A 52,068-nucleotide genomic window follows, 5' to 3' on the forward strand; every position below is an offset into this window, starting at 1 on the left:
ACCCACCTGGATGACATCCTGCACAATGTGCTCTAGGTGATCCTGCTCAGCAGGGGGGTTGGACTAGATGATCTTCAGAGGTCCCTTCCAACCTCAGATATTCTGTGACACAAGGCTGGCCAATACAGTCATGGACCTCTGTGAAACCTGTCCTCTTTTGCAGCACCACATACCCTAGGAGCACATAAAATGGTACTAAACCCCTGTATTTAGGCACCATAACCTCTCCCATATTGTTCTGACTTGCATTGTCAGCAATTCAGCTCAGCTTCCTGTCTTAATAACAAACCGTTAACTTGCATAACCAGCAAATTACAGATAAATCTAAACGTATGCCTGAAGTTAGGTCTGTGATAAAGGTATCTCATATTCTGGACAGAACTTCCTAATCATATGCATACAATTGATGTAAACATGATAAGAGTATGCAGCAAAGGAAAGACTTACATAAGGAGCAAGGTTTATGACTCATGTAGAAACAAGACTTTTCATCTCTTTTTAATGATAATCTTCCACTGTAGAATGAGCGATTTATTTCCTCTTGGTCAGCTATTCCATTCTGCAAATTTAAATTTTAAAATGTAGGAAGCTTCAAAAATTGAGATTTCTTGATACCTTCTACGTGTCTTTGGATTTTAGGATATCAACTTGAAATAGGATTGATGTAGAATGTATTTGAAAGTATTTAAGCTAGGCTAAGCCTCTAAAAGCTGTCAGGCTTTAAACTGTCCTGCAATAAATTAATCACTGGCTTCAGAATAAATATTAATATACATGTCTTTGCAAAATGATTTAAGAAAATATATGTATTAAAGAAGAAGACCATTGCTAATGCTGGTACGTTAAGGCAACATTAAGTGGGAAAGTACATGCTGTGTAGGACAAAAATCCCCCGCTGCCAATCAGGTACCTATGAAAAATGATGCACTCTACCCTGTTAGGAAGTTTACACTTGCCAAGTATTATTAGGGTAGCATTTCTTAAAATGCGAATGGTAAACACCAGAAAGTAGTCCAATGAACAACTGGAAACATCTTCCAGTACTATGAACATATATGCACAATTGCACATTTTCATAAATCCAAATGAGAAAATGGTACAAAACGGGAATACAAATTAACACTTACAGAATTAAGCCTGATTTTTATTTGGTTGTGAGAACCTCTGAGGTAACACTATACTACAGATGACACTTCTTGGATTTCTCCCCCACCCTCAAAAGATTTGATAGCTGTTTCATTCAAAAAAGGCTGAGAAAGACCACGCTGAATAAAAAAAAATAAACTCTTGAGAAGATTTATAAAATAATCTATCAGAAGAAATTTAATTTGTAGCCTTTTGGGCTAGAAAACTCTTTGGCTTACAGCCTTAAGAGAAAAAAATAAAGAAAATGGAAGTTTTGTCTTTATAAGCACACAATGTAATATTTAAAAGTCAAAACTATCGCTTTACTTTTTAAAGTGTTGGTTTTCCACTCTTCTTAGCTTTGACAGAGCCAGGAGTTACCTAGTTAAAACAGCCCGTTAAAACGGGCAGGAAAAACAGCAACAAACTGAAATTCACTCTTCACCACACAGCACAAAAATCATGGTCACAGCTTCATGTTTAATGTGGAATCACTTTAAGTATACAATATTTCAAAAGATCCAGAAACTAGTTAAGAGATAAAAGCCAGCAGAACAAAAATACAGGAAATCCAAACTACATCTTTGACCTTTTTAATCCTAAATTTGAGGGTCACATGCCTGAATAGATGAGTTTTAGCTTTATGAGGAAAGAAACTTTGGTATGGAGTTAAACTAGCCACATGAATAGCACCTGTAGCATTCAAAATAAATAGTAATGGCTAACTAGACACCATGGCAGCAAGACACTCCTCTTTAAAAAAAACAAAAACAAAACTAAGAACAAGCACGTGCTTGGAAGTTATGCCTCAAGGCTGGACAACAAACTACTGTAAATTTTTTTTTAGTCACTTTAAAGCACACTAATTATTGTATTTCTGACACTGAAATTATTTAAAAAGTTTTTCTTAATGAGATTGCTTTCTCTTTATTTGCTAACCATTAATATTCACTCCTTTTAAAATTGCACTCTGATGCTTGAAGAACACTGTATTAAAATTTTTCTTTAAGACTCCCTCTATTTTCTAAAATATTTTATTTGCACTGTATAGACCCATGCTGTTAGCAGTAGGTGTTGCAAGACAAAAGTATCCCCCCTACTCCAAAACTTATTTTATTAAAAAGGTCAAAGATAAATTATACCACAAACGGGAACAGAAGTTTTTAATAAATGGTATCAGAAATGGTTTGGCAGGGGGGTTGGACCCGATGATCTCTTTAGGTCAATTACAATCCCTACAATTCTGTGAAATGACAAATGATCTTTGTGATGTCTGATGCTCTCATACAGCCAGTGATTAAGTAGATACCAGAACGTTAGTCTATGTTATCTATGGGTTTGCAACAAAGCGTAATACACATCGAACAGAATAAGTGAAACTTCAGTTTCTAGTGCATAATGAATTTAAGTCATTTAATAAATTTTAGCTTTTGAGTGTTCCACTTTAGTGCTGTTACAATAAATCACATCTGCGTACCAGAGCATACATCAACAGTATGATGTAACTTTACTTACACCACTGCTATATTTAGCTTTTTGAAAGAGACATAAGCATACACTATGGCCACATCAAATATTTTTTTTTTTTTTCTTTGATAACCTTCTCTTAGTAATACTTCACTTTTAAATTTTGATTTATTGAAAAAAAGTCACAGAAATTTTATACAGGAATAGCTATAAGGAATAACCTTACAGGCACTGATATGACAAACATCTATTTTTAAGGTCTAAGAAGCATTAATATTATATTGACAAAGCTGTTTGAAAAGAATGACTTTGTCCAAATAGGAAATGCCCGTTTCTGCTTATATGTTAAGAAATTCAGAAAGTTATTTTTTGGCCTTGCTATGTCACAAAGTCTATCATACAAAGAACTACGCATTTAACCTAAAATGATAGTTTTAAAAGCCCTTCTATTAAAAACAAAATCATGCTAAACTTTGATCAATTATGTAGCTGCTTTAAAACTGTTGCAAGACCATACTGTATATATTAGCTTTTATATTGCTAATGCACAACTAACAGCAAACTTGATTAGATTAACACAAATTTGTTTTAATTAAACTGTTATATCTCACTAAGATGACAAATGCCACAAGATTGGCAAAAACATTTAATTCTGAGCACTCAAATGGCAGGCTAATTCTGTTGTAACCCCTTCACATTTAGGGAAAAAAAGCATAATCCTGCAGTCTCACTTTACAAAAAAAAAGTTCTGTAAAATATTAATTGGGAGGGGAACAGTTTATACTATCTAACACAAAGTAACTTATACAACTAGTGTCAAGGGCAAACAAAAAAACCTTCTAAATAAAATGTCAAAATACACATAGCAACAGAAGCACAAATGCTGCATTAAATACAGTCAAGATAAGACAAAACACTTGTTAATAAAAAAGGTCAAAAAAGAAGAAAAGTTACTGAAGTTAGCAATACATTTAAAGGAAACGCAATGAGGGGGAAAAAAATCAAACTATTTTCCCCCCAATGACAGTTTCCATTTGTAGTCTTTCCATCCATAATTTGTCTGATACAGCACATCCATTACAATGTTCAGAATCTCACAGAAAAGCTAGGTTGTTCTAATTCCCAAGTTGGTTTTGGATGTTTTAAACAGATATTATTATGAAGTAAAAGCAAGGCAACAAATGGACTTTTTATCACCTTCAATCTTAGCATAAATGAAAAACTTTTTTTTTTTAAAAGTTATCATAATCTTTTTTGTCTTTTTTCCCCTCTGCTTCAAATCCATCAACCCCATCACTGTCCCTTCTCCTTTTACGATTGTTATGGATGTTGAAGCGTTGATTCATCTGTGGTAATGGATCCATTCCTAAAACTTTGTGTATTTGACGGAATGCAAGGAGTCTCAATGCAAACTACAAAAAGGGTAGAAAGAAGATATTTCAGTTAGAAACAAATGTCAATTTTGAGTATTTTGTCAAACAACAGAGAAGTGGTGTAAGATATCATCCTTAGCTCTTACTATCCATCCTCTTCCTTCCCACAACATCAACACAGTAATATATGCAGGTTACATTTGCTATCTCTGTACAAAGTCCAGCATCTCAGCTTCAAAATAATATGTTTTAACTGCTGGACTTGCAACTGAAGCAGCCAAGGCTTTTCACACATCCCATTACATGCTAGTAATCTTTGGCAAAAGAATCAAATGAACATGTAGAGACAGTGAGCTATTCAGCTGCAAGCATGAGTGATCAATACTATGAACAGAAACAATAAATATTTAAATTTAAACAAATTTATTTGTATGATCTTAAGTTCCAACAACATTTTAAATCTAATAGAATACTACTGTAGACAGAGCATCCTTATGGATATATATAGAAAGGAATGTTCCAAACTTGTCACATTTATTTCAGTGCAAAACATAACACTGCTCCGCATCCTCTCCTGTGACATTTTCATTGCCTAGCTTAAGGCTTATCATCTAAAAAAATAGACTTTGTTCTTATAAGAAAGGAAAATTCATATCCATATAGCCTCATTCAAAAAAAAACCCACAAATGTCTTCAACTTTAGTTATGTTACACATACTTTCCCTTACCTGTGCACTTGAAGTAATATCTTCTCGTTGCTGATCTGTCATTACAGCAAGTGTATCAAAAGGATCTTTCTCACAAGGGTCCAGAAGGCCAGGACCACCTAGAATGGTTAGGCTAATTAGTAGAACATCTCTACCTTATTTTGACCAAGACTATATATTTTATATTACTTCAGCATAAGTACATTGATCAAATTCAACTTGCCTTTAAGGATGATTCCTGAAGATATACACTCAAAAACTCTTCTAAGTGCATCCCCAGGACTCTGTGGTCCAGTAGCACTGCTGATTGCTTTTTCCACAAGCAACTCCATAGCCTGTAACAACAATAACAAAATCCAGTTAATTCAGAAGACTGATTGAAACAGAAAAAAAACACTACTGTTGTTCAATACAGAACTTTTCATAGAATGGTTTGGGTTGGAAAGGACCTTAAAGACCATCTAGTTCCAACCCCCCTGCCATAGGCACGGATGCCACCCACTAAGACCAGGTTGCCCAGGGCCTCATCCAACCTGGTCTTGAACACCTCCAGGGATGGGGCATCCACAACCTCTGGGTAGCCTGTTCCAGTGCCTCACCACTCTCTGAGTGAAGAATTTCCTCCTAACCTCTAATGTAAATCTCCCCTCTTTTTGTTTAAAACCATTCCCCCTCGTCCTGTCATTATCTGACTGAGCAAAGAGTCACTCTCCATCTTTTTTATAAGCCCCCTTCAAGTACTGAAAGGTTTCAATGAGGTCACCCTGGAGCCTTCTCTTCTGTAGGCTGAACAGCCCCAGCCCTCTCAGCCTTTCTTCATAGGAGAGGTGATACAGCCCTCTGATCATCTTTGTGGCCCTCCTCTGGACCTGTTCTAACAGATCAACATCCTTCTTGTGATGGGGGCTCCAGACCTGGATGCAGTACTCCAAGTGGGGCCTCACAAGGGTAGAGAAGAGAGGGACAATCACCTCCCTCGACCTGCTGTCCACTCCTCTGTTGATGCAGCCCAGGATACAGTTGGCCTTCTGGGCTGCAAGCATGCACTGCTGGCTCATGTCAAGCCTTTCATCCACCAGAATTCCCAAGTCCTCCTCTGCAGGGCTGCTCTCAATGAGTTCTTCTCCCAGTCTGTACTCATGTCTGGGATTGCCCTGACCCAGGTGCAGCACCTTGCACTTGGCCTTGTTGAACCTCATTAGGTTCACTCAACAACTTTTGACATAGAAATTTTGAAGAAAATCACAGAACAATTTCAGTTAAAATGGAAAAAAAAAAAAAAGGCGTATTTTGTAAAAGTGAATAAAAAAAGGCTGGTGCAAGATTAACACTGGGTACCAATACAGACATGCCGCTTCTCATCCCAGATTGCCCCAAAGTTTTTTTTTTTTTTTTAAATTATTATTTTTATTTTATTTATTTATTAGAAATTTATACATTAGTAACTGTACATATGCAGGTAGCCAATTTGTCCAACAATTTTTTGGGAACGCATGAAAAATGATGGGTTATCTAAACCTGGCAGTCAGATGAATAAACAGCACACAGTGTATCTAATAAGAGTAAAAGTATATGACAAAAAATATATTGTTTTTTCTATAAGAACACAAACTCAAATCATCAAAAATATAATGGTCTTTTGTTTGAAGTTTAGTCTAAATGATTACTAGTTCCTCAGATTAACAAAACTGAAGCTCACTTCTTTTTTTTCCTGGATGTAGCCTAACACTAACTCAGATGATAAACAAGTGTAAAAAATCTTATCAATCAACAGATTTTCAAAAATGTATACACCAAAAAATTTTAAACGACGGTTTAAAAAGATATATTTTAAATACTGTTTTTTCCTCTGTGACTATTTCCATTGTTTCCTTTTATTAGACATTTTTTCAATAGACTGTAAAAAAGATTTGCAACAGTAAGGAATAGCTTTCCTTAGCTGTTTCAGCATTAAGATGTTTCACTACCACTTCATTTGCAAGTTTCATTTTCAAACAATGTCTTTTTTCCCCCTTCACCCCCCACTTTTTCAAACGTTGCCTTTTATTTTCACTAAGAGTAAATGCCTATTCTGATGCATGCAGTAACTATAGGCAGTGTTGATTACAATTCTTCATTAAGGGTGCTCATTCCTAGCCCAGGACAATGACCTGGTGTTTGTGTGCATGAAAGGCTGGATTTCATGTCAGAAAAATCAACCTTGAATAATCATTACTTCCAACTTGTAGGAAATTGACAAAATTCTTCCAATTTAGTTTTTATTTTTAGGTATATAGGGAGGGCACTACTAATTGTGTTTAAACTTCCTACTATTTTCTACTATTAAAAACACTTAGGCTCTTTTTGAAAAGCTCCTTGGCTTGTGACAGGCTTCTAGCATACAGGTCAAGAGAAGTTCTATATTCAGAAAAGTCTGTTTCTTCTATCTGAAATTCCACCTGTGACTAGCAGAAATTACAGATATTTCAAATCACAAATTTTCATTCTGTCACTGCTTTTGTCAAGTAAGACTTTGCCAATAGACCAGAAGAACAACTGACTACACAGACTTCAGTGCTGATCCATGTCACTGACAATGCATTCCAGCATTGGCAAAAATCAATTCAGCAAACCAGAGAGCACTCTTGTAGAGAGCCAAGATGCAGCTAGACTTGACACACACCTCTATTCCCTTTCAGATGTGCCTTAGAACAGACAATGTGACAAAGAAGAAACAACGTTCTTTGTTCTTCATCTTCATGTGTGTTGCAAGAGTTATAAGGGTGCTTTCCTGCAAGCACTCCAGTTTTTATTCTTTGGCAACTCAGCATCACAGTGATAATTAAGAGGACAGTTACACACTTTTCTAGCTTCTTTTAAGCTTTATTTATACAGTGCATCTTTCAGAAATGTAGCACAGAAACTGGCAGGATATATATTACTATTAATACTTTAAAAACGTATATAACTTTCTACATTTTTCCAGAAATAATCAATATTATCAGAACTAATTTAATAAAATCATCTGCAAGCCTAACACATTTCTCATTCAAAGAATGCCAACTTAGTGCTCTTCTTGTCAAAACCAAAAAGTTTACACTGGGAAGCAGCATAGTGCAACAGGATTTGGTTTGTGAAACAAAACGGTCAGTTTATCTACACACATTTCTGAAATTTTCTTTCAGACTAATTTTGGCTGGTCCACAGATTGGAAAACAAATTACATTCCTGAAGAGCATCTTTTAAAACAGTCAATGCAAAAGGAATGTTTGAAGAATGCTCAGCTGCAGGAATTATCAGAAGTAAACGGGTTGAACCTAGAGATCTTTTTCTAAGTGACACTGATTAAAGATACTAATTTTGACACATCCACTGACTAGTACTGTGGTATTTCATCTCACAGAAGGGTCACATTAACAATCACAGGAATTACTGTGATTTGTTCTTTTACTTTAAGTAACCTTTTTGTTATCACGGAGGTATCTGGGCACAGCTGACATCACTTTAAATCAATTTCAGTAAAACCCAAGGAATTTCTAACCACCAGTAGGTGGTAAAAAAAAATATTTCTTTATGTACAGTTAAAAAAGCAACACCTAAAATCTAGAATAAGGATGCTAAGCACAAAGAACTCAAAAGAACAAGAAAATTCTTTTGGAAAAAAAAATCCAGCTCCAAATGACTAAATTTCAGAAAATTAAGTTTTTAGAGAGACTCTCTACTTTACCTGTAAATACAAGCACAGAAAGCATATTACTTCTTGAAAAAGTCTACATTTAACTGCAGTAACACTTTCCAGTGCCCTACTTGTAGTACCACATGTATTGAAAAGACTTATTCAAAAAGAGCATTACTCACCCAGCTTGGAAAATCAGACCAAGTTGGAACACGCTGACAGAGGTCACGAAGAATACGTATGATAATCACACAGGACTGCAGACCATTAGCTCTAGCCTTGAGAGCAATACAAAATCAAATTAATCAATCCCAGCACCTACAGCAAATAGGCCTTGTTGAAAGACTAAAACACCACTGTTCAATGGAAGCTCAGATACAAGATTGATACAAATCATTCTACAAGTTTATTCCGTGAGCTGCCATTTACAGCAGTATTTTATACAGGGTTAGTAATTTAAGGTTGTAAAAGTCAAAGTGCACAGGTTATACAAGAATAACATTTCTTGATCCCCTGTACACTTTGACCTATGTTCACTTATAACAATAAATACAGTATCTTTCTATATTAGAAATAAAAAGGATGAACTAAAGGTCTAAGAAATAGGTATAGAGACTGAAAGGTCAAGGAAATCTGTTTGGTTTCTTTATCGTGCCTTTGCCAGAATGCAAAGTCACTAAGCCAAACAGTTGCTTCTCACCTTTCATTCCCTACACTTAATGCACTTAAAGAAATAGGAAAAAAAGTCTTAAATCTAAACACAAAGCTTTAAACACATATTCCATCATTTAAAGCAAAGTTACTCTGCAGCCTTATGGAATATATAACAAATATACAACATATGATCACCCCAAGCGAGTCAAACTTTCAACATCGCCTTCTCAATGACCAGAAAAAAAAAATCATGTCAAATGAGCAATTAACTGCATAAAGCAGTTCCTCCATACTCAACTTTCTACATTTAAATTTAGGGACCAGAAAAATAATAAGTATTAGTAGCATGAACAACGCTGAGTGTTTTCACACAATTAAACATTTATGTTGCAACTGAACTAATCTCTCATAAGGCTACAAGAAGAAAGTAAAATGACGTTCCAAACCTGGAACCACTTAGCGTGGCGTAGAGCAGCCAGAGCGTCAAGGCATTTTTGCCTGTCCAAGACGTCCGGTGGGTCTTTCACCATACCCGAGGTTACATCTAAAATGGATTGAATTGGCAAAATGCAGTGAGGAATGGGTGTTTGACCAGGTGAGCAAGACAGTTCCTGAAAGTAGCTTCAATGTCACACATGCCATTTGAAGTTTAAACCTTTGAACAACAGGTGAAAATGTTCCATACAAGGTATTCAATTAGGATTAGGGTACCAACCCAGCATGAAGATCAAGAGCATAATAAACTTTATTTAGCTCTCAGGTTATTTTCAAATGCGTTGCAGATAATGCAATGCTTAGTGCTTCTTTATTTAAGCTACCACTGGAAAAATACATATCCCCTAAAATTAAATAGGGAAGGAAGGATGGTTGGACACAGTGCACCAGCACAGAGAACACAAGACAGAAGGAACACAAAAATCCACTTTAACCAAGTAGTAATATTAAATCTTAGTTTCTTGCATATTTTAACTGCTACCTGTTATTTGGGACCTAGTCCTCAAAAGAAGTATAACAAATCTCAAAAGCACTAGATGCTTAGTAATTATGTTATTTTTATTATACCTTAACCTTAGAATGCAATGATTTTGCTTTAAAAGCTAATTAAAGGAATCTGAAATGCTCTTCAATATTACTGAGTTCCACTACCTTCTAGTATCCCCTCTTAGCCAAATTCCTCAACCCATAATATATGTGCTCCAATATAACTTTGGATGTAAAGAAAGATCTGAAAGGGGACTGCTTTACTTAAGATTCAGCAGGAAAAAGAAAAGCAAGGAATAGTATAAAAAACAAAAGCAGAATGTCTGAAAGAAAATATAGAAGATCTCATATATTAAATATTCAGAAAATGATTTAATTAAGTTACCAAGCTGACTGCTTTGTTAGCTAAATAGAATAGACCACAAGATCATTTTAGAATTGGTTTAATCAACAACAAAACAGGAACCACTGAACAATCTGAAATGGTATTTTCAGGTTACTTAAAATTATAAGGATATGATGCAGTAATCAGCTTTAACATATCTTTATTTTATTATTTATGAAAATGGTTATTGTGACTAGTAACACAAAAAAACGGTAGCATGACTGGTAATATACCAGATAAGAAAAAATGGAAAGCCACCTCTCAATGGTACTTATTTCACAGCAATTGACTGTGTGAAACTATATGGTTTATTGCAGCAAGATACAAATTTAGGTTAAGTCAGAGAACCAAATTAAAAAAAACAGAGAGACTTATGAAACAGGCCAACATGGAGAAAATTTTAGGGATGCTGCAGAGACAGCTCTGAAGCTGCCATATACTTATATACAAATATATAATGAACAGTAGGATACTTTACTATACTGAGAGCAAAAAAGCTGTAAATGAGCACGGTGCTACAATTTTCCAGTATTATAACTGAATTTAATCTAAGGTACTAGATTTAGGCATTTTTATATGATATTCTTATTGCTCTGCACAGGGTTAAAAAGAGAAGGATTTCAAAATAAGAACCAAGTTGCAAAGAACATGGTTATCTTCTCTCAAAGATACTCAGACTTATGGACCATATGTTAAAGTGGAAAGAAGAAACTAACAAAGCATTTACAGAGCAAATGAAGACATTTAAAGTGGTTCATTTAAAACAAAATCAAAAAACTCCAAACAAAAAAAAAGGAACAACAAAAAGAAGTCAACACAAACCAATACAAGATAGGTGCACTGCAAATTTTTATCACAATAATTCACTATATAATTTAAATCTTTGATTACTTGACTTCTGGGTCTCAAAAACTTCAATTTGGAAAATAATTTTACTAAAAACTACTACATTGCAAGCACACAGAAGTGCACTTAGTGCTGGAAACGTCAATCTAAAGTGTACTACTACTAATAGAAATCATATGAATACCCTTGAAACTAAAAAAGACTGAAAAGTCACAAGTTGCCAAGGCACCTACTGAACAGAGAATATATTGACTGAAAAAAAAAATAAGGGAACTCTTGTAATATTTATTCTGTGGATTTTTGCATCTGTTTTACATTTTAGGATTAACCCCTTAAAGACTATTTAACTAAGTTCAGACTCCTAACCTACCACCCTGTTAAAGCTAAAAAACAAAACTGAATTAATCTACAAAACACAATCATGAATTCTCACCCTACATATTTATTACTAGCCTAAATATAAGGGGTTAATCTTCAGTTATACATGCTGTGTCCACACTACTTCTTCATTAAAAGTTAACAGGTATATTAATTTTGGTAAGTTTTATTATGCAAAATACATATTACCCAGTCAACTATTTCAAAACTAGTGTGAACACTGCTTAATTCTAAGAGAAAGGCAAAGATTAAAAGGAAAAAAAAAAGCCAAACACAAAGAAACAGGAGATGCTAGGACTATGCATCCAAACCCCCCTCCTTTATAAAGTATGGCAGGTGTGACACTGAGCTTTAGAAAACCTTGGTCAAAAATCCTTCCGATGTCTTGGCAGCAACCCCTGACAGGAATCAAGTCCCTCTGCTAGAAGGCTTTGGACCAGGGCTGTTAGCTAAGGATAGAAAAAACACATGCGCACACATATGCGTTTATAAATATGTACACTTTGTTTGCTGAAGGAAAGATTCCACAGCAGGGGTTAGATCACTTTGAACATATCAGATTTGGGAAACTGTCAAATGCACAACACTGTAAGGAACAGTAGCTATGCGGTTAACAATTTTATTTCACACTATTCGTGTTTTTTTTTTTATCCTTTTATCATATAATTGGATTATTACACATCAAACACAATTCTACTCCACGTGCAAGTCTCAGTCTCATCTTTATTCAAACTGGTTCTTCTGGTAAAGCCTTCCTTATCACCTGAACTAGTTCCCCAAGCGAGCTAAAAAAAAAATGAAAACTTTAAACCATTGTAAGACACAGAGCATGAGAAGCTGCAGCAAGAAAAAACACACACACATATACTTGTTAACTCTACAGCAAATAAGAAGCAGTCTTCATAATAAGGCCATCTTTGCTGCAATAATTTGCAATTGAGTCTTGTATTTTCTCGTTTCAAGAGCAAACTTTACTGCAGATCCATTTTACACTGCTCAGTGTCTTGAAGAGAAATCTAATGATTTGGCTTGCCTAGAGGCAGTACTGTATTCAGCAGTGAATAAACTCATAACGATCATTTTAACTCAAGTGTGGGTCAGACAAAAAAACCATATTTGTTTCCTTTAGGAGGCATAAATTAAGGGATTAACTGTAGGCATTTGAAATTTATTTTTAGTCCACATCATAAAATTTTAGATAAAACAATTCAATTGAAATTGTGGCAGGAATCAATACTGCACTTTTGCACAGTACACTAAGAAATTAACATTTTCAGGTTAACTTCTTTTAATGATTAATCTAATTTAATAATCTAATAAAAAAAATCTAATTTAATAATCAAAGGTTTTAAGTGAAAGTATTCTTTATGGACTTAAGCAATATACGAAGTCTGATTCAGCACAAACAAACCAAGAGTCGTGTAACACTTAAGATTGCCAAAAACCAAGTAGTATTGGTTGGGTGTGACAGTAAATGTACAAAGCATTTATAGCTAGGTATGATGCGCGCAGCTTAAAAATCATGTACAAAGTACTCAAATACTCTTCAGAAGTCATCCAAACTACAGAATGCATCTTGAATTTATTCTGATTACATAGGATGACTCTGTTAACACAGTTTGCTTTTGATGCACTAGTCACAGCTACAGAACATTTAGTAATGCAGTATAAAACCTCAAGTATTTTAGAGGACATGTAATGATGAGATGAAATAAAAAGCTGTGGCTTATATAAATATGTATATACACAAGCACATGCATACATAAACACATTTTTTTTAAACCTGCATGAAAAACGTTAAGATAACCTGATTTCCTATTTGTAGGTTCATTGTCATACACCAGAACTCTGTTTGCCATGATGTCTTTCAACCATGAAAATACAGGATTAAAAGGAAACAAAAGTTAATTTTATCTGACCCGTAAACAAAAAGAACCAATGTACTTCAGACATTAATCATGCTTGTTGGCTTAAAAGCTTCTGAAGCTTTGAAAGTGTTACAGAACAGCCCCTAAAGCAACACTGCTGGCACCAGAGAAACTGTGGACTTCAGAAATGTAAATTGATTTATAAGCTCCACCTTCTGCTTCAGCTCAATGACAAAGCCATTTCTTACTGTACTAGTCTGGGTTCGCCAGTTGGATAGAAGACTGATTGTAATGCCAGGAGCTTAAATATACTCAAAAAGCACTCCAGACCAAAAAGCAACCTCAGAGAGCTGGAAAAAAATCACACTGTCTTTTAAGGTTAGAAGCACCATTACCATCAAAATTATTACACGAGTGTATTTTAAGTGGTACTGATAAATGGAACGTGTAAGTGATGGTAATACTGATCCAGTTTAAATCCAAGACCATATGATTTGATTTTCTAAAAGGATACAATCTTTATCTTAGGGCAAGACTGCTCTACAAAGCCAGTTTATAGCCATTTGCTGTAAAATACCTAGTTTTTAAGTAATTTTATAAGAGGGGAAAAAATAGTCAAGTTTGTACCTTTTCCAGAAAGCTGAGGTTGGACATAAAGTTACAATTTCAAAAAAGTTAAATAAATGCAACATATAAGCACTTATTTTTAACCAACTGTTGACTACTGAGACTGGTTGTTGAAAAACAAGGTTTCAATCGGTATTAGTTGTGCCAGCATGTTACCTTCCAGGACCTTAATGCCATCTTAAGTAGAATAGATAAGCATATAAAATACATAAGAAAGAAGTAACATCATCAACAACTTCCCAACCTCCATCCCTCATGTTCTCCTCCCGAATGACTGGAGATGTCAGCATGATAGTAACTTGCATTTTGGGTTCCACACATGAATTTAAAACTATTGCTGCTTCTGGGACTGCACACTTGATATCGTATTTCTCAGGACTTATTACCTAAATATTGGGAAACAGATTTCTATTAGCACCAAGAAAAGTATGGAGAAGAAAATGGACTTCAACATAGTCTTTTTAAACAGAAAGACACAAATGCAGTATTAATCATAAGCAGCAGATACCTCTGTATTCATAAAAGCCACAGTATATGCAATTAAAAAATATATATAAACATACAGACGTACAAAGATCTGTGGACTTACTGTTACCAAATCATTAATGAAAATACAAAGCAGTCACCAAGCATGCAAAAGAAAAGGGAAAACTACCCATAAAGGAAATTCATACGCCAAGTAAATTACTTAACATGAATCACAGAATCGTCTAGGTTGGAAGAGACCTCCAGGATCACCTAGTCCAACCTCTGCCCTAACACTAACAAGTCCTTCACTAAACCATATCACTAAGGGCTACATCTAAATGTCTTTTAAAGACCTCCAGGGATGGTGACTCAACCACTTCCCTGGGCAGCCCATTCCAATGCCTAACAACCCTTTCAGTAAAGAAGTTCTTCCTAATATCCAACCTAAACCTCCCCTAGGGCAACTTTAGCCCATTCCTCCTCGTCCTATCACCGGGCACATGGGAGAATAGACCAACCCCCACCTCGCTACAGCCTCCTTTAAGGTACCTATAGAGAGCGATAAGGTCGCCCCTGAGCCTCCTCTTCTCCAGGCTGAACAACCCCAGCTCCCTCAGCCGCTCCTCATAAGACTTGTTCTCCAGACCCCTCACCAGCTTCGTCGCCCTTCTCTGGACTCGCTCGAGCACCTCCATGTCCTTCCTGTAGTGAGGGGCCCAAAACTGAACACAGTACTCGAGGTAAGGCCTCACCAGAGCCAAGTAAAAGGGGGACAATCACTTCCCTCGACCTGCTGGCCACACTGCTTCTTATACAAGCCAGGATGCTGTTGGCCTTCTTGGCCACCTGAGCACACTGCTGGCTCATATTCAGCCGACTATCAACCAGTACTCCCAGGTCCTTCTCTGCCAGGCAGCTTTCCAACCACTCATCTCCCAGCCTGTAGCTCTGCTTGGGGTTGTTGTGCACCATGTGCAGGACCCGGCACTTGGCCTTGTTGAACTTCATACGGTTGGCCTCAGCCCATCGGTCCAGCCTATCCAGATCCTCCTGCAGAGCCTTCCTACCCTCGAGCAGATCGACACACGCACCTAACTTGGTGTCATCTGCAAACTTACTGAGGGTGCACTCGATCCCCTCATCCAGGTCATTGATAAAGATGTTAAAGAGGACTGGCCCTAGTGCTGAGCCCTGGGGGACTCCACTAGTGACCGGCCTCCAACTGGATTTGACTCCATTCACCACGACTCTTTGGGCCCGGCCATCCAGCCAGTTTTTAACCCAACAAAGCGTACGCCAGTCCAAGCCATGAGCAGCCAGTTTCTTGAGGAGAATGCTGTGGGAAACGGTGTCAAAAGCCTTACTGAAGTCAAGGTAGACCACATCCACAGCCTTTCCCTCATCCACTAAGCGTGTCACTTGGTCATAGAAGGAGATCAGGTTCATCAAGCAGGACCTGCCTTTCATAAACCCATGCTGACTGGGCCTGATTGCCTGCTTGCCCTGCAAGTGCCACGTGATGACACTCAAGATAATCTGCTCCATGAGCTTCCCTGGCACTGATGTCAAACTAACAGGCCTATAGTTCCTCGGGTATACCTTTCGGCCCTTCTTGTAGATGGGCATCACGTTTGCTAGCCGCCAGTCGACTGGGACCTCCCCTGATAGCCAGGACTGCCGATAAATGATGGAAAGCAGCTTGGTCAGCTCTTCCGCCAGTTCTCTCAGTACCCTCGGGTGGATCCCATCCGGCCCCATCGACTTGCGTACATCCAAGTGCTGTAGCAGGTCGCCAACCATTTCCTTGTGGATTATGAGGGCCACATCCTGCTCCCCCTCCCCTTCCACCAGCTCAGGGTACTGGGTATCCAGAGAACAACCGGTCTTGCCGCTAAAGACTGGGGCAAAGAAGGCATTAAGCACCTCAGCCTTTTCCTCATCTCTTGTCACTAAGTTTACCCCCGCATCCAGTAAAGGATGGAGATTCTCCTTAGTCCTCCTTTTCGTGTTTATGGATTCATAAAAACATTTTCTTTTATCTTTAACAGCAGTAGCCAGATTGAGCTCCAGATGAGCTTTGGCCTTTCTAATTTTGTCCCTGCACAGCCTCGCAACATCCTTATAGTCCTCCTGAGTGGCCCGCCCTCTTTTCCAACGGTCATAAACCCTCTTTTTTCTCCTAAGCTCAAGCCACAACTCTCTGTTGAGCCAGGCCAGTCTTCTTCCATGCCAGCTTGTCTTTGGGCACGTGGGGACAGACCACTCCTGAGCCATTAAGATTTCCTTCTTGAAGAGTGCCCAGCCTTCCTGGACTCATCTGCCCTTCAGAACCTCCTCCCAAGGGACTCTGCCAACCAGTGTCCTGAACAGCTCAAAGTCAGCCCTCCAGAAGTCCAAGACAGCGGTTTTACTGGTCCCCCTCCTGACTTCGCCAAGAACAGAGAACTCTACCATTTCGTGGTCACTCTGCCCAAGACAGCTCCTGACCACCACATCTCCCACCAGTCCGTCACTGTTTGTGAACAGAAGGTCTAGCGGGGCACCTCCCCTGGTAGGCTCTCTAACCAGCTGCGTCAGGAAGCTATCTTCCATGCTCTCCAGAAACCTCCTAGACTGCTTTCTCTGGGCTGTGTTGTGCTTCCAGGATATGTCTGGGAAGTTGAAGTCCCCCACGAGAACAAGCGCTGACGATTTCGCGGCTTCTGCCAGCTGCCTGTAGAACTCCTCATCCGTCTCCTCATCCTGGTTCGGCGGTATATAACAGACCCCCACCAGGATGCTTGCCTTGTTGGCCTTCCCTCTGATCCTAACCCATAGGGACTCAACCTTATCATTCCCAGCCTCAAATTCCTCAACATCAAAACACTCTCTAATATAGAGAGCCACACCACCACCCCTTCTGTGCTGCCTGTCCCTTCTGAAGAGCCTATAGCCAGACATTGCAGCACTCCAGTCATGAAAGTGGTCCCACCACGTTTCCGTGATGGCAACCAAGTCATAGCCTGCCTGCTGCACGATGGCTTCCAGCTCCTCTTGTTTGTTACCCATGCTGCGTGCATTAGTGTAGATAATGAACAGCATTTAAAATAAAGAAAAGCTTCAGTGCCACTTGAAACGGCTACTGGGTATGTTTCCTATTCAAACATACGAGTCTTTAAAAAGCACAAAGCTGCAGCAGTTCCCCTCCTTCCAGCTCTCACTTATAGGTTGCGTACTGCTAGGCACATTCTCTACTTGGCTGTCGCAACATCCTGAGGTGAGAACAAAGAGCAAGATAAACAGCAGGGGAAAACATAAGAATAACAAGGTGGTTATTCTGAATTGGTTCTTGCTAGTGATTTAATACTTCTAATTATCTCAAGAGGATGCTGTAGGCACCTCTGTCATCTCCTTTCACAAACTAGAAGTCAGTTCTCCACAAAGACAGACCAAGATGTGCAATTTTTAGCTTTTCTTGCTTTGTTACTTTGAGCAGGACCCAAGATTATTTCCTAATTAATCTGATCCTGCTAATGCTTCTACCATGCCACTGATTTTGCCAAGCAATTTACCAGACTGTACTGAAACACTGATGCTACAAGCAACCTTTCTATAATGAAGGTGGGTAGGCTTTATTTCAGTAGGGAGCAATGGAGTTAAAGACTTTTACACATGTCTTATGGAAATATAGCAAATAGTTTATATGAGTTCCACTGAATGGTTTAAGACTTTTTTGGTAACTTTTAAGAACGGTACCACATTAAAAAGCAACAAGACTTAATTTGTTAACTGTGGAACTATGAAGCATACATACTGGAAACACACTGGCATTAATGGAGAACTTTGACCTTCAGGCAGTAAGCTTTCTATAACACTGCACAAATTACCTCTGTCACTGGTGGTAACTGGACAATAGAAAGTCATCTTCTACTCATTTATTCTATTCATTTAATTTGCATTTCTTCTATTCATTTATTCTATTATTTATATATTTTCCAATTAAATGAACTCTATTAAACAATGATTGATACTACACCACTAGCATAAACACCTAGACACTAGTAAACACAATGTACAGAAAGCAAAACATGCAGTGTGGTCACTGAATTCAGATGGAAACACCCAGAAAAACAAAAGAAACTCAACTTGAGCTATGGAATGCAGCTGTCAGCCCTGCAGACATATGACTTGAGGACAGATTATTTTTTTTTTTTTTAAGTATCTTTACAAAAAAAATCAGATGAAAGAATCTAAACTCTACTTACTGCAAGTTGTTTGGGAAGACTTTCAGCAATACAACTGAGTAAAGTCTTTGAAGGCTTCTCAGCACACAACAAAACAAGACTGACATTTCTGTCTCCACGGAGCAGCAAACCTTTAGCCAAAACGCCTACCCGTAAAACTCCTTTCAAAGCTCTGTGAAGTAAATTACAGTTAGAAGTTGCTTTAAGGTTTTAATATTATTTTAAATGCCAGTCCTGAAGATAGAAAAATGAAATGAAATAGGAATACTCCACATACTCTTGAGGACACAGTCCTAATCCAAATTTGCTGTATAAAAACTTAAAGAGAATAGGATCCTTGGAAGCACTGAGAACAGTACAAGGAAAAACATAAGATGATTTTAGAAACAAAAGACACATTTCTTTAAAAAAATAAAAATACCTGTCTTTACTGCCATCTTTTTTATCATCTCCCTCTTTGCTCTTGTTTTTTTCATGGTCAGTCATATTGTCAGAAACAAGTTTCAAAGCACGCTCAGTAATAGAAACGATTTTTTGGACTGCCTGAAGTTCCTCCTCTGTTGGATATATTGCCGCATGTTTGGTCATCACGTAGCGGTCGTCAGAGGAGTCAGGGCGGCGTAGAGGCTAAACAGAGATAAAGTGTATTTCTGAAATGTGGGAACACTTCAAAATTCATAGAATATTCAAGCCTCAAATGACTGAAATGTAACAAAACATGAACTGAGATGTCCTTAACAACTTACACTGCTCACAAACAATCATGTCTGAAGAAACTGTGGAAATAAAACAAATTATGAAATCCACAGATCCAAAGTACTCCTCTCTCCCAAATAAGTATCTATTGTCTTTTCATTAACCGCTAAATACTTGCATACTTATTCACTGCTGCAAAATAAAGTATCTATAGTTGCTTTCAGAGAAAGAAGAATTCAAATAGCAAGTGGCCTCAGGAGGTCTCTATTCCAGCTTCCTGTGCAAACCACGGTTAGCTATAAGATCAGATCACATTGTTTAGGGATTTATCCAGTCACGTCTTGAAAAAACACCAAAGATGGAGGCTGCACAACGTCTCTGTGAAAAAGTTACTTCCTGTATTCAGTCTGAACTTCTCATCTCAGCTTAAGCTGGCTCTATCTTGCTCTCACCACTACAGAGAACCCGGCTCCATTGTCTTTCTAAGGCACAGACATTAGAAGGCTCTTAGGACCTACTGAAGCTCTCTCTTCTCCAGGCTGAAAGTGGCAAGATCCCTGTCTCTCCATGCAGCACACATGCTGCAGTCCCCAGTCATTCTGGTGACCCCACACTGAACCTGCTATGATTTATCAATATCTTTCTTGTACTAGAAAGCCCTAAACTGAATGCAGTATTGCAGTTTGGGTCTAATGAAAGCTGACTGCTTCCCATCATCTATTGATTATGCTCCTGTTAATACAAATCAGGATACTGTTGGTGTTCCTTGCTGTCAGAGCACATTGCTGGCTCATATTCAGCTTGTTCTCTGCAAAGATCCCCAGGTTCCCTTCTGTAGGGCTACTACCCAGCCTGTCACTTCCCAGCCTTCACCAGTGCAATGGGTTACTCCTGCCCAAGTGCAGCACTAGCTATTTGTCCTTGCAGAATTGTGTAAAGCTCCTGTCAACCCATTCCTCCAGCTTGCCTAGGTCTATCTGGACAGAAGCCCTGTCCTTAAAGGTACAGATTCTTCTCCCCACCCTGAGCCGATTAAGTTTCATGTCAGCAGCAAACCTGATGAGCACGCACTAAACTCCATCACCTTTCAGATGACTGATAAGGTACTAACAAGACAAATCCTAGGATAAACCCATGTGGTACTCTACTTGTTACCAACCTCAAAGGAGAGTAGTACCCACCACTAACCATTATCCTCTGGGACTCATGATCCAACCACTTTTAACCCAATATATTTGTCCACAATTATAGAATGGTTTGAGTTAGAAGGGACCTTTAAAGATCAAGAAAATAACGTTGTATAATGCAATTAAATAAAAGTAATACACAAATCCAGAAAGACTTGTATTTCAGAAGCGTCAGTATTTGTCTTCGAGGCATCTTATTGTCATATTAAGTGGACTTATTTTGGAAGAAAGGTTCATCTACATAATTTCATTAGCATATAATTTTTTCTTAACCTTTACGAATCCTTTATTAAGAAAGGATGGAGACAACTCAGCACTGAATAATTTACAGTCCTTAACTGTGCCTCCTGGTAAGTAAGATTTCATTGTTTTCCCCTCAAGTTAAGAAACTCACAGCTGGTCCTTGGGGCTGAGGAGGTATTCCTGGTCTAACTCCCAGCAGGCCTAGAGGTCCTGGAGGACCATGAGGATATCCTCCATCTGCTATTCTGCGACGGTCATCCCAGTGATGCTGCTCTTCCTCCATTCTCCTCCAGTACATGTCTTCTTCATATCGCCTGAAGTGCATGAAACAAAGCATTCTCTTTACATAGCTGTTAGTACTTCGAAACATTCTAAATGAATTCTTGGATGTCCTCACTAACTCGTTTCTAGTAATTGTGCAAATACCAGGGAATTCCAGAGGGTAAGTAAAAATGAATGGCTTTTTGAAAGGGAGTCTGTTTATAGCAAAATAATTCTAGTAAGTCCACATTCCTCAGAGGGCTCGAAGACCAGCAAACGCAAATCCCAGTGAGTTAATGACAATTTAATTTAAAACAAGACAGTACAGAGTTCCCACATCATTCAAAAGAACTAACTACAGAAGCAGAGTTAGTTTTAATCCGACTTCAGCTTTGTCTCATTTACTGATAAAACAATGCATTACCTCATTTCCATCCTCCAGCGTTCTTCCTCTTCTCGCCTTCTCCAGTATTCTTCTTTCTGCATCTGTTTCCTCATCTTTTCTTCTTGAATTTTTCTTGCTCGAATACTGGGCTTTATTTCTACTTGTAAATCTGGGTTTACTTTTTTCTAGTTCAGAAAAAAATGAATGAAATGCTGGTTTTCCTCGTCATCTCAAATTTACAGAGTTTTTCCTGGAATGTTTAACACACACTACTTGTCTACAATAAAATCAAGGGAAGTAAAATGCAGTTTTAGAACTACACTGAATGAGTAGTTGAAGAAAATCGTGTCCAGTATTTTAAAGAAATAACATATTACAAATAGCATGAATCCCCTCTTTACCTACATCAGGAACAAAGTAATTTAAGATGAAAATGTTACATGAAAGACCAAGTAATTTGCTGTTCATTCTGTAGCCAGGTGACTAATCTGTAGCCTGAAAAAACATTTCCTCTCAACTACCGTGTGCTTCCTGACACCCTGATTCCTGAAAGGTACCTCATACAGCTGTATAACCATGAGTTACTGAACACATTTTTCTAGCAATTCTCTTTTTTCATCCCTTTCATGATTACACAGGCCCATTACATCTCCTGAGACCACAGTAGATTCTTCTTACATTGTTTCATAATAATCAAAATGCACAGCATATATCAATACAGGTGGCTCTCCACTCATGACTGGAAAAAAAGCTCCAATGCTCATTTCTCAAATGTCTCCACAGAAGGTTTGTGTGGTCTATCCTGCCAAAAACATTAAGCACTATTCTATTACACTGCTTGAAATTAATGGTAAACAACATAAAAGAACCTATTGTTGCTTGCATATGTTGTATCATATTTTAATGTTGCAAAGGTTCCCAAAAGCAACATTCAAAATGTTTAAAAACAAACAAAATCAAAATGCAGTTTCATAGTCTGCATTACTGCTTTGAAGACTATACTCCAAAGAAAATCAATATATTTCTCTACCTTCTTTAATGTGCTGTTTACTCAGAGTACTTAGTTTGGCTATTCTTTAAATGTAAGACTGTTCAATTAACTGACAATCTGATGGATTTTCAGATAGAAGCATAAACATTTCTACTAACCTTATACTGAAGTCTGTGCCGCCTCCCTTTTAAGTGCATCTCCTTGGCATTTGGATCATTAAAACTGCATTCACAAAGTTTACAGTGAAAGCGGATCACCTTTCCTTCATCATTTCTTACCTGGAAAATAAATTTTAACACAATTGTTTTTGTGTTTTTTTTGTTGTTGTTGCTATTTTTGTTTTAAACCCAAAAATGATGTAAAAATGAATTTAATTCAGTGACACTGGATAATGTCTATTCATCTTAACACATACTAAAAAGTTCACACAGTAACCGAAAGAAAGCAAGCTTTCAATTCTGCCAGAGACACCACTGTGCTCCATAACGAACCGAGTTCTTCCATTCCAATGAGCACACAGCTTTAAACTTCAACCTGAACATACTGAGCAGAAATTAATAATAGCAAACCAAAAATAATGAAAATTTTAAAAAATTAAAAAAAACTCAAATAATGAAAAATAATGAAAGATTTACATCAGATTCTGATCCTATTGACTTGATCCACGTCTCATAACACCAACGTGAAGAGTCCGCCACTCAGTTCAAAACATATACAATCCAAAAATGTGAATATATGCACAAGCCTTTGCAGGTGTAATGCCTTCTTTCATAATGAACAATTTTTCACTGAAATAGTTAAAATAATACACATTTTTGCATCGATACCTCCTCCACGTAGTCATGGCCCACTGGCTGTACATCACTTTGCAGGGCAGCAAGAGTCGCAGGAGTCACTGGTTCAGTTGCTGGTTTTACTTCCTGTGTTTGTACCGTGGCAACAAGAGTTGTTTTAACACTTTCAGCTGATTTCATTTCTTCAAGTTTACTTCCTGTTGTCTGAAGCTTATTACCACCTACATATTAAAATTAAAATTTTTTAACTTCCATAAAATGCAAACATGATTACACGTGATGTACGGACTGAAGAGTTTATTTGCAAGTATCAATGTTCTGGCCAAAGCTTTATCAGTCTTTTAAAACTAATTAAAACTTAAACATATTTAAAATATAAGTGTTGGGTTTTTTTTATAAATAAAAGTTTGAAAACATTCAAGTTTGTTTAAAGCACTTAGTATTATCTTTTTATTTTAGCACAAAAACCTACTACTTTACGTAATTTTCATCATTCACTTGCATGCTTTTTCAAAAGAAACAGGACCGAAAGGAACAAAGACATTTTAATAATCTCTATTTTTTTTAAATGGATCCAAAAACATATTTGAAAACCATATAATTTGTGTATTAACAAAGGTAATATGCTCTCAATGTTGTAACTGCATAGGTTTTTCCTTTGAGAGGAGAACAGCTTATTTCAGAACATCTACTTCCCATCTCTATATGTCTATCATGCTAATTTCAAAAAGTTTCCACTTTACGCTTCCACTGTTACAAGGATGTTTCAGCTGCCCAGTAATCAACTGCCTGTCTGCCACAGAAGTCCAGGCTGTAAACTGAAATTAGGACCAACTGGACTATAAACTGCAACACTCCATCAGCTACTATGTAAGAAAACAAAACACTCTTAAGAAGGAGGAAGAAGCCTCCAGGAAAAGTCAGGTGGAGACAACAGGATAGAAAACAGAATCATCTAGGTTGGAAAAGACCTCCAAGATCACCAAGTCCAACCTCTGACCTAACACTAACAAGTACTCCACTAAACCATATCAATAAGCTCTACATCTAAACGTCTTTTAAAGACCTCCGGGGATGGTGACTCAACCACTTCCCTGGGCAGCCCATTCCAATGATTTGCAACCCTTTTGGTAAAGAAGTTCTTCCTAATATCCAACCTAAACCTCCCCTGGGGCAACTTTAGCCCATTCCCCCTCGTCCTATCACTGGGCATGTGGGAGAACAGACCAATCCCCACCTTGCAACAGCCTCCTTTAAGGTACCTATATAAAGGGATGCAAGACACCGACTCCTGATGGCTCTTGAACAGGAGACCGTTTATTGCCATTTTTCACCGCTACATATACTTTCCCCGTAGCCCCACGCACTGTCCACATGCCCGAATCTGTCTTACAATTGGTTAGAGACCCTCAGACACGCGCCTTAAGCCAGCCAGCAATTGGCCACTGCCCAAAGCTCATCTTTAACACCGTAGCCAATTTACTTTAACACTGTAGCCAATTTACTTTATCTCGACCTTGCTCAAGTTTCTGGTTCTACCGCAGTTCTCCTCATTATCTCTAACTCAGGGACATGTGAAACAGCACAAAGCTCCCTGCGAATTCCTTTCCCACACCTACAGAGTGCGATAAGGTCGCCCCTGAGCCTCTTCCTCTCCAGGCTGAACAACCCCAGCTCCCTCAGCCGATCCTCGTAAGACTTGTTCTCCAGACCCCTCACCAGCTTCGTCGCCCTTCTCTGGACTCACTCGAGCACCTCCATGTCCTTCCTGTAGTGAGGGGCCCAAAACTGAACACAGTACTCGAGGTAAGGCCTCACCAGAGCTGAGTACAGGGGGACAATCACTTCCCTGGACCTGCTGGCCACACTGCTTCTTATACAAGCCAGGATGCTGTTGGCCTTCTTGGCCACCTGAGCACACTGCTGGCTCATATTCAGCCGACTATCAACCAGTACTCCCAGGTCCTTGTCTGCCAGGCAGCTTTCCAACCACTCATCTCCCAGCCTGTAGCTCTGCTTGGGGTTGTTACGCCCCAGGTGCAGGACCCAGCACTTGGCCTTGTTGAACCTCATACGGTTGGCCTCATCAGCCCATCGGTCCAGCCTATCCAGATCCTCCTGCAGAGCCCTCCTACCCTCGAGCAGATCGACACACGCACCTAACTTGGTGTCATCTGTAAACTTACTGAGGGTGCACTGGATCCCCTCATCCAGATCACTGATAAAGATGTTAAAGAGAACTGGCCCTAGTACTGAGCCCTGGGGGACTCCACTAGTGACCGGCCTCCAACTGAATTTGACTCCATTCACCATGACTCTTTGGGCCCGGCTATCCAGCCAGTGTTTAACCCAATGAAGACCACATCCACAGCCTTTCCCTCATCCACTAAGCGTGTCACTTGGTCATAGAAGGAGATGAGGTTCATCAAGCAGGACCTGCCTTTCATAAACCCATGCTGACTGGGCCTGATCGCCTGCTTGCCCTGCAAGTGCCGCCTGATGACACTCAAGATAATCTGCTCCATGAGCTTCCCTGGCACTGATGTCACACTAACAGGCCTATAGTTCCCCGGGTCTACCCCCCAGCCCTTCTTGTAGATGGGCGTCCCATTTGCTAGCCGCCAGTCAACTGGGACCTCCCCCGATAGCCGGGACTGCTGATAAATGATGGAAAGGGGCTTGGTCAGCTCTTCCGCCAGTTCTCTCAGTGCCCTCGGGTGGATCCCATCCAGCCCCATCGACTTGTACCATAAATTATGAAGCAGAACTTTTATACGCATTTTTATTTTCACCTATCAGTAATTACTCATGCATAGTTAACTCAATACATTTGTATTTGCTAAACTAAGATCTTTAAAAAAAGATATGGAATAGGTTAGGTTTCAAAATGAAGACTGACTTCTGTACTTGCCAACAAAGTTTATTTTCGGTGTAGATGTTTTCTTTACAGCTATATTAGCAGCAGTTGAAGATGTTTTGTTGCTGGACGCCGTGTTAAGTGGTGTGCTTGACACGGTAGTAAGAATTTTCACTGCACAGGATGCAACAGAGGAGTTCACAGTACTGCTGCTAGTTGATATAGTTGATATGTTTGAAGCAGATGCAGCTGGTTTGGAAGCAGATGTGGATGTTGAGGAAGTAGCCTGGGTAACCACATTTGGTTCAGTTGAAGGAATGGGTTTGCCAAGTTTTGTGTGCAATTTTACTACCTATAAGAATAAAGAGAAATTCATATACTCTCTCTAGGACAACTAGAAAAAAATGAACTTATTATAGGTTATGGAGGCTGTAACACAAACAAATATAACGTCGAAAAAATAAAAATAAAAAGTGATCTTGGCAAAAAAAGATGAACATGTAGAAGTTTCTGTCATATGTAACAAGCAAATCGTTAATTGTCATCTCAGATTGCTTATTTCCATCGCAAATTCAGTATTTACTCCAAAAGCTACATGGATGAGATAGCCAATAAACTGAAAGGCCAGTAAAACTGAAGGAGGAATTTTGCTCAAAATGTTTCCATGTCGCTGTTTTGCTGCCTGGTTACTTTTTCTTCTCTTCAAAAAGCATAATACATTAAACTACTTTTTTGAAAGAGCTGACCATCACCTGAAAAAGGAATACAAGCAGTCCATAAAAACTAAACATGCAAAATGAAAGCTAAAGATTGGGAAAGATTTGAAAGTAGCAATAAAGACATCTGTTAGCACACCTTTAATGCAAAAGTGTAGACAACAATAATACATATACAACAGTATACATACGCTTCTTGGGTTTTTGCTTTTTATTTTTTGAAGTAAATCATATTCCCCCCATTGGAATACAGACTATAAATTCAAGTTTAAGCAACTCTTCAAAATGACTTCTGCAGTAGAACGCACAAGATTCTTCATAGTGTACCAAAGTAATAGATTTCTTTGAGATTTTAGTTTTACACAGATGACAACCTAAATTAGCAGTAGATAGTCACTATCTATAGGGAAAAGAAAGCTACATCCGCATGTATGAAGATAACATACCACACTCCATATACCTATCCAATTACTAGGGACACCACAAAAAAATTAATGGCTCAACGTATTTATGAAAAAACACTAGACACATCTCAATTATATTTGTTCTTGCACTAACAAAAATTATATTGAGGAAACTTTTAGGTGCGTTGTGAGATTTATTTATTTTAATAGGAATGATGTTACTGATGCCACTTTGTACAGTGCTCTGGGTTAGAAAGGTAAGAGCTGTAAAAGCTGAATATTAATACTGTATTTGTTACTGACATTAATCTTGCCCAAGTTATGAAGAAAATCTGTAATATATAAACACACACTGCAGTGCTATTCTATTTATGGCCAAATTCAAAACACGGGTCACAGGGGTTCACAGTGAAGACCGAGTCTTCTGTCCAGAATACCTACATACCTGCACCCAGACAGTAGGGAAAGCATGTTTACCCAAAGTATTCCAAAACACACACTATGAAGCCTACTACTACAGTGCACTGTTCTGTGCTCCCATATACCAAATTTTGTTTGCAAGAAATGCCAAGGTGTGATGCATAATTGTCCTGTCCCTTGGCACTGACTCAGCTTACAGCATTTCAAAGCGCACTGTGAACTTCACAGCACCAAGCAAGTAAGCTGACTACCAAGAAAAGCCTTGGAAAGAGTTACTGAAGACAAGCATGTTACTACATGTCTTCACTGACTCTTTTCCCCACCTTATTCTACACCTTCATGCTAGAATTTCCATACTTTCCCTAATACATCCCCTTCTTATTGATGCAGCAGCAGTATTTTTCCCCCTTTCTCCCGACAATGCCCTTCTAATAGCAAGCTTAAAGTTACATTCGAAACAAAAAGCAGAAATAAACATTTTAAAATGAAATTATTCAAACTATATTGTTTCTGCTTATTTTCTCCCCTCTAAGATGATGGGAAAAATATACAACTGACTTGTGTAATAAGAACAAAGAAGGCTCTTACTTTCTGATGTTTTGCTCCACGGATATGGGCAGCATATGCATCTGCTCCTGTACAAGACACATCGCAAAGCTCACAGCGCAACTGATTTTGAGATCCACGAGCAGATGTGCTGCTGTTATTGGTGTTCTGGGAAGCTTTTAATGCTGCTTCTTTCTTTTTGTGTTTCTGGCCTTCTAAGTGTTCTTTATAAGTCTAATTAAATAAATAATACACACAGTAAGCTACCTTTGTACTGCTTGTTTATCTTTCAAGTGAATACATGGAGAATAGACCATAACATAAAATACATGCTTTGTATAAGAACTACTTCCTACTTTGAACATTTATTTTATATGACATGCTCTAAGGCATAAACAGGCCATTTGTAAGAACAAGAAATTTTCTTCACCACCACCAGAATTCCACTTTTAGAAGTAATACAACCTGGGTTCTCCTCCCCTACCCGCTCACTTCCTCAATCAACTACAGTTCAAAAGATATTAATATTGAAAACTTGAGATGATCACAAAACTGTATCTCAGTTGCAGTTGAATTATTGAAACATTGAAACATTGAATTATTCTCGATTTTGAATTTTCCTCAACCTGCATAATGACACTGATTAAGTGTATCCCGAGAGCTAAAAATTTGATTCAAAATAAGGTAGCACAAAAAGCTGTGGTGAAAATGAAATGCAGAAGTTGAGATTTGCTCCTATACCATCACTGACAACCTAGAGAGACAGGGTGGGAAATAATGATAGACTTAAAGAACTGTTGAGTCAAACACACACAGATACTACATGACTTAATGTCTACAATTTACACACTCGTACCCACTGTGAAACTAAACTGGGATGACAGAATACCATGAAAAATAAATTTTCAGGCTTACCATTCACAAAATGTATATAATTAAGTAGTTTTGAAAAAAAGTGTTTTCTAAAGAAGTTTGCTATGCTAAAAAAGCAAATCAAATTAATAGTTTATAATACTTCTGGAGTTCAAAGTATTGTCAAAGCTTCTCTGTACAAGCTAACAGGATGCATCTTTTGTCTTCACGTAGTAACTATAATAGCACAGACTTTCATTTAATTATTCCTTTAATAAAACTGCAGAATCAGCTCCTTAAGATTTAACAAGTATTCTAAAAGGGGTCATTTTTTTCTGAAGAAATTATGACGAAAACATATAGCAGAATATTACATAATACAAGTACCTGTGGTCCAGCACAGCTGATCTTACAAACATCACAGTAGTGGATCTGGGGTGGTTTGGGAGGTTGTTTTGCTTTCAGTTGCTTATTTTGGAACGGTGCCTTTTTTGTAAAGGTGGTCCCTGTCCAAGCAGCTGTTGCTGCAGCAGCAGCAGCTGCTGCTGCCTGTTTCTGTTGCTGCTGCTGCTGGTAATAGGATGATGCAGCTGAATACACAGCAGCTTCATAGCCAGAATAAGAGGTACCTCAAAGATCAAAATAAAATAAATATTACATCACTGTATAGTACATCATGTATCAATTACATAACACTACTTACAAGCACACTGCGTAACAGAGGTGGGGGGCAGGATATAAACAATTTATTGATATCTTGTTACATAGTCCAAGTTTTTCTTGATGTTTCACAGTACACAAATATCACAAATACATAGCATACCACTTGTATCTTTTTTTTTTGGACATCTTCGCAGACACATAGTTATATTGCTGGATATATCAAATCATCCCTAAAGAATATGTGAAAATTCCTGGTACATCTGGCAAGACTGATTCATAGAATCATTAAGGTTGGAAAAGACCTCCAAGATCATCTGGTCCAACCATCCCCCTACTACCAACGTCACCCACCAAACCATGTCCCTAAGCACCACGTCCAACCTTTCCTTAAACACCCCCAGGGACGGTGACTCCACCACCTCCCTGGGCAACCCATTCCAATGCCTGACCACTCTTTCTGAGAAGAAATGTCTCCCAATTTCCAACCTAAACCTCCCCTGGCGCAACTTGAGGCCATTCCCTCTCGACCTATCACTAGTTATCTGCGAGAAGAGGCCGACCCCCAGCTCCCCACAACCTCCTTTCAGGTAGTTGTAGAGAGCAATAAGGTCTCCCCTGAGCCTCTTCTTCTCCAGACTAGACAACCCACGTTCCCTCAGCCGCTCCTCATAGGACTTGTGGTCCAGGCCCTTCACCAGCTTCATGGCCCTTCTCTGGACATGCTCCAGGGCCTCCATGTCCTTCTTGTAGTGAGGGGCCCAAAGCTGAACACAGGACTCGAGGTGCGGCCTCACCAGAGCAGAGTATGGGGGGACGATTGCCTCCCTGGTCCTGCTGGCTACACTATTCCTGATACAAGCCAGGATGCCGTTGGCCTTCTTGGCCACCTGGGCATGCTGTTGGCTCATGTTCACGACATAACAAGAACAAAATGTTTCTCAAAGGCCAAATGGAATAGTCTTTTGGAACCGGATTTATTGTTCAAGATCCAAAATGAAAAGGAGGACAAATTGTGTAGAGGAAGGCAAAAAAATGAATACAAAAGATAGAACTGCTAGTGCTATTATTACATTCTACTTCAGTGATTTAAATTGTTTTAACGCAAAGCTAATTGTCTGCTAAAACCTCTGCAGCACACCCTAGATATGCACTCCTTGATTTCTAGTATCAAAGCTGAATAAATCAAGGAAACCAGGCTTTCATACCTTTGAGACAGTTTTCCCATGAACTTATTACATCTACTGGTTCAACTATTTTAATTCTCTGATCAGGTTCTCTTTCAAGGAAGTCCCTTTAAAATCCCTTTTTAAGCAGAAAACCAAAAAATTTCAAGGTAGCTATAACATGCCAGTTGATCACTATCTGGCCATAAACCTGACGTTTCTTTTCACCTTTAACTAGGTTTTGGATTCTAATGTTTAAAGTGTTTTTTTGTTTGTTTGTTTAGTACCCATTCTCCTCCCATTTTGGGCCAAGAGAACCCAAAATTACAAGATTTATATTGGATTGGTTCTCCCTGTTGTTTGATAGCATCATGCTCTCTTCCAGTTTCCCTGGGTTTTATTTGTGTGGATGTCTCTCCATTTTTTTCTATTCCCCCATCTTTTCTCTCCAAAACTCACAGAAAGTCACAAAACACCATGTACATAGGCATGCTAATACTTGCTATATTTTCACATGTAATAGAATAGGCATACTTAAGCATCAAAACTCTTTTAAAGATAAATCATTATACTTGCAAAACATTTTGATGCAACTGGTTGATGCTTCTCAGTAGACTATGATGCAATTGAACACCTGTAATCTTCCGTGACATTGAACACCTGTAATCTTCCGTGACATTGAACACCTGTAATCTTCCGTGACATTGAACACCTGTAATCTTCCGTGACAAAGATCCCAGCAGCATAATACACACAACTCTTACCAGAGTAAGTAACTGCTGCTGTACTGTACGTTGCACTTTGAGTATAGGATGGAACAACAGTAGCTGCAGCTGCTACTGGCTGTACAGTAGAGGATACTGGATATATAGAAAATGTAGTTGTTGCTGGACTTGGGGTTGCAGGTTTTATAGCCGTCACTTGTCGTGTTTGTTGGGCTTGAGTATATTGAGCTGCCCCTTGACTATATCCTGCTTTCTGAGCTAATGAGGATAGAAAACAGAAGTATACAAACATAGGCTTTAGTTGAATGAAGTGTAAACCATATTAAGTAATGCTTAATGATACCTAACAACATTCTGGGAATTAAACATAACAAGGAGAGGTGTTTTTTTGGTTGGTTCCTTTATTAGTATTATTTTAACAGTTATGGTTATACATTGTGTAATTGTGTAAAAAACACACAACTGTGTAATTATGTCTCAGGTCACATTAGTAAGCCTCAGATTTTTTTCAACTACGCTGTCATGTTCTCAAATAACCTTCAAATTCAGTTTTTACTGGAATACACTAAGCTAAAGAACATCTAAACCTTCATATTACTTCTCATTAACATAAAAGACTTACGCTTTGCAGCAGTCATGATACCAATAATAACTACATACATCATTAAGTAACCGCAGAATTACAAATAAAGTCTAACCAAATTATCATCTGAACCCACCACTGACTATTTGCACAGTTCAGCAAACTTTCTAGACAAATCAGCAAAACATTTGCCTAGAAGTATGTTTTGTGTGCATTTAATAACAATCCAAAATTCAAAGATAGTTACAGCAACATCCAGTTATCCAAATAAAGTTACAGCAATAACATTCAAGTTCTAGATGTAGCATATTCTTCTACACATTATCAAGGATTATGTGAGAAAACTAAAATCTGGGTAACGTGACGTGTTCAAAGACATATTTTTAAGGTATTAGTGTAGTACCCACACTGTATAATGACAGGAGTTGGAAGCGTGCAACCCACCTGTCTGGTAGTACGATTCAGCTACTGAAGGCTGAGGCTGGGCAGCAGCCACAGCAGTTGCTGTTGGCTGTTGATAGTATTGTTTGCTGTCATAAGCTACAGCTGGGGCAGTAGATCGAACATAAGAATAGGAATCCTAAAAATTTTCAAAGAAGAAAACAGCAATTTTCTCCTTAAAATAGGCATCTGGAGTAATAAAGCTCATTACCAGAGTCAAAAAATAAAAACAATATATTTCCTTCTAGTCTACACTAAAGGAGATAGTTTTAGAAATTATTTATAGAGACAATATACATAGATATATGCATTAAAGAAATTAAATGTTTACAAATACTTCTGGCCAGAATACAAACCTGATGGTCTTTTTCAGACTTTATATAGAAATTAACCTTACTTAATTAAATCATTTTCCCTTCCAAACTATTTCATAACTGAAAAGCAACTACTGTCATTAGTTTTTCATAGGAACTATATCAAATTCCTAAAAAAAAAAAAAGGAAGAAAACAACACCAATCTCCACAAAATGTTAATTTCTATAAACCACAATAAAGTCACAAGGTTACAAACATCATCCTATATTTGCCTTAAAAATCCATTCATTAAAAATGGTTAATGGTTTTCTTGGTTATATTTGTTAGAGTGTGGAAGTGACACTTTCAAAGCCTTCTTCATTTTTTGACATATCAGCTGTTCCATTAGGGAACCATAACTAGTCTACAAGGGTAAGGCAAGTAGCCCATTCAACACAGCCAGAACTCAGAAGATGGCTAGTAAGCTTAGAAGAGGTGAGCCTGGAAACCACTACATATGTATACATATTTTCTCATCCATACCATATTTACGGTAAAGCGCAACTAGCTGACCAACTGATGGGTAGCAGGGCATAAACTACATTAGCTGAAGTCTACTGACATGAAATTTTCTTTAATTTAGGGTACTCTTTTCTGTCTGAATACATTGAGTAACTGACTACCTTAATGACGTTGTGAATATACACCCAACTGGAAGGACTCCTAGGTTACAATTCATTACCATATGTAATAAATTCTAAAAGCTGCACAAAAGAACTGATAACCTAAAGCAACAGAATCATCCTTTTAAACAAAATAACACTAATTAGAATCTATATAACGCCTTGATAATTTTACAACTAATATATTAAGGAAATATTACAAGGGACATACTGTCTCAATGTCCTCTGTCTCACGAGTAAATGCAAATTTTAAATATGAGCCATGCCACAAAATTTATGTAATTCTTGTGCATAAACACACCAGCCTAGAGATATCCACTGAAGGCTTGGACTAACAAATGCTAATGTAGAAAAAAAGCTGTTAAAAATGCAAATAAAGCTCACATTTCCAATGGAAAACTACCTGGCCATGTAAAATCCCTCCTCTTTCTGCATCTAGACTGTCTGATTGAAACCAACGGGCTAGGATTGCTGACGCGCATATACACCTGTATTATGTGAATCTAGACAGACAGGAAGAACTGCAACTTCTGACTCTTCTAAAATCTGAACAGGAATAAAGACATATGTTAGAAAGTCCCAAGATGACCTCTACAGACTGAAATCTTCCAGCTGCAAAATCAATGTAGCACTCTGATTTATACTGCAAGTTTACTTACTCATGAACTGAGAAGGAATACAATCCAGTAACAGGATGCTGTCATATTACATTTAAGCCAGTCCAAGAATGGGAAGCTGTCTGAAGTACCAACAAATCTCTCTCCAAACAGGCCTCTTCCTTTTAACATACAAGTTTAAAAACGATTAAGCAGAAGAATTTTTTTTTAAACATACCTGGTAATTCTGCGTAGTGACAGGAGGTGGTGGTGGTGGAGCTTCTTGTTGCCTCTGTGTATAACCATAATCTGTAGCTGTGTGCGCTGTAGGGTAGCCTCCATATGCAGCAGCCGTTGCAGCAGCTGCGACAGCTACTGGAGCAGGCCTGGCTACTGCAACTGTAGCTGCTGCTGGGGCATAGGCTGCAGTAACTGTGTGAGCAGCGACTGGGGCCTGGTGGACAGTGTAGCTAGCAACTGTAGTTGGATGGGAATAGGCTACACCTGACGCTGGCTGCTGGCTACATGGAAAAAAGACAGTAAGTAAATAATTAGGTTAATTCAACATATTAAGCTAATACATAGACATTTCAAAATCCTGGATTTCATTAATATTTGTCTGTTCTACAAACAAAGCAGGAATGGCTATCTACCTGTGTATACGCTTCAATAGCTAGTATTACCTCTCTTCTACTCACATTAAAAAAACACTATCATTTTGAAGTTTCTGTGGATATAGAAATATCAAGTGGCTAATGACTTTCTTCTTAGAGAGGGTTTGTGGGTTGGTTTTGTGTTTTTTTTTTTTTTTTCTCCTCCCTGAAGCAGTGGAACAGAAGTCTTTCATTCAACGTTTTAAACTATTATCTTTTCAAGTCCAACAAGCTTGTAAGTGCTTCATTAGTTCTTCAATAAAACCACCTGACAAATTAAGAAAAATACTACTTTTCTATGACAGCTCGTTATTGACCTGCACTTCCATTATGTTTTTCAGTAAACTATATTAAAGCTATGAGCTTGTAAAGACTTCCATGAAAATTAGCTCAGAACTCTTAAAGTTAAAGCAGAGACACTTTAAAAACATACCTCTGATACCAGGCTTTTCCCACAAAAGTTTACAATTATAAAATACTGGCCCCACTTGAACAGAAGTCCACTGCCTCACCGCATGAAGGATCATCAAAAGACAGCCAGATCAAGCAAGAAGACTTCCACCAGAGCTCTGGCAATCTTCCAGGAACATGCTGAGACTAACATGCCTTTCTAAAATTTGCAGGTAGGACATTAATATGTGGCTATTTACTAAGAACAAGTAACTACTAACAGTGGAAACAGAAAATTAATAATGGGTTTAATTATTTGAACAGAAACAAATGTTATTGTCCTATTTCAATCCCTACCCATGCATTATGATTAAAAGCTTACAATAGCTGTTTTGATTTTTTGAAAAAATACAGTGAACTGGGCTAAATATCACTATGTATAACAATTATATGAAACGGGGATTCAGTGATTATTCTGTTTTTTTTTTTTTTTTTTTTCTTTTTTTCTCTTCTTCTTCATACATTTCCAGCACTGCTGTTCAATAATATTTAAGAATCATTACGGGGTTCTACAACTCCATAGAACTATTAAAAGATAATTCAAACCCAATTTCATGTCTATCAAGGAGATAGTATACGCTATTTTAAAGAAAACAGAAATGATATCTTACTTGAAAGAAACATACACAATGGCACAGTGGAATTGCAGCATGGTTATGCTCAAAACCAAAAGGAACAATAAGTCATGATAGCTTTTCCAAAAGACAGCAATGTTATCTCTGACATAACTACCAGAAACAAAGCACCTTTTTGGTGTAGATAGTTTTTCTAAAAACATTTCCATAACTCCATTGTGTTTAGTAATTAAAAATAAAATTTGTCATTTAATTACAGCAGAACACATTGACTTTAACATATCAAAAAGCCATTTTTATGGCAGAAACACAGAGAAAGTTTTATTACTACTGGACTTCCATGTCTGGACTCTACCTTCTTCCCACCATAGTCCCCTGATATTTCATTGCTTAAAAGACCATTTACATTACATCCAAACTCAACTCAGTTGTGAGTTGTGCTCATGATTATATTACATTTTATTTTCAGCTTCTTGGTGTAACAGTGGAAGGATAAGACCTAAAATACTTTGGTGTAGCTCGAGTCACTGCTTGAAACAATTCCTCCTACTTGATCTATATAGGTAGTGCCTTTGTTTTGTCAGCTTAGGGTCAGAAAACTCATGAAAACTATTTTATGATGGTAAAAGTGAATGATAATCTATAAAATTAGGCTGCATTATTTACATACCTAACAGTACAGAAGTGTAAAATATTCACAAGTTCTAAGGTAATTCACAGTATCACATGCATCTACTCAAAATATATTACACTGAGAAAACAGGAAAGGAAGCCTTATACTTTCACTTGGATTGCAACTGAACTCATCAACAGTGCAATACTGTCAATGAAGGGACAGTCTTGCTCCACCCTATCCTCATTCTCACTCTTCCCTCCTCCCATATATCTGGCCATGACATCCTATTCCATCCCTTTGGCTAGCTCTGCTATTAGTTGAGCTACTGATTTAACTCAATCTAGCAGAAAAGTACAAGATTTTTTTTTTTTTTTTTGCTTGGCCCATTTTTTGGCATGGTAGAACTGTTAGAAACATTGGAGTTCACAGAACAGTCTGACTGCCAGATTGTGATGGTACTATTAACAAGATTCTGCTCAGTCTCATTTCTTCTTTGCTATTTTTGTATTAAATTTCCTTATCATGGTATAGAATGAACAGCCCCAATCATTTGATTTCTAAGGCTTAGTTCTATTACCATTTTCACTTTAGCAAAACTGTTCCTCTTGCTTCTGCAACATCATGAAGAGCTAGTGATTGAGTTTGCAAGATTACAAGAAACATTCTAGAACTGCCTGCTTCTTCCTTTTTGAAGGAACTACTCATTATGTTACAGAAATTCACAACATCTTCTCCAAATTTATGGGCTTCCTTTTTCTCCCATTTTCTTGCCAAAAACCTTTTAACATTAAGATGACCAGACACTTCCATGTAATTAATTTATATCTAAAGATTTTTGTGTCAAATTTGTCAATTAACTTACAAGAGGTTTTATCCTTGTTCAGTGACAAACAATCATCACACAACTTACCTCCTCTCAGACTATTCAGCCAGACCCCCTCTGTTCCACAGATCTTTCTTGCAGTCCATCTTTGCACCTATTTACTACCTACTCGTCTTTTATGACTGTGGAGGGCCACAACCGTCAATTCAGATGAAGGTTCAGCTGTACTATCCAGTGCTTTCTTTCTAGTCTGGTTTCCTCAGAACAGCTTCTTGTAAAGCTACTTACGTATTGACAATACTTTCTTTGCATCAAATACTAAGACATGCCATACTAAAATAAGAATCAAGACCAATCCCTGGGTAACTCCAGTGTAATTATTCCTATTTGATGATCACTCTTCTAATTATAATAACCACCTCTACCAGTACTTCTCTACAATTCTTTTATTAATCTCTACATTAAATAATAATTTTCCATACTGCACCTCATCAAGTATTTCAACTTAGTCCCACTGAACAAGACCCAAAGACTTAGGCATGGGATCAAGTTATTAGAGCAACAATGAATATGTCAGCTGAGCTACGGTTAAAAAAAAAGTGCATGTTCTCCAACACAACAAAAAGTAATTCAGTTTAGCTTAATCATCCAACACAGTGGGAAAAGGTTGAACTAAATTCCTCCATATGTTCTATGAGCTAAGAACATGCAAACAATTACTGCAGCACAGCTAACACAAACTAATTCAATGTCCTGGTAACTTCACCAGTTTTCTGTGTGGGTCAATTCTTTTCTTCCCCAAAATAAATTCTAATGTCCTTATAAGCATCTCTAAATTTGGAGTTCCAGCTCTCTTCATATCAAAAGCTACTGAGACCAACTGGCATTACTAAACAGGCAAAACTTAAAGTCACACAGTAATTTAGGTTGAAACAAACCATTGGAGGTCATCTGTTCTAATCCTATGCTCAAAGCCCAGCTAATTTTGAAGGTAGATTATGTTTCTCAGGGTTTTCTCCAGTCACTTTCTGATTACCTCCAGGAAAGCAAAGGAGTTCTAGATGAATGTTTACTTAAAGTAAATCCAGCTTGTGGCCACTCAATTCAAGACAATTTCATATTACAATTCTTAGTGTTTTAGCTTACTATCAGATGAAAATCAAAACAAACAATTCTTTGATTTAAGTTATCAGTAAAGGACTTGGCAGCTTCAAATTGTACTTTTGCTGCATTGGTCTAAAGATACCTCATCTGCTAGAGATTTTCATTCAAAAAATATTTTTGATTCACGCCAACCTATTTCTTTAGCTGATCATAATAGCAACAGTGCTTTCCCACCAAGCTCACTTCAATTTCTCTTTTCTAGGAACAATGTACATCAATCAATAAGGATCTTCCAGTTCTAATTTCACTGTATTTTCACTATCCCAGCCACAGCCAGTTTACAGTCTACACACTGCACTAAAGTCTTCTGCTCCAGGTTCTATAGATGTTTCAGTCAACTTAAAAAGGCCATTTCCAGCACCATACCTCCTAATTTGTCTTTCCCTACCTGCCCTAAACCGCTACTATGCATATGCCTATTTCCCCATGCTCTTTGCTTCATCCTGCCAAATGAACTTGCTTCTTTTCAAGTTTTATATCTCATTGTATACCTAGCTTGCTCTTATCTTCCATAACCTAAGAAACCTTGAGATTGAGAATGAAGTCTTTATTCACAATTATTGGACTACAGTGCATGAGAAAAGTATTTTTTGAAAAAAACCCACTGACAATCTTTGAAGAACATCTATACTAGTTTTTACTGACATTAATGAAGGAAAATACTAATCAAATCTTTCTAATGCATTAATATCAGGAAAAATACCACATATGAAATACCACCATGATACTGAACTTCCTAGATAAGACTCTCTGCAGTAAGCTGCGACCATGTCTTTCTCCACACTAAATCTCCAATCCCATGTCGACTTGATTTTCTGGGGGGTGAAGGGATGTACTGTCTTGCAATCTTGTAGAATTCATCCCAGAGCAAAGGCCACCACAAGAAATAGCCTTGCCCATATTGCTGTCTGCTGTATGAAAATTCTTTCACCAAGTGAAATAAAGTATTCCCAAGGCAGATGTGTTTTGCTTTTATACATTGTAAGCTGGACTTAAGACCGTGAATGTAACTGCAGTGTTAGTATCAGCATTTGGTATTGTGTATACTCAGAACTGTGATTCTCAACCAGTGTAACACGTAGAAATCTTTTTTCCCTTTGCAAATTTTAAGTCATAGAATCCCAGAATGGCCAAGGTTGGAAGGGACCTCCGGAGGGCATCTGGTCCAACCCTCTGCCCAAGCAGGGACACCCAAAGTAGGGTGCCCAGAACCACGTCCAGGTGTGAAGATCTCCAAGGAGAGAAACTCTACAACTTCTCTGGGCAACCTGTCCCAGTGCTCTGTCACCCACACAACACAAAAGTGCTTCCTGATGCTCAGAGGGAACCTCCTGTGCTCCAGTTTGTGCCCATTGCCTCTTGTCCTGGCACTGGGTGCCACTAAAAAGAGCGTGACTCCATCCCCTTTGTACACTCCCCTGAGGTATTTCTAGACATTGATGAGATCCCCAAGCCTCCTCTTCTCCAGGCTGAGCAGTCACAGCTCTCTCAGGTTCTCCTCATAGGAGAGGTGCTGCAGTCCCTTCATCATCTCGGTGGCCCACTAAGTGGCACTCCATTGGACTCTTTCCAGTATGCCCATGCCTCTCTTGTACTGATGAGTACAGAACCAGATACAGTACTCAGGTTGTAGCCACACCTACACTGAGTAGAGGGGAAGGATCACCTCTCTTGACCTGCTGGCAATACTTCACCTAATATAGCCAAGAATTTCATTAGCCTTCTTCACAGCAAGGGCACATTGCTGACTCGTGTTCAACTTGGTGTCCACCAGAACCCCTAGATCCTTTTCTGAAGAGCTGGCCCCCAGCATGTACTAGTGCCTGGGGTTGTTCCTCCCCAGGTGCAGGACTTTGTGCTTCTCCTTGTTGAATTTCTTGTTATGCTTCTCCTTTCCATCAGATCCTTGTCAGCCCACATCTCCAGCCTGTGAAAGTCACTCTGGATGGCTGCGTGGTCCTCTGGTGAGTCAGCCACTCTCCCAGTTTTGCATCACCTGCAAATTTACTGAGGATGCACTCTACCCCATCGCCCAGATCAATAATGAAGATGTTAAACAAGACTGGACCCATTCCAAAACACAGAGGCCCTGAAGGGTTAATGATGACCTCTGCCCAATTCTACACTGCAAAATCCATTAAGCTATAGTATAGTTAAAAAAATAAAAGCATGCTTCTATGTAGATATTTAGCCTGGAAAATTCCTGCCTGAACACTTACATTTGGTTAAGTTAAATTAAAACACCACCACCAAGAAGTCCACACCTTGAGAACAAATTCCTTAAAACTCTGGTTCTGCTGGGCAGTCAGATTTATTCCCCTTTTCAAAAAAAAAATTCAAGAAACAATTGAAAACCTCTTTTGAACTGCACAAAGATCTTCACCAATGAAACTGCAGCAGTGTTTTTGATATAGAAAAAGAAAGACTTCCAAAGTGTTTTTTCCACTTTGAAAGTCTGTATTTCTTTTTCCATATGATGGTAGAAAGCTTAAAATTATTTTAGATCAGAAGTTGGCTAAGCAGCAGATGTTGCTGATCAACAGCAATTAATGAAGAATTGGTGTCCACTTAGCAAAACATTATTGTCCAGTTCCAAAACAATACAGGTTTGTCTAATTTAAATATCTACATAATAAAGGTTTTCAAGTGAGCAACATCCTTTCACAAAAACAAGCTTAGATGAGAACTTATAACTGTTAGATCTAATACAGCAGAAACGTCCCTTGTTACTTTTATAGATCAACACTGATAGAAGGCTTATCAGATTTCCTGTGATTTATCAGCCCAAGAATGACACAGAATTAAGAGCATTTAAATTTAAGAAATAAATATTAAATCCTCCCCTGAGAACACTTTGCTCCTGTCTTTTAATAGAAAAGGCCAATATCTGGAAAAAGTGAAGCTTTGCTAAAAAAAATAATACATTGAAGGTAGAAAAAGTTATTGTTTTATTTCATTTATTTATTAATATCAGGAGAATTTAACGCAGGGATATAATGCTGTCTATTTTATCAGGTAATAACTTCAGGTGACTTGAGATTGTAAGATACTCCACAGACATCCTAATGTGGAAAATAAAGTAAGCTGTGCATTAAGAAAATTAATATCTTTAGCATTTATTGTCAAGGGAATTTACTTTCAGAAGAAAACAGTATTTCCATACAGGGTACGCAGCACGTGAAAGATAAAAAGGATAGCACAAATAAGGCTCCCTATAAGCCTTGCATTTCATCACACCAACTGATTTAACTTAATGAATTACGGTTCACGTGCACGTAAGCCCAAGGAATATAAAAATGCTCATCTCCTATGTATCTATGTACTAACAACCAACACATACATTTTAACTGCTGCTATTCCAGCTTGGTTTAGAGCACTGAACATAGAAAACATTCTTTCTAGAGGCAAAGGACATTGTTGTATATTTAGTTTTAACTTTCTGAAGAGTGCTATTCTGACAGATTTAAAACTAAGGCTAAAACCAAGTGTCTCAATCCAAATTATAGTTAAGAAGTTATTTCTGAGGAAGGTCATGTTTCTTGCATATTTTTTCATTTAAAGAAGCGATTTGCAGGCTAGCTTAACACGACATTTAAACTACTCTTAAGCATAATTTTAAAAATACAAATATCTAGAACTTAAGACAAAACAATTAAGCCTTATTTCTTGAAAACTCTAACTTCTTAGAACATTTTGGCGTTAAGGAAACTGTACTTATTGAGACCCAACTGCAGGATTTTTCAGTTTCATAGACTGTTCTATCAATAGCAGAATAGCAAAGCTCTGTCTAAGAACGTAATTCTGCAGTTTTTCTTTCAGTGATATTAAGATTGAAACAAGTATGACCTAACTCTCCAAAAACTGAATGAAGCACTACAACCTGCTGCTTCTTTAGAGAAGGAGATAAAGAGGAACTACTGAATAACTGGTCAGATGAAGTTTCAGGTGTGCTAATGAAAGTTGGGCAGAGTGAAAAAATAATCATCATCATTCAACTCTTTTCTCCTGAACACACTTAACAATAAACAGCATAAAATGGTCAAATAAAATATTCGGTTACAGTAAGTTATTTTGTATTTTAGAAGAGACTTCTGTTTTTCTACAGCCTGTCACTTGATATAAGCATCAAACTTTAATGAAGATTGAATATAACTTTTTAGAACTTTAACAAAAAATATTTCCTATTATTACAATTCTGTGAACAAAATATTGACTGTAATGCAATTCACTAAGAAACCAAAGGGAGACCTGAAGGTATGCAAGTGTACAACTCTCTTGAATCCTGTTAAATTTTAGCAGCTCCTGGTAACGCATTCTACAGTCCAACTACACATGACCTGAAAAAGACAGTTCCTTATAGCAATTTTAACTTTCTCTTCCTTGTTTCTAAGAACATCCTTCTATCATTCTATTACAAACAAAAAGTACTGATTGCTACCGTATAGCTAAATCATGTGCTATCAATAATTCATCTCAAAGATTAATATGTTCATGTTTTGAATATACTTTTACTGTTTAATCTTCACATTTATTCTCACTACCTGCTTTAAAACCAATCAAATCAGGTAACGTTTATCTCTGTACATCAGACCATAACTGCAAGCATCTACAACAGTGATGCAATAAATGCTCTGTATCTACCACCCCCATACTCAGTTGCACACAACAGATGGCTCTTCCCTATATTACTTCCTTCATCATCAAAACATTGCTTTTATTCAAGAGTCTAGTTAACAGCCATGTTCACGATGATAGCACAACACAAAAAAGAACTGAGCTCAAGATGTCACATCTGCCTGAAAAAATACTAGCTACTAACATTTTCCCTGTCAGGAAAAAAAAAAAAAAAAACTAAAATTGGCAAGTTCTCTATTAGGTGAGAGAAACTTCACTAGTAAGGAAAAATGTATTCAATTCTTGAAGCATTCTATATTTCCTGCCTTTAGCCACTACTTTGCTTTTCTAGGTACCAATAACGCAACTACACTTTACCATTTTTGCATCTAGGTAACAAGTTTTTACAAATAATTTAACACCCCAGAGTTAAGCCTGCAATCATCAATACATTTTGAGGTTACAACTACAAAGGACTTTAATATTAACAGAAAAAGTTTCCCAAGTGCTCGGTTCTTAAAGTCATGAGCCTGTTGCAAATTTCACCTCATTGGCAGACTTCACTCTTACAAATGACAAAGCTTCCTCTGATTACTGAGGCACCTTTCCTCCCCAGTTACCACCACCTCCTCTGATTCCCTGTCAATAGTCAACTGCAGTACTGGCACACAGCCCATGCTAACAAACCCAGAGCTCCTTACTGCCTTACTAATGTTGGCATATCTCACTTGAGGGTGACACCTGACTGGTTTGGAAACAAGTCTACAAAAATCTTTGCATAAACAGCACTAGCTTAATGGAGGCTTCTTGTGTACATTAAGCAAGATAGAACAGCATGTTTAAGACAACACTTAAGACTATCATAGATTGAGCAAAGGAGAATCAGCACCATACACAGCTTGATCATATTAAGACTTTTTGCTAAAAACGCATAACCTTTAAGATGGGATGCAATTCAAGGCACCACAGTCATAAAATTCACAGAAAGAAAGCATTTACAATTTTTACACTCTAATATAAGTAGGTTCATCCTGTGATAAAATTATGATTACTTTTGTTCCCCATTCATTTTAAGCACAGCACCTGAATGCCACACTAGCTATAATTGCAAGAATTCACTTCCACATGGCTGCCTAGAAGACTGCATCCTAACCTAAACTCACAGGCATCATGATCTGCTCTGGACCCAAATAGCTTCCTTTGCCCTTATGTGTTACAGCTCACAATACTGAATGTATAATATTCACACTACTTGAGGGCAATTTAAAGTTAACAAATCACTCCTAACTACCCAAGGATCTCCCACCTGTCTCATTACAGCAGAGCCTTGGTAAGAACATCACTAAGATGAAATTCGAAGAGTTACTCTATCTTCTTGAAACCAAAATTTTAACACAAGGTTGGTTAAATGAGACCATCACATTTGCAAGCAAAGAAAAGCTCACTTCTCTATCCAAATGTTTCTCAATGCTCTCATCTCTCCACCAGCATCCCCATGTTTCAATCAGCCAACTTTAAAATAAAAGCGTAACAATAACTCTACAGCACCAAATCAAGAATGTGAATATTGTTTTTTACACGTGAAAGACAAGCCAATATTAAGCTCTTCATTTCAAATTGGAGATACGCAGTGGTTCATGTGAGTTATGGAGTGTGCGCACACAAGAGAAGAGGACTGGTATCACCAAATTACACATTTATTTCAGACTCCTAAATAGATTAATACAGTTACTGAAATAAGTAACAGATGAGTTTTGCACTGCATGCAGATTTATGTTAGGTCCTAATACCACCATCAACAGAAAGTAAAGCTATTGCAGAGAAATTTCCTGTATGGGTATTTGCATAATCTAATTCTTCTCTCATTAAGTCATGATATTATTGATGTGCAGTTCATAGAAGAATTCTAAATGAAGCGGGCAGCAGGAAATTTTATGCAGTAACAACACTAAAAGAAACAAGAATGCTTCTAATCCATTATTTATAGGTTTAAAGGGCACTTAGCTCTTTTTCTGCCCTTAAGTATGAAATAAGGTAAGATTTCAAACGTGCTTTATGAAAACTAATATTTATGAGCAAATAAAGACATCTATTCCCTTTCTTATCTAGTCATTTCAGGAGCTATACTGCTTACATGTTACAACAGTAAACATGTTATCAACTCTTGAACACTCTGCTCATGAATCTCCCAAACCCAAGTTCTAACATCTGAGCAGCTACCAATCATTCACCCAGCACACGAAGGATGGGAGAGTATTTAAGTGATCCACCATGGCCACAAACAACCTAGAATAATAGGAAGATGCATAGTAATTTCTATACCAATAATAGCTTAATTATCTTTTCATTTCTTGATGTTACAAAGCTATTTCCTTGAGCCCAACACTTCTAATACATTGCATCTTAACTACCATTAAAGCAAATTCGACTTATCGTTTTGAGCAAATAGAATTCCAACAGGCTTCATTCTGGTCATCTATGAGTCTACAATTAAGCATGGAAAACCTCTATTGCAAACACCTTTCAAATATCACTTAGTTAGCATGTCGGATTTTCTCCTTTGAAATTATATCTCAAACTATTTAGACTCTCTACTTTCTGATGCAAAGTTCTTTTTTTTCCCCCATCTGCATGTTTTCAACTGAAGATTTAACAGTTTTTTCACTTTGAGATATTCCAAGTAAGGCCTATATCTAAAAAGAACTGCAAAGACTTTTTTGCACTTAACTGAAGTGCTGAAATCAACAGGATTCTATAAATCATCATAAAGAAGCACTGAGATTCCTTTTAAAGTTCTATCCTGAAGTTCTCCCAATGCATCAGAATTTGACGGCCATTTTGTCAAGAGAACCCAAAAGTGTGACTAATCATGTTTATTATGAACATTTGTTGCATTCTATAATACCCACAGGAGTAAAACTTCTAAAAAGCCTACGTCAAAAAAAAAAGGTCTGCAGTTGCAAGCGTCTAATTTACTCTCCTAAAACAACCTGCTGTTTTGATCAATTTTTTGAAAACCACAGAGTAGTTCTGTGGCCAGAAAAAGTCTACTGTAGAGTTATGAGGCCCACCTTCGTGATAGCTAGCAGATAAACATTCATTTGTATTCTCTACAAGCCTGTTCTCTAATGAGACAGGAATTTTATTATTTTTATATGTTATGATACTTTGAATACTGGTAACAATCTTAAAGAGCTTGTTGCAATATTACATCTTCAATTATCTTACCTTGATGCCATTACCTCTAAAATATGCTAAAGTAGAATATACATTTTGTAGTACTCAGTAAATAAGCTACTAAGGACCTGTCAAACCCGCTTTATGAAGGTAAGACCCCCTTTCAGATACTTTAAGCAATTTGTGTTTTTTGCTCAAAATATTAAATTTCTCTCTTATGAAAAGACCACTTGAACACCAATCACTGTCTCTCATCACACTCAGACATGATACACATACAAACCATTTATAGAACACAGAGTCTTACTGATATACTTGTGGTAGGAAAGGAAAAACCTTTTGATCAGTTTTTCCATTTTCTCAAGAACGCATTTATGATTAACTAGGAAAAGAGTTCTGAACTTGAACTTTATTCCAATTATACTTTAATACTGCAATGCAAAAGGAAACTCCAACTGAGTTGTTCGGGTTCTTAAATCTATACATCTCCTCAGCTCCACAACAAAAGGAAAAATAATTTAAAAAATTCATCTCCACTTCATAACTGCAGTCATATGGATCTCATAGTTTATTATTCACTTAAAGATCATTTATTTTCTTATCAAGAAAAGAAAATCCTCTATGCTATTTAAAAACTGTTCTACATCCCATGAGGATCCAGTTTCAAATTTCACTATAACTGTCAAGTAACACAAATATGCCGTGAGCACCTCATCTTAAAAGAACTAGAAGACGTGCTAAGTTTAATCCCTTCCTTTAACTATTCAACATTGGAAGTAAATGAAAATAAATGCATTTTACGTCCATTTCCAGGAAAGAACACATGCACCAACTTGAGTGTCACTGCAAGACCTCCATGAAATTGTACTGTCCTGAAACTACACCAGATATGCAAGTTTGACTAGCTGGTTAACAGTAGCACACATTTGCATTTGTTTGTTAATAATCTCCGATATATTTGCTTTATTCTTCTGTCTTTCCCATTAGTCAAATTTAGGTGTCGAAGATGATCTTTATTAGAGATATATGAAACAAATAATGGGGATTCAAATGTTGGCTTCAAGGTGCTACTCAAATACAAATTAAAAATGTAAAGATGTTACTAGTTATTTATTTTTTTTGCCAAATTAAATACATTCATTTCAGAAAGAGACAACAGATGCTACCAATTATTACTTTTTTTCCCCCAACTCTAATACATCTTTGATGCACAAAGATACCAAGATTTAAGGGAGTATGTCATAATACATAAAAGCGGTACAGTTTCAGGTCCCTGAGCTCCACTCTAAGACTTGCCCCTGGTCCTAGATATCCAAATAAGAAAATCTTTTTAAAAGGTGCTTGCTTGGCCCTGAAAGTACATTCTCTATTTTCTCAGACAGAACATTAATTATAACATTGCTTCAGTAGAATAGGACCATCCCCTGTATTTTCTGGAGCTTTAGCTCTTGCCTTACTCATCCAGTCTTCCATAGGTTGGGCTGGTGTCATTTTGACATACATTAGAAAGGATTCTGTCCTCCCACTCTGACAGAGGGGAAAGCAAAGACCTAGGGAGCAAGCCCCATTCTCCCTGGAACTGAAGGAGAAGAGCCCAGGGCATCAGGCAGTAACTCTCTGGTGTTGTTGACTGCAAGTAGCCATTTTAAATTAAGGACCTTGAGCCCTGATGCTGCCACTGATTCTCCTCCTCCTCAGTGGTGCCCAGCTCCACCGCTCCACCCCCACACCACAGGGGACACGGGTGGCAGCAGGATAAGCAAACACCCGCGGCAGTGCGGGCGAGCGAGGTCCCTAGCACAACCAACCCGGGGAGACGGGGTGCAGCAGAGGCCCCCAGAGGGGGACAAGCAAAGGCGGCAAGCCACAGGCTCCCCCCGAGGGGGCGGGGAGAGCCCCCTCAGGGACAGAAAAGGGGAGAAGGGGGCTGCGGGCCCGGCCAGAAGAGAGGGAGGGCGGGGTGGGGAAGGGAAGAGTGGCGACAGTTACCTGTACTGAGCAGCAGCCCCACTATGGGTGAATCCAAAGTAGTTGCCGGTAGCCATTTTGGCATCTTCTCCCAGCCGGCTGGGCACTGCGGCGGCGGTAACCGAGAAGAGACGGCGGCGGCAGACGGGGCCATAACAGGAGGAAGAAGGGAGAGAAGGCGGGGGGTAAGAGAAGTGGACAGACGGACAAGAGACAGAAGGAGCGCGGCAGCGCCTAGTGAAATGCGGTGCCTCAGGACCCCCACTTCCCCCCTCCCCCGCCTCGCAGCCGCCCCCCGCAAGCGCTGTTACTTACCATAGGTGAACGAAACTACCGGGCATATAGGAATCATGAGTCCGAGGTAGCGGCAGCAACGACGTGACGTGACGTCTCGTCTCGTCTCAACTCTCCCCCCCCCCTCCCCCTTACGACCACAATCACCCCCTTGTCCCCACCCACCTCCGGCGACAACAGCGGAATGCGGCCGGGCCGGCGCCGAACGCACACGCGAGATGTGCGAGGGGCCGCTGGGAGCTGTAGTTCGGCCCATTGCTGCCCTCGCCCGCAGAAGGGCGTGCTTGACGCCGCAGGAGCTGCCGCGCATGCGCGGGATGTGCAAAGGCTCTTGGGAAGTGTAGTCCTGCTCCATGAGGCCCGGGCGGGAGGGAGTGCTGCATGTACCGCCCTCCTTATTCCCTCCATTACCGTGTTTTGCGCCCATAATCACACCACAGACGTACCCCTTAACTTATATGGCAAACTATAGGGCCGATTTCTCATTCCTGCCTATGCAGGCATGTGGGAATAGAAATGTTGTTTTTGCAGTGTTACATTGTATAGAAGGAAGGAATGTGGTATTGAGATATGCTTGCAGTGATAAGAAAGCTCAGCAGGTGACCTCCTAAAATGCAGACAACCAGACTCCTTAGAGCAATCAGGTGAAAATCACTATGTTAAGTCAAGCCAGATAAGGGGAGAAAACATTACCACCTCAAAAACAGGCCGGCAACTGAAGGCCAGGCATTGTCTGTGAAGCATCAGATAGATTGTGAACCTGGATTACCCACTCCAGTGGGGAAACAGGGGAGGGTCCTGTCATCAAAAAGTATATAAACTGTGTTTTTGGAACTAGTGGGTGTGCTCTCCTGCTTGTGGGGCGCCCGCCATTGCAATCGCGAATAAATTACTACTTCACTGAGATCCTCGCCTGAGCCTATGTTATTGGCTACGGAGTGTTTCTCACAATTTGGGGGCTCGTCCGGGATCCAGTCACCTACCGGGGAGCCCCACCGCTGCAGCAGCAGCAAGGCATGCCCCGCTGATTTCAGCGGTCCTGTGCATCGACGGTGGCGGTTCTGCGGAGAGCTGACAGAGGGCCCGAGACTGATTAAAGAGGCAGGATCCGTGAAGTATTGGGGAAAAGGAAGAAGGTAGGCACTCCGGGTTTTAAGAATTGATCCGGTAACTCTGTGCACAGACCAAGGTAAGAAATATTAAGTATTGCCTTGGGGGTCGGGTGAGACTGTGTGATGTGTGATGTGTGATTGAGACGTACTTTTGTACGAAGCGAGTGTGGAGTCCTGATCCGCGGTTCCGTAGCTCCGCGAGGGGTGCGGCCGGAGACGGACGAAGCGTGAGATAAGGGAGAGAAAGGAAGAGTCTCGGGAAATTTGGTGTATGGTAAGCCCTTGCACAGGGAGGTGCTTGGCAATACACCAGGGAAATTTGGTGTGCGGTAAGCCTCGCACGGGGAAGTGCTTGGCAGTACACCAGGAAAATTTGGTGTACAGTAATCCTTGCACGGGGAAGTGCTCGGAAGTACACCAAGGAATCTGGTAAACTCATAGGTGTGCGGTAGCCCTTGCACGGGGAAGTGCTTGGCAGTACACCCCCATTTTCCAGAATAGGAAAAATGGGAAATATGAGTTCCAGGGGACAGGGAGATATCCCTGGGGGAGTGCCTACCGAAAGTTCTTCCTGAAGAATTATAAGAAATTGGAAAAATAATCTCAAAATTGGAGGAGATGGTAAAAAAAAATATATATATATATATATGGTTAAATATTGTGTATTAGTCTGGACAAAAGAACCAATTAAGGAAACAGCAGTATTTTGGCCAAAATATGGGTCTGATGAAAATTCAGGCTTGAAATTTATGTGTAAACAATAAGATTCCTTTTTTTTTTGGAGGAGGAGCCAAGTTATGCTCCCTATAATCCTAATATTGCACCGGTGGCAGCAGCAGTCGCTCCAGGAAAGGGACTGCAATTAACACTGTCCCTAGAGAAGAGCGTACTCTAGGCTCTGGCAAGAATTAGAACAAGGTAGAAGAGAGATTGAGAATTTTGCCTTCCCTGATACTAACAGTGTTAGCGTAGCAACCACATAACCACCAAGTGATTATATGAAGGTGCTTTATTCAGCGCTGGAAGCCGGGGCAGGTGCCCAAATCTGGCTTCAAGTCCCGTTACTTCCCAGCCATTATTTATACATTCAACATTACGTAAGGTATACATATTCATTACAGGTTGCAACATCAGCCTCGCATTCCATTCTAATTAGCTCTCCTCCCATTTGCACATGCGTGGTGCTCTCTGGTGGTCGTCCAGGTGGTCGTCCAGATGAAGTAAGGAGTCTTCCTCTCTGCTAAACTTTTCACCTTTCTCACTCGACGCATGCTCCCTCCGCTCCTTGGTTCTGCTTCAACTCATTTCAGCACTTCCAGGCCCTTATCCAAGGTCAGGTTGTACCTGTTCCCTCCCAGGGTTCCCCTTCAAAGATTCATTTGACTGTTCAGTATACTCCCTAAGTTTCCCAGTATACATAGATTATTTGATAATATACTCCCTAAACTTCCCAGTATACATAAATTAATTGATAATGTAAGTACATTTGGCAATGCTTAATTATACTGTATGACCCATCACCTAAGAGACATTAATAAAACATCCATTCGATTCTCCCCAACACTAACATTTCCCCCCTTTGAAAATACTTCACTCATACCAAGAGCAAGTATTTTCATTACTATTAGGTTGATAGGGTGTTCTGGGTGATTCCCAGTAAGGACTCTCATTATTCGGCGATTCCATGCACTACTCCTAACTATTTCTCCTTTCACACACGAGAACATTACTCCCATTGCAGCGAATACAATTAGCAGCAGCACAATGCTTTGTAGGAGGGACTTGAGCCATCCTTCCAGATGAAGGCCTAGTCCCTCAAAAGTTGCTCCCAACCAATTTTGCTCAGCTTCTTGCTTTTCTTCCTCTAGCTCATGTTCCACATGAGCTAGTTGGGATATGTCATTTTCCACATCTGTAGTTACATTTGGAATATGTACACAGCAATGATCAATTCTGCCTTTCAAATATCCACACACCCCATGCTCTTTTAACAAAAGCATGTCCAGAGCCATTCTGTTTTGCAGGGTCTTTTTGGTTGTAGCCTGTAATTGTAAGTTTAAATCTTTGAACCCCTTCTTGGTTACCTTTGCCAACCTGTTTACCAGTAACATGTATATTCGGGTTCGGTTCATGAGACTCATAAGGTTTTCCATACATGATTTCATAGGGACTTACTGACATCCCACTTCCTGGCTTTATTCTAATTCTTAGCAAAGCTATTGGTAAGGCCTTTGGCCACTGTATCTTAGCTTCCTGACAAATTTTGCTTAATCGTCCTTTTAAAGTTTGGTTCATCCTCTCTACCTGACCACTAGATTGAGGCCTCCATGGGGTATGTAAGTTCCAGGTAATTCCCAGTAACCTA

General features: G+C 38.7%; 1 protein-coding gene across 6 annotated transcripts; it reads right to left on the reverse strand.

Annotated features, from left to right (window-relative positions):
• Positions 1-2,510: 2,510 nt before the first annotated feature.
• Positions 2,511-49,033, reverse strand: LOC310888627 (zinc finger RNA-binding protein-like). 6 transcript variants are annotated; one of them, XM_083815518.1, is made up of 20 exons: positions 48,757-49,033; positions 48,319-48,403; positions 34,496-34,778; positions 32,688-32,823; positions 31,700-31,918; positions 29,497-29,738; positions 28,300-28,491; positions 26,226-26,523; positions 23,348-23,535; positions 22,679-22,798; positions 21,569-21,714; positions 21,035-21,197; positions 19,179-19,384; positions 18,779-18,929; positions 14,311-14,452; positions 9,428-9,525; positions 8,510-8,605; positions 4,896-5,007; positions 4,694-4,791; positions 2,511-4,004 (listed from the first exon to the last, which is right to left on the reverse strand). In XM_083815518.1, the coding sequence occupies exons 1-20, from the start codon at positions 49,016-49,018 to the stop codon at positions 3,825-3,827; spliced, it is 3,417 nt and encodes a 1,138-aa protein (XP_083671644.1). In that variant the 5' UTR covers positions 49,019-49,033; the 3' UTR covers positions 2,511-3,824. The 6 variants fall into 6 exon arrangements, 4 of the variants coding, with proteins under 4 accessions (XP_083671644.1, XP_083671643.1, XP_083671646.1 ...); XM_083815517.1 differs by having other exon boundaries at positions 26,214-26,523; XM_083815520.1 differs by lacking the exon at positions 48,757-49,033 and adding an exon at positions 48,613-48,735.
• Between the last annotated feature and the right edge of the window lie 3,035 nt (positions 49,034-52,068).

This window comes from Anser anser (assembly GCF_964211835.1).
Source record: "Anser anser genome assembly, chromosome: W".
Taxonomy (NCBI): domain Eukaryota; kingdom Metazoa; phylum Chordata; class Aves; order Anseriformes; family Anatidae; genus Anser; species Anser anser.

Bases quoted from the DNA above. Each gene is read 5' to 3' on its own strand.
- LOC310888627 (XM_083815517.1), bottom strand. From the start codon at position 49,018: ATGGGCGCAAAACACGGTAATGGAGGGAATAAGGAGGGCGGTACATGC. The intron at 31,919-32,687 runs GTGGGTTGCACG...TATCCTCATTAG, and splicing joins TGAATCGTACTACCAGACAG to CTCAGAAAGCAGGATATAGT. The intron at 18,930-19,178 runs GTATTTTTATTT...TTTACTTCACAG, and splicing joins AAAGATGGCAGTAAAGACAG to AGCTTTGAAAGGAGTTTTAC.